Source organism: Gossypium hirsutum, chromosome A09 (assembly GCF_007990345.1).
Source record: "Gossypium hirsutum isolate 1008001.06 chromosome A09, Gossypium_hirsutum_v2.1, whole genome shotgun sequence".
In the NCBI taxonomy this organism is placed as follows: Eukaryota; Viridiplantae; Streptophyta; class Magnoliopsida; order Malvales; family Malvaceae; genus Gossypium; species Gossypium hirsutum.
In genome coordinates, this window is record NC_053432.1 from 53967606 (window position 1) to 54039694 (window position 72089).

Genomic DNA, 72089 nt, shown 5'->3' on the forward strand with positions numbered 1-72089 from the left:
AACTTTCTGAGATTAGCTGTCAAGAATCCATGATTGTTTTATTCTCTATTTTATATTGTAAACAATTTATTGTATTATTATCTTAATGGGATTATTATAAATATTTTATTTTAGCATTTATACTACTCAAGTTAAAAAACTTATCTTAGAGTACAAATTGTTAGTAAAAATGTTTGTGTTGTGGTTTTACTTGTTGAGTTCATAGGGGTGAATTTAGTGGTGAAAGTATTATTCTTCAAGGTTTGAAAGTGAGGAGAATTATCACGGGGTGTGTGATAGGTTAGGTTCACTTATTGTGACTTTTGAAGAGAGTGAATATTTCTCACTAAGCTAGGCTCCATGAATGTAGGAAAACCTAACTGTGTAAACAATTCCTATATGTTCTTTGCGTTTTTAGTTTTCAAATTTGGTGTTAGAGAAGTGCTCACTACCCTGTCACTCCTTCCAAGCACTTAGTTGAATCACTAGAAATGATTTAATAATTTAAATAAAAATATAAAATATCTAATAAATTTTCATAATATTATTGCAGTTTTTATGGAGGCTATATCTTAAGCAACATATAGTTAAGGAGATTCCACCACACTCATTTTTCCATGCTTATATTTCGTGCACTAACTCAACAATAATAGATTTTATATTGTTAAGTGGTATCATGGTAATAGGGTTATGCTACAATTTAGGTCAGTACAAGGCATTCCCGACACACTAGCCAACTTTGACGATATTCATCAAGATGACAAGCGTAGTAAACATAAGATAATTTGGGCTGATAAGTACAAAACTTGGGTTGAATTTTGGAACAATCAAACGAATGGGGTTCTTCTCATGATCAACTATGATAGGACTTATGTGGCATTGACAAAATATGTTCAATGTTATACAAAATGGTTTCCCATATTTTTTGTGCAACGCATATGGCGACCCTCAAAGCTCAACCTCGACAGGGACTTTTAAAAAGTCAGCCTGTTCACTCACATCGCCAATACAATCCAATAACTAAGCCATCGCCAGCAACTACACTGACACTATCACCACCTCTGATTTCTACTGCACCGTTTGATGTTAGTGAATATCAAGTGGACTTGATGTACTTCAATGTGCAATAACCTTCTTACTGACTTAGTATTCTCAGTTCGAACCACATGGTAGACTATTTTGAAATGTCATCTAACTTGAATCAATATTTTGGGTTTATGGAATTATTATTAAGGCACAATAACAACTTATCCCAAAGTAGTTTTATTGCGATGCCTTATGGTGTATCGTCTCAACTACTTCATGGCTCGCCCTTTTTTGACTCCTCCTTCACCACGCCTTCCAACACAAAAATGGAAAAGGGAAATAAATGTTGTAAAGAGGGTAATCATGATAACATTCCTATAAATCATTGCAACCAGTCGAGCTGTCAAGAAAGAGCATCGCAATAATACAAATCTTGCACAACTCCATCTAATCATAAATTTTGATTCTATCGGATGTTTATAACTATGTTGTAATTATAGTATTTAGTAATTGCTAATTTGGTTATCAATTATGAAATTCAAAGCTTAATGCACTACGAAACTTATGTTGTGGTTATGGTATCCAGTAATACTTGCAAAATCGAATAACATGAAATAAATTCATAAAACACAGTAATGCTTTGGAAAAGTGAATAATATGTAAAACTGAACAATATAAAATAAATTCATGAAACAAGGTAATACTTTGCAAAAGTAAAGAATATAAAATAAATTCATAAAATAAAGTAATACTTTGCATAAACATTCCAATAACTTATTCAATTTTGGGATACATGGCAATGAACAAAGAAGTTTAAATAACTTCAAATAACATGGCAACATTGTATCTATGATCTTGACCTTGAAGATCCAGGCTTTCCATGATGAAGCCACTGATGAGGACACCTATTCTTGCTATGTTCAGCAATTTGACAAATCCCATAATGCTTTGGTTCTCCTTTCTCTCTAATTTCTATTGCGTTGTGGATATGACTCGATTTTGGGTGACCTTTGGGATAACAATCCAATAAGATATTTGGTATTAAGTGAATAGAAAGCGTGAAAGCTTCACAAGATGCAATACTCATCACCGGGATTGAATTTGATAAATTTTGAAAATATGTTGAAGTTTGTAGACATCATTTACATATTGCTAGGGGAGAGCAGTTATTAGTTTTAACTGAAAATTGACCCATTCAATTTTTCGATTTCTATTTAGTCAATTGGTTAGTTTTGACCTTGGTTTAATCAGTTAATTTCATTGGTTATATGTTTTTGAATCCTAAAACTAAATCGACCAAAAAAATAACTTATTTTATATTAATTTTATATTATTCAAAATATATTTATATTTTATAATATAGAATAGATAAATAATCTTCTAAACCCAGTCTAATAACCCTAAAATTAACCCAATAACCTAAGGTCGATTAACCAAAAAAATCGATCAAATCAAAATTGGTTTGATTTGGTTGGTTTTCTCAACTAAAGTCAGTCAAGTCAGTTTTCTCATGTTAAATTCCATTAAGTGGTTTGAAAAAGAACTAACCGAATCAACTAATTAAACCAATTTCCCTCCCTTACATATTAAATTTCATCTACACCGACGCTAACACATACAACCACTACATGAGTACATAAATGCTTAAGTTACTAAAATCATCCACAGCCACACCATTCGAGCAACAGCAATGTACAAGTGTATTCAATCGTACCCGGTAATAAAGATCGAGTTATCGTACCCACAAGAACGATACTAGCAAGTATTTATGAAATGTAAAATTTAAACAATTTAATAGAGGAAAAATATATTGATTTGAAAGAGGTGATCTAATAACTAAGAATTAACTAAGTAATAAACTAAAATAAGTAAATAATATTCTAATGCACAATTTCTAAAAAAGGTTTTAATCAATATGACATAAGTAACTTAGAATTAGTAAAACTATGTTCATGTTGTTATGAATAATTTCATGGCAACTTGGTCTTTTGCTAACTAATGCACATACATACTTATTAAATTAATCAAATAAACATATTTTTATGTTGAATTAGTTAATCAATTCATAAGCAAGTATAAGACAAAGTGAATTAAATATATTTTTAAACTAAACAATTTAATCACACCAATCTTACAAGTTATGCAAGGCAAGAATATTGTTAAATATGATTGCTAATTTAACCCTCATTTACCTTAGAAGATTAAACATGCACCAATTAGATGTTGTTTCAATTAATTATAATTTCAACCCAATTAATAATTAATTCATTTGTCACCTTAAAATTAAAATTCAAGCTTAACATAGGCATGATTTTATCTAATTGAACAAATTATCAAGGCCTATAACAATAAAAACATGAGTTAAACAATTTAAGTGGACAGAATGCAATTAATCTAACACGAACAAGATTTAAGCCATTTTAATTAAAATAGAAGCATCAAAATAAGAAACATCCATGTTTAATATCACAGAATAAACTTAAAAGATAAAAAGAAGGGAACTAGAAAGCAAATCTTGGTGATTCTCCAAAGCCAAACTAACGTGCTCCTCTTCCTCTCGGCTTGTTCTATCGATCAATGGCCTTCAAGAAGCTTGATTGCTGCTACTCCAAAATGTGTGCTAGCTTTTTCTCGAAAGGGAAAATCAACAAAGGGTAGGGGAAATAAAATGAAAGGCAAATGTGAAAGAAGGAGAGAAGTGAAAGAAGAGATGAGAGAATGATAAATGGTGTGTGAAATAAGGAAGTGAAAAGGGCTATTTATACTTGAAATTGGTAGCTCAAGTTAGCTAAAACTAGTATGAAATCCCCTTTCTTATGGTCAGCCATGCTAGGTGGAAGGAGTAGTTATATGAGTTTGTTATTTTTAGCTTGTGGCTAGAAAGAAATTGCATTAAAAGGGGAAGGGATGGACTATGTCTTGAAGAGAAGTTTAAGAACCATTTTACAATTGTTATAATCAGCTTAGTTAGCTAATTTGGGATGTAATTGGGTCGATAATGGGCCGTTATTCCTTTAATGGATTAGTCTTCTTCAACTTTAGCAAATTTGGGCCCCTTTTTCTACATGAAGCTAAGACTAAATTTAACCCAATTTTTATTGGATTAAAAAAAATTCAATGGTTTCAAGGAGTCTAATTGGGGGATCCATGGCTGGAAAATACTAGGCCATCCTTATGGTTTTAATACTTTGAAAAGTGCTTCAACGGTCTAGTCTTCTTAAGGTGACTGCCGAGTTGATTTTTCATCCTTTGTGCAAAATTGTCAAAAATAGACCAAATTATGCAAAAGTATTATAAAATAAATAAAATTAAAAAGGTTTCACCAATTGAGTTCAAAATAATTATTTTATAATAATAGCATAAAGTTCAACATAAATTACTTAGAAACTGCATGAATTAGTGCTCAAATGGTGCTAAAAAAGTCTATATATTTTAGTATTTCAAACCACCTATTTCAAAAATTGACACAATATATAATGGCCTCCCTAGCTTTTTATTCTACAATAAACTCATTCACTTAGAAAGTTTCAATTTCATATGAAAATCATTCCATTCTCTTGAAATTAGATTTCCTACGATTTGCATCCATAACTATAGTTAGATTCTGTAACGTCCCAAATTTTGAATTTTTGTTTTTGCGATTGTGACACAACTGTGTATCTGCTTCAGCAGTTATGTGTTCTGGGTGTGTGTGTGAGGTCTTCAGTTCAAGCCAAGTCTTTGGCAAATTTTGGCTTTTTAATGAATAAAACTTTACTCTTATTCAGTAGGCTTAAGTTTGATTGTTAGTAAGTTTTCATCAGAATGGCTTGCTGGTCTAGTGGTTAAGTGGGGTGTTAATATGTTGAAGGTCTGGAGTTCGAATCCTTGCGCGAGCGAGGGATTTTTTTTTGCTTTGCTACTAGTGCCATGTAAGAGTTTGAGTTTTAGTAAAATGCTGAGTGGTGGAGTAGTGGTGAGAATCAGGGGTTGTCTGGTTAGTTCAGTTTTCCCAAAACTATCATTCTCTTCCACTGAAGTTTTTCTATTTTCCCTTTTTAAAATTTCCATTTCTATACTTTTTCTTTTTCTTGCTGTCGAAAACTGCAGTGAATATCCCTCTCCTTACATATTTCTTTTCTCTTCCAATAGTCGCTGTTGTTCATCGTTTGGTCGCGCGCTTGGTAAGTTTTTCTTTTGGGCAAGCCTTAATGTTTTCGGATTAAGTGATTAAGTTGGAATTTTGATTGGTCATTTTGGGAAACATCAGTGTAAGAAGAGTGCGATTCTCCTCTCGTGGGATCGTAATCAATTGATTGGTGTGTTGGGGTAAGTGTTAAACGCTCATTTTGGGTTATAATAAGTTTTGGCTTTCATTATAATCAAGCTTTAAGTCAGTTTCTGGTCGTAAATTTGTTCAACTTTAGGTTTTACAGTGCTCGGAGGACGTTTTAGCATTAAACGATACCAGGTGTGTACCTGAAACACCGAAAACGGGGATTGACGAAAAGTAAAAGAAGTATTATGTCGATGTCACATGAGCGTGTGGTCACCCGTGTGGTAGGCAGTGTGACGGAACACGAGCATGTGAGCGATGACCCAGGCCGTGCGCGTATGACATGGTCATGTGATGGCTAGGTGGGTCGTGTGTGACACAAGGGCTCAACCAATTTGGGTCGTATAGGCCACACGGGCGTGTGAGATTCTTGGCCAGGCCGTGTGATCCATACGGCCAAGGCCAATTTGGGCTGTGAACCTACTGTGGGGTCGATAAGAAATGCTTTGATTCCTTAATTGACTAAATGATATATGTATGACTATTTATTACGCATGATTAGAATATTGTACTGACTATATGCATGACACTATGCGATAGCATGCCATGACTGTATGTTGCATTGCATGGGGACGGGATGACATATGAGGAGGAAGTGTACTGAAAGGCTTTAAACCTAATATATTGGCAGCTCAGCTGCAAATTATTGTCTAGTTCCATTTTTGGTACTATTTTGGAGTGTAGGGATGGGTTGGTTGATTATATCCCCACATGGAGTGTAGGGTTGGACGGAGATAGTGTGTAAAGGCTGGGTGGGTAGGACTTCTTTACTGCATAATCTATTACTAAACTGATTATTGATATTGTAAAGGGGCCAAGGCCCAAATGCATGACTGCTTTTGTACTGAAATGGGCTAAAGCCCTAACTGATACTGTCACTCATACTGAAAAGAGCTTATGCCCAAACTAAGTTTATATTGTATATGTCTATTTGTTTACATGGGGAATTATACGCTGAGTTTATGTAAACTCACCCCTTCTGCTTAATCTGTGCAGGTAATCCCCAATCTTGACGAATCAGTGCAGTGGAGGACTTGGCGGTGGCCACACGAACCTCAACTTTTTCTTCAATTTTGGGTATTTAATTTTTAATTATATTCTGGGGTAGTTTTTTATGTAAATTGTGGACTTTCTGGGACTTTTACTTAATTTGGGTTATTATTTATTTTTATGAATTTATAATTTCTAAGACATTTAAAAACTCTGTTTTCAAAATGGTCTCTAAAAGCTTCCGCAATGAAATCTGTAAAAATGTACAACTAGATAAGTAACAGTTTTGGGGTTATCAAGTGTAAACAAATGAAAAATTATTTTATCGTAACAACTTGGTTTCAAACGCTATCACATGGCATCGCCAGATTTGACCATAACGTCTAGGCCGAGTTTGTGGTGTTACATTTAATGGTATCAGAGTCAGTTGCAAAACTCAACTGTGGATTTGGGTTTTAAAAAGAAAAACTTGTTTTTAACTAATTTTTGAATACTGGAATATTCCTACTGAACGTGTGGTACACTGAGTCTTCAGTGTCGATTTTGTAAGTTTTCTATAACGTTTATATGTTTTGGCTAAAACTGCTATAGGTAGTATATACTGAGACTGTAATTGAACTGATAGACAGTGCTTTGTACGAAAACGAACTTTAAATTACTGATACTGTTTTGCATAAAAATTTTGTTAAACAATTACTAAAACTGTAAACTAATGCATAAAATTGTTAAATTTAGATAAACACAATTCGATAACGAGTATTCGAGCTACTTGCAGATGAGGTACAAGAGGCTGTGGTAGAAGCCGTAGAGGGGCTCGAGCTGAGTTCTCTTCACTAGGCAATATGCCAAACTTAGACACTAGCGAGACGCCGGTGTTGCAGATTACGGAGATTGGGTCAGGGTCAGGGTCTCATGATCGAGTGGCTGGGGATGATGCACTATCCCAGACCATGTTGAGGATTTTGGAAAGGGTCATTGGGCCCAATACTAGAGCTGGAGGCTGACGGTCGAATACAAAATGACTCCGTTCTAATGGAGCTGAAATATTCAGGGGTGTCGTTGGGGTTGCCCCTAATGTGGCTGATACTGGATTGAGGCTACAGAGAAGATCATGGATGATCTGGATTGTACCCCCGAGCAGAACTAAAGGGTGCAGTGTCACTATTGAGAGGTGAGGCTTACTAGTGGTGGCTTACGGTTAAGGAGGGTAGTCAGCCGGTCGACTGTCCTGGGAGTTCTTCAAGACTGCTTTCCAAGGGAAGTATGTGGGTGCTAGTTATGTGGATGCCCATAGGAGAGAGTTCTTGAGTTTAACATTGGGTGATAGATCAGCGGCCGAGTATGAGGCTGAATTTCTGCGACTATGTCGCTATGCGCGAGGTATGGTGGAGACTAAGTATGAGTGATGTTCTCATTTCGAGGATGGCCTTAGAGATAATATGAGGGTTCTGATATCTCCATATAGGGAGTGAGATTTTGCTGCATTGGTTGATAAGGCAAAGATCGTCGAGGAAGTGAAGCGCGTGGAGTCCAGAATAGAGAAAGAGGTAAAAATAAGAGGGAGTCAGAACCCTCAAGTTCCGTTCAAAGGCCTAAGAAAAAGGCCAGAGTTGATGGGCCGATCAGAGTTGGGGTTCCTATAGCTGCTACTGGAAAGCCACCTTGTATTGACTGTGGTAGACGCCATCAGGGCGAGTGTTGGAAAAGAACTAGGGTTTGTTTGAGGTACGATTTATTAGAGCACCGTATTAGGGATTGTCCGCGGAGGTCCGACCAAATGCAAGCCCCAGGTACTGGTACTGTACCACCTCCGAGAGTAGTTCAGTAGCCATCGGGAGCCAGTGGTAAGGCTAGAAGTGGTAATGGGTTGGGCCATGGTCAAAGAGCACCGGGCAGAGGTGCAGGTCAGGCTGAGGCGAGGCGGCGGGCTCTAGTTTATACTACTCGTCGTAAGGAGGCAGATACTCCGGATATCATCACGGGTACGTTTCTTATTTATGATGTACCATATACTGCATTGATAGATATAGGATCCACTCACTCTTATATAGCCTGTATTGTGTCCGAGAATTTGGGAATCTTGGTTGAGAGCACTACGAGTGAGGTGACTGTACTGAGTTTGTTGGGGCAATCAATAAGGGTAAATAAACTTTTTAGGGATGTCCCTCCAGAGGTTCAAGGGACTATCTTTCTGGCTGATCTGATGGAACTTACTTTTAGAGAGTTCAATTTATTACTAGGAATGGACTGACTGGTTAAACACCGAGTGAGCTTGGATTGTGCCACTAAACAGGTTATATTGAGAACTGAGGAGGACAACGAGGTAGTTGTAATCGGGGAATGTTGGAATTACTTATCGAATGTGATTTCTGTATTAAGAGCTAAAAAGTTTGTTCGTATGGAATGTGAAGCATATTTGGCCTATATCAGTGTTTCAAATTCTAGGGGTGCTTCAGTTAATGATATCAGAACGGTTAAATATTTTCTGGATGTTTTTCTGGGAGAGTTACCAGGGTTACCTCCGAATCTTAAAGTAGAGTTTGGGATCGAGCTTTTTCCCGGTACAGCTCCAGTGTCCATCACTCCCTATAGAATGGCACCGAAAGAGCTTGTGGAGCTTAAGGCTCAAATTTAAAAGTTACTAAATAGCGGATTCATTTCTCCTAGTGTGTCTCCATGGGGAGCACCAGTGCTATTTGTGAAAAAGAAGGATGGATCCATGCGTATGTGTATCGACTACCGGTAACTAAATAAGCTAATCATCAAGAATAAGTACCCCCTACTGAGGATAGACGATTTGTTTGACCAGTTCCGAGGTGCTTCAATTTTCTTCAAGATTGATCTTCGATCGGGGTATCACCAGTTGAGAGTTAAGGAGGCTGATGTGCATAAGACGGTGTTTAGGACTCGTTATGGATATTATGAGTTCCTAGTAATGCCATTTGGACTGACTAATGCACCGACAGCATTTATGGATCTAATGAACCAAGTGTTTCAGCCCTATCTGAATCGGTTTGTAGTGGTATTTATTGATGACATACTAGTGTATTCGAAGACTAAGGATGAGCATGATGAACAACTCAGGGTGGTTCTACAGATTCTATGAGAGAAACAACTATACGCCAAGTTCAGTAAATGTGAGTTCTAGTTACGTGAAGTAATGTTTCTAGGGCATATGGTTTCAGCAGAAGGGGTTAGAGTTAACCCTTGAAAGATTGAGGCTATCCTACAGTGGAAGCAGCCTAAAAGTGTATTTGAGATTCGCAGTTTTCTAGGACTGGTTTGGTATTATTAACTATTTGTAGAGGGGTTCTCACTTATCGTTGCACCGTTAACTAAGCTACTATGTAAAGGGGTGTCATTTAACTGAACTGATACATAGTAAGAGAGCTTTGAGAAGCTCAAGACTGTACTGACAGAGGCCCCTGTTTTGATACAACCAAAGTCTGGAAAAGAGTTCACTATCTACAATGATGCATCACATGTTGGTTTAGGATATGTGTTGATGCAGGAGGGTAAGGTGGTAGCTTACGTGTCTCATCATCTTAAGACTCATGAGGCGAATTATTCGACACATGACCTAGAGTTGGCCGTAGTGGTTTTCGTACTAAAAATCTGGAGGCATTACCTTTATGGTGAAAAGTGTATCATCTATACGGATCACAAGAGCCTCAAGTATCTCCTCACACAAAAAGAGTTAAACGTTAGGCAGCGTAGATGGATTGAGCTATTTAAGGATTATGACTGTACGATCGAATACCATCTAGGTAAGGCCAATGTGATGGCCAATGTGATGGCCAATGCACTGAGTCGTAGAGCTATGACTAATCTGAGGGCAATGTTTGCTCGCCTTAGTTTATTTGATGATGATAGTTTGTTGGTCGAGCTTCAAGTTAAATCGATGTGGACGGATCAGATTAAAGGTAAACAGATGGAAGACAAGTCATTGGGTCTTCGCTTCCGACAGGTTGAGAGAGGGGATACTGTGGATTTTAGACTGAATAGCGAAAGGGTACTCTGTTTCCATGGGAGTATCTATGTTTCAAAAGATACTGAGTTGAGGTGGTCTATATTGCAAGAGGCGCATAGTAGCCTTTATGTTATGCATCCTGGTGGAAATAAGATGTACTAGGACCTTCGTGAGTTATATTGGTGGCCAGGTCTTAAGCGTGAGGTTACAGACTTTGTGGGTAAATGTCTGATATGTCAGTAGGTTAAGGCTAAGCATCAGTTACCTTCGGGGTTGCTTCAGCCAGTTAAGATTCCACTTTGGAAGTGGGAGCAAGTGACTATAGACTTTGTTAGTGGGTTGCCCCTAACGTCCACTAACAAGGATTCAGTATGGGTCATCGTGGATTGGTTGACCAAGTCTGCCCATTTCATATCGGTTCGTATTGATTACTCGCTGCAGAAGTTGGCTAAATTGTATGTGTGTGAGATAGTGAGACTACATAGGGTATCGGTTTAGATCATCTCTGATAGGGGTCCTCGCTTCACGTTTCGGTTCTAAAAGAAGTTACATGAAGCTCTGGGTACTAGATTGGACTTCAGTACTACTTTTCATCCTCAGACAGATGGTCAATCTGAGAGGGTGATTTAGATATTGGAGAATATGTTGAGGAGCTATGTAATTGATTTTTGTGGCATTTGGGAGGAGTACTTACCGCTAGTAGAGTTTGCTTACAATAATAGTTATCAGTCTAGTATACAGATGGCACTTTACGAGGCTCTGTATGGTCGTAAGTGCCATCCTCCTTCATGTTGGACTGAGTTGGGTGAGTGGCATGTTCTGAGCCTTGAGCTAGTTTTTGAAACTGAGGATAAGGTTCGGCTAATTAGGGACCATCTAAAGGCAGCTTTTGACAGACAGAAGTCTTATGCTGACCTGAAGAGGCTTGAGATTGAGTATTCTGTGGAGGACTTCGTGTTTTTGGAGGTCTCGCCTTGGAAGAAGGTTTTGAGGTTTGGTCGCAAGGGCAAGCTGAGCCCTAGATTTATTGGGCCTTATCACATTCTGAGACGAGTGGGACCAATTGCTTACTAGTTGAAGCTACCTCCAGAGTTGGACTGGATTCACGATGTGTTCCACATCTCTATGTTAAGGAGTTATCGTTCTGATCCCACACATGTTGTACCAGTTAAGGAGATCGAGGTTAGGCCAGATCTGACCTTTGAGGAGGAGCCGGTACAGATATTAGATAGGGATGTAAAGGTTCTGATGAGAAAGTCTATTAAACTGGTTAAGGTTCTTTGGCGTAACCATAGCTTTTAGGAGGCCACGTGGGAGCCTAAGGATGTGATGCGTCAGCAGTATCCTCATATGTTTTGATCAGGTAAAATTTCAAGGCCGAAATTTTCTTTTAGTGGGTAGAATTATAACGTCCCAAATTTTGAATTTTTGTTTTTGCGATTGTGACACAACTGTGTATCTGCTGCAATGGTTATGTGTTTTGGATGTGTGTGTGAGGTCTTAAGTTCAAGTCAAGTCTTTGACAAATTTTGGCTTTTTAATGAATAAAGCTTTACTCTTGTTCAGTAGGCTTAAGTTTGATTGTTAGTAAGTTTTAATTAGAATGGGCCTACTAGTCTGGTGGTTAAGTGGGGTGTTAATATGTTGAATGTCTGGAGTTCGAATCCCTGCGCGAGCGAAGGATTTATTTTTTTTTGCTTTGCTGCTAGTGCCGTGTAGGAGTTTGAGTTTTAGTAAAATGCTGAGTGGTGAAGTAGTGGAGAGAATTAGGGGTTATCTGGTTAGTTCAGTTTTGCCAAAACTATCATTCTCTTCCACTGACGTTTTCTGTTTTTCCTTTTCAAAATTTTCATTTTCTATAATTTTTCTTCTTATTGTTGTCGTAAACTACAATAAATATCCCTCTCTTTACGTTTTTCTTTTCTCTTCCAATAGTCGTTGTTGTTCATCATTTGGTCGCGCGCTTGGTAAGTTTTTCTTTTGGGCAAACCTTAATGTTTTCAGATTAAGTAATTAAGTTGGAATTTTGATTGGTCGTTTTGGGCGACATCAGTGCAAGAAGAGTGCGGTTCTCCTTTCGTGGGGTCTTAATCAATTGATTGGTGTGTTGGGGTAAGTGTTAAGCACTCATTCTTGGTTATGGTAATGTTTCGGGTTTTGTTATAATCGAGCTTTAAGTCAGTTTTTGATCGTAAATTTGTTCAACTTTAGGTTCTAGAGTGCTCAGGGGACGTTTTAGCATCAAACGATACCATGTATGCACCTAAAACACCAAAAATAGGGATAAAAAAGCCAAAAAAGTATTCTGTCGATGCCACACGGGCATGTGGTCACCTGTGTGGTAGGTCGTGTAATGGAACACGGGCGTGTGAGTGATGAACCAGGCCATGCGCACATGACACAGCCGTGTGATGGCCAGGTGGGCCGTGTATGACGCACGGGCTCGACCAATTTTGGTTGTATGGGCCACACAAGCATGTGGGCCCACACGGGTGCACCATACGGGCGTGTGAGATTCTAGGACAGGCCGTGTGATCTACAACGCCAAGGCCAATTTAGGCTATATGAGCCATACGAGCATGTGGCCCACATGGGCAGGTCACATAGGCATGTGAGCCCAATTGACTGATTTGTTTGCTATGGTTGCATGGGTCGCTTGAGATGACTGTGAACCTACTGTGGGGTAGATAAGCAATGCTTTGATTACCTAATTGACTGAATGATATATGTATGACTATTTACTGTACATGATTAGAATACTTTTTGACTATATGCATGACACTATGCGATAGCATGCCATGACTGTATGTTGCATTGCATGGGGACGGGATGACATATGAGGAGGAAGTATACTGGAAGGCTTTAGGCCTAATATACTAGCAGCTCAGCTGCAAATTATTGTATAGTGTCGTTTTCAGTACTATTTTGGAGTGTAAGGATGGGTGGGTTGATTATATCCCCACATGGAGTGTAGGGTTGGACGAAGATGGTGTGTAAAGGCTAGCTGGGTAGGACATGTTTACTGCATAATCTGTTACTGTACTAATTACTGATACTGTAAAAGGGCCAAGGCCCAAATACATATTGCTTTTATACTGAGATGGGCTAAAGCCCTAACTGGTACTGTCAGTGATACTGAAAAGGGCTTAGGCTTAGACTAAGTTTATTTTGTATGCTGTATGTTTGTTTGCATGGGGAATTATACACTGAGTTTACATAAACTCACCTTTTTTGCTTAATCTATATAGGTAATCCTCAGACTTGACAAATCGGTGCAGCAGAGGACTTGGCGGTGGCCATACGAACCTAAACTTTTTCTTCAACTTTGGGTATTTAATTTTTAATTATATTATGGGGTAATTTTTTATGTAAATTGCAGACTTTCTGGGACTTTTACTTAATTTGGGTTGTTATTTACTTTTATGGATGTATAACTGCTAAGACGTTTAAAAACTCGGTTTTCAAAACGGTCTTTAAAAGCTTCTGCAATGAAATGTGTAAAAATGTACGACTAGATAAGTAACAATTTTGGGGTTAACAAGTGTAAACAAATGAAAAATTATTTTATCGTAACAACCTAGTTTCAAACGCTATCACGTGGCATCGCCAAATTCGGCCATAACGTCTAGGCCAGGTTTGGGGTGTTACAGTTTCTCGCAATATATGTTATTTGCATCCATCATTGTATGTGTTTTTTCAACCATTTTTGCGAATAACATCCTCGACCTTGTGAATGTTGCAGTGAATAGAACATTTATTAGAAGATTTCATGTGTTATTCATGACATAATTGATACTTTTAGCTAGGTTAGTTGTTATCTGTCCATAATGTCACCTTTCATCGTACAATTGAGCCCAACACCACAATGGAATTATGTCCAACCATTCTACATCTTGTCATTTTGTACTTGAAATCTTTCCAATATTTGATGGAACTTGGATTTTTGAAGTTCATATCCTATTTAAGTTCAATAATTTTTAACATATTAAAAGAAATTTAAACATGTAAAAAACTAATGAATCGAATACATACACGTGTTAACAATTTCTTTTTGAAGCTCGGCATTATGGAACTTCGCCATAAAATTCAATGCAATATGACAGATGAATTAAATTGGATAAGCATTTGGAGGACTCCATTAAACTCCAGAAAGCCTTATTGTTGCACTGGTTGAGTTGGCTTAATCTGATATCAGGCATATACCATGCTCTTTAATAACATATTGTCATAAATTATAAAAAAAATGCCAGGACTGTGTGTTCTCTTTCTCCATTATAGCAATTACTATTGGAATGGTGCTTTGATTCTTGTCTAGAGCAACAACTAATAGAAGGATCTGCGTATACTTATCGTACATCCAAGTCCGATCTATTTGTACAATGAGCTTACAATTTAGCCATGTAATTACCCGTTTTAGTCAGTGTTGAAAAATACAACCTTGAAGCTGAATATTGTAAATAGAGTTAGTAAGTTTATGAATAGAGGATTTAATTATTAAGTATGGAAAATTTATTATTGGTCGGTCAAGTAATTGAATCGAGAAAATGGTAAATTATAGTATATGGACTAAATTGTAAAATTGTAATCGTTATTGAGTTTGAATTTAGAAAATGTCAGAAGGCAGAATTAGTAATTTAACCAAGGTTCAAATGGTTATATAACCATTTTTTTAACATGGGTAGTAGAGTATGATGATTCATCCACTCATTTCTAATTAAGAAAGTTAATTATATATATTATAGCCATTTAAATAAGTTATTTAAGTTTAATTAATTCATTAATCTAACTATAAAAAACAAGTTAGTGGGGAGAGAGATGGAAGCCATCATTTCTTTATTAGCTTTGCCATCCCTTGTGTCACACCTGATTTTCACTTATGTCCCTAATTTAAAGGAAAGTTAGGAGTTAATTGATTAGGATGGTAAGTTGGCGGGCTCTACTGGAAAACTTGAAAAATTTTGTGGCAGGTTGGTAATTAATTGAAATCTAATTATGGTTTCGTTAAGTTGGAACTGGTCGGCCCCTTAATGGAAGACAAAATGATTTTTGATGGATGGTTATTTGGGGCCTTGAACCGTACGAAAGAATGTTTGCGTAAATAGAGTACTTTTCAAAGGCAGAATCCTCCTCATTTCTATTTTACTTTCCTTCCTTCTCCATTGTCTTCTCCAGTTGCTCTTATGGAGAGAAATGGAGGAAAACACTGCATGAGGTAGTGGTTCGTGAGGATAGAAGTTAGGGAATAAATAATTCTAGGAACATGTAAGCCTTTATATCTTTTTGTATTGTGAATTAAAAAAGGGGAGTGAGGATTTCTAAAACCTCTGGGAAACTTTGAGTGATTCTGAATTCTGGGTTTTAAGGATTAAATGTTTGACACCCTAAACTCGACTGGGACGGACCAACCCGAATTTGAAGCATTACATTAGCCACCTAAGTGACTCTCCGGCTAATGACCACCCAAGACACACCCCGACCTTATAACACCTCAATCTTATCTAATTATTAGTTATTTATTAATGTGAAAATAAATTATGAGCCAATTTTAATCTTTTCCTAGGTAATTTAACCTAAAGGTATTTTTTTCATTTTACCACCTATGATAAAACTAACTCAATTTTAGATCAAGTGTTTATCGACTTTCTTTTAGTCAAATTATGCAAACTTAAAAATTTCAGCTTAATTTGAGTTCGTTTACTATGTCTAATTCAAGTTTCATTATTAGGGACTAAATTATAACATTTACAAACTATCAAGACCTATTCCAAATTATAAATTAAGTGTGTTTCTATCGAATTTTACCCATTAAAAGACTAATCCTAAAATTTTACCAAGTTTTCTTATCATCTAAGGCTCTAATTAGACTAATCAAATTTCAAGACTAAATTGGAACTTAAATAAATTAGAATACCAATTTAAAAAGACAAATTTAAACCCCCCAAACCCATATGGCTGTGTCCCCCAGACCATGTGTCATTAATCAGTCATGCTCACATCGTGAAAAACTTGTAGGCTGATCTCACACGCCTATATGGAAATCCTACACACCGTTGTGTGATAGCTTTGATCTCCAAATGCCCATGTCACTTACCCACACCCCCGTGTGCAACCCCTCACATGCCCGTGTGGATAGGCACACGCCCATGTGAAAACCAGGGCGCCTATTTTTGTGAAAAACTCGTTTTAAAACCCGATTTTTCATATTTTAATGGCCAATTAAACCTGATTTAACTACGATTAATTAACATACTTATACATACAACTTCAATTGAATTTATTGATATCAATTAAGCCTAAATTATATAGAATTATGCAATCAATTTCATGCATAACAAACACTAATTAAATCAAACAAGTGTCATACATTATTCACTAGTAAGCCACTCTATGGAAGCTTCATTCAAATAATCATTAGTATAAATTTCATGCCTCACACACTGTGTTATCAATCACCGTGTTATCAAGCAACAGTAAATCATTCAATAATTAAACTCAAACATGTCTCAAAATAAAATGTCCAATGTCCAAAGTCCAATTACAACCAAAATTAAACTAATTCCCAAGAGTTCCACAATGTCCGATTACAGTTTCTAAAACGTGTAATAAAATCTCTACCAAGTGTAAATCTCTTGGAACTCTCTTGCTTTGCTCCTCAGTTCCTCAAGCTTGAAAATTATATGCACGAATTGTGAGGGTGTGAGCTATAAAAAGCTTAATGAATGTTAATAAAAATGACTAGTAAATAAACATCCAAATAATGCTTAAATCATATCTAATCAATCACCAATTATCAGCAATGATAATGAAACAAGTCAATTTAATTTCCATATGCTTTATCAATATAAAAAAAAACAATTATTCATGGCATACAAACATCGAATGATATGGCAACAATCACACATAAATATATTGACATACACTTCTCATGGTTTAATCGGGTGATCATACAACAGAAAAACGGATCTCTGAACTCCCACAAATATTAAATACTGTCCACCGAGTTGAGTGGACTGAAGCACATGCTCCCTTATAGCACCTCAAATAACCCAATGAGTGAAGATTCATGCTCAACACTCCCTTATCTACTCCAAACTAATCAACCCACCTAAAGCCATATGCTCATAATGTCACAAATAAAGGTAAGTATTCACAAATCCTATGACATACTAACTATATCCAATGGATTTGCCATGCATGTTGCCAATATATTTAGTTAAGCATAGCATATAAATCAGTCATTATTGTGCTCAATTCAATGTGACAAAATGCTTATGTGTAACATGCAACATAGCCATTTAACATCCAATTAAACCAAGCATTTCATTTGCCATTTTCGAATGTTCAATTACCAATTGTAACACCAATATATCATGGTCAAAAACTCCAGTAACCATGCTCTAATCATTATTATAAATAGCCTAATTAAATTGCACAAGATCACTTAAATGCTTACTTTCCATTATTCAATCAAAATTCAACTCTTGTACATATAACATCAATCTTGCAAAAACCAGCCATTCAACCATAATTAATCAATTGAAATAATCAATTAAGCTACTAATAAAATATAAATAAGGGTCAATTTACCAAACTGCCCTTAGAAACACTCACCACACAATTTATTCTACCACAAACAAGTGATTAACCAAGCAAATTCAAGCATCAATTTCGGTTATCTCAGTCCTCTTCAAGATTCGAAACTTCAACAGAGATAAAGTAGACATTATCACTTTTCCAATGCTATAATAAAAACAAATTTTAATTAAAAATACTAATTGAAATCCTCTCACAAAGATACCTTACCGGATTTGTAACATCAAGTCGAAAACTCGATTCCTCACAAAATCAATCTCTCCAACACTCCTAAACACTGTCAATCATCAATACTAGACCAAATACACTTATACTAAGCATCAATTTCATCTTTAAATCAATTTCACAAAGTTCCAGAAAATCGGTTCATGAAGAAGATGAAATTAAGATTTCTTTAAATTACCTCACAAATCATGTTTAATCTTGATAAATAAGATCAAAAACCTTTTAATAGATCCATTTTGAGTTGGAACATCCATTGATTTGTGGATTTCCTCTCAGAATTCAAGATCCACCATTAAAGAACCATGTGTTCTTGGAAGAAAATGACATTGATAAAAATCTTTTAATTGACTCTCAAATCATATAAAAATGTTTCTAATCATCATAAAAACAATTTTAGGATTGAAGATTACCTTTGATTCGCTCTAAATTTGTTGATTGAAAATCTTGATTTAAGAAACTTGAGAAATTTCAGAATATTTTTGGCTACTTTTGAGAATAATTTCGGGTGAATTGAGAGAGTATTTTGAGAAGGAAATTGGTTGGATCTATTATTTGATTATAGATCTTTAAAATCATGCAAAGAAAACGAATTTTAAAGTTCTCTAATTTGATGTAAAATGTGTGAAAAGTGGGCTAGATAAATTAGTTTTAAAATTGAAACCACCCACCAGAAATTTAAAAATTGGGAAATTTGCCTAATGGCCACTCCCATATTTCTCTTACATTACCATTTAATCATTTCCCTCCAAAATTCCAATTTTTAAGGTTTATTTGCCATATAAATACTCAAAATTTTCCCTTATTTTACAATTAAATCTTATTTAATCAATATTTAAATTTTACTCAAATTACCCCCAATAAAAATTATTTTAAAATTTTTTTTCAACTCAAATTAATTATTTTTACCAATAATTATTTAAAATCTTTAAATTTAATTTTTCAAAAATATATAATTTTAAAATTTTTTGAATTATTGTTTAATTTATTTTAGATGAAATTAACCTACTAAATTAAAATAAAAATCACTAGAAACCCTATAAATTCCTAGTTTTACACTCGAAACCTAAAAAATACACTTGAAACTACTAGACTCAGATTAGGGATATTACAAAATGCCTTTGATTTAACTGATATATGGTTATCGTGCTTAACTGCCAAGATAATGGAGACTCTGGTGTCGGAAAAGCTAAGTTGACAAGAATGAAATAGATCAGGTGAGTTTATGGACTCCACCGTGTGTTCTAGTTGTTATTATGCTATTGAATTATTATGTTGAGTGTTGTTCTGAATCTAGTCTGAAATTTGTGGTTGTATATGATTACAATGTTCGGACGAACTATACATGCTTAAGATTATGGACATGAATGAATGTTTACTAGTATACTCTTTGAATGTACATGGTGTTGGTGTATTGACGTGACTAAATGAGGTGTACTCCTTAATGTATTAGTACTTGGAATGATATGTATGAAACGCGTGCTTATATTATATAAGGTGTACGGAGGGAATTTACCTTGACGGGTAGATAAATATAAGAATAATTAGTGAAATGGAGGAATGGGTGGATTGTTATTGGATTTGAGGGAGTTTGGTGGCATCATGGACTGATATCTACTAACTTGCTAGAGCAACACCGACGATGACTATTGGTTGGTTCTTTGAAGTGACACCTTAGAAAAGGTTTATCGATTCTTCGAAATCAAAGGTCCATGGGAAAGTATGGCATCATATTGTGTAAGACCATAGCTGGACTACGACAACATATGAAGTCTGTAAGGACAGTAAACATGACATCATATTGTGTATGACCATAGCTGGGCTATGGCAAAATATGAAGTTAGTCAGGATAGGAAACATGACAACTTATAGTGTAAGGCCATAGTTAGGCTATGGTAGCATATAAAGTCCACCAGGACAATGAACTAGGAAGCCAGTCAGGGCATAAAAGGAGAAGTCACTGTATGACTCACATGTCAAGTAGCATAATAGGATGATTGTGTACCATTTGAAAATGTGGGTAAGTAAGTTAATAAGGGGATCCGCCAAATTTCAATGAAAAAAAGAATTGGTATAAGCGGGTTTAATACAGCATATGTAATGGAAGGGATATTTCCTTCGAGGTAATTAAGTAATTGCTAGTATGAGTCGGCCAGTGTTTGATGAGTAACCAACATAAGGTGTGATAGTGAGACAATTAAGCAAATTCTAATCCTAAGGGTTTGCGAGTAAAAAGGCAGCCAGAAATAGATAAATCTGCCAAGGATTATCTTTGGTGGAGAATTTGTCGAGATTTAACTAAAGTAAAGGATTCCTAACAGGCCTATTTTAGCATAAGGAGTCTGCTTGGGACTATCTGTAGTGGAAAATCTGCCAAGAGAAACTTGAGAAAGAGATAGTCCTCTAGGGACTACCTGTTATTAGGAATGTCTTAGCAAAATGTTCTAAAAGGGAAAGATCTTGTGAAACTATTCCCCAGAGTCCAAGTCCACAAGGAAAGGGGTGTTTATTAATCAACAAATGTTTGGGAGGAATCAATACAGGATCAAATCCCAGAAGAAATTGCTATTTGTAAGAACACATTTATGTTTTAACCAAGGATTAAATCCGCCAAATGATTGGCTCAGAGGTTTCAAGGCTTTGATTACTCCAACAAATCAACGAAACTTCCTAATATATTCAGGGGGTTTTAAATGTTGTTTTTTTTTATTTCGTTCTCGTAAATGTAGTAAGTTTTATTCATTGTTGTACAAAATCTCACTAAGTTCATATGAACTTATGGTTGTACTGCCTTGAATGAAAGATCAAAATTATTGAAGTCAAACAACCAGCTTTGTATGAAGGGCACGGTGGTCGTATCATGTGTATAGAGGGGCACCTTTAGAGGTTACACCTTGGGGATTAAGTTGGATATATTTTTATTAAAGTCTTAACTTAAAATTTGTAAATGACAGCTAGGTTTAATAAGGTAGGAAATTTGTAAGAATTTATTACTCGTATGATATGAGTTATAGTAGAAGATTAAATTTTGAAATTTGATATTCTTTAAGCACGTAAATAAATCAGTTTAGAAATTTTGTTAAGATATTCGGGTTGATTGTGACATTTGGTACTCGAACCTGGTGATCAAGTTGAGTATAGGGTGTTACAACTTGTTTGAAGAAAAGAAAGAAAAATTGGTTTTGTTCATTTGTCTTTTTCATTCAAATTAATTAAGGCAATCATGTACTTTCATCAAATTTTTATTAATTATTGATCATTTAAGCTTAGTCTCTTATGCTCATGCTTTACATTTCCAAATGGTTAATTTCATTTCAAGTTGTCATTAATGGGTAATTGATGAGATAAAGATTGTTAGAGATAGATTAATGAAAGATAAGCTTTGATTATGTTAAAACTGAGTTAGAAAGTAAAAAAAAATGTGGGAATTTATTAGAAATTCAACTAAGCTCTGTAGTAATTTTATGACATTAGAGACTAAATTGAATAAAATGAAAAGTATTGAAAATTTATGTCATGGAATGAAAGCTAGAGATCTCTAATGAATAATTATAAAATTAGATTTTGATTCGATGATAAATATCGAAACATATGAGCATGTTGAATAAAATGACTAAAGTGAATAAAATACAAACTATGTTAAATTATTTTCTTTTCTTGTGTTTGTGTGAAACTAATATTATTTCTATTACTGAATTTATCGTACATGACTAAAGGCGATGTCGAGACGTCGAAAGTTAAAGGAAGATGAAGACTGTAGTAAGTAATCTCTAATTCGGTATGTGCTAATTAATATGTTCTTATCCTATGCTTAACTTGTTGTTTAGTTTTTGACTCAAAGTTATTATTACTGAAAGTATGTTTCATCTCATCATATGTTTGTTAGAGACTTTATAGTATCATGAAAGCTAATGATAATTCAAGGTATGATAAGTGATCAAGGTAAGTAACTTTTTTGTATGCTACGTTAGAATTGATATGGTTAGTCAAAACTATATTGATTAAATAAATTATGTAAAATTATGATAGGAACTACTATGATGCTAAGCTAGATGACTTGGAGAGTAATTGACATTATAGAACAATGGAAGTGAATTACGAATAACATTATGAAACATATCAAATTACTTAAAATTTGAGGTTCAGATGTAATGCCAAAAGACACAATGATAACTTAACATTCAAATTAGGAATTATGATATTTCAAATAAAATTTAATCAATAATTAACTTTTGATTCTATAGTTATGCTTTAATGTTCTATGTTTATATGTTCTAATTTAATTTATGATAGCATTACTGTGTATTCAATACTCAACGTATGATTATGTTTGTTTCCACGTGCAAGTCTCGGTCGTGAGTAGACATAGATTCAAATTGGTCAAGCATCCAACTCTGTAACACTCCTAACCTGTATCCATTGCCGGAATAGGGTCACGGAGCATTACCGAACATAACAATTAAACAACCATACATTTCTCATACATTATTCATATCTAATAAAATGCATTCACAATCAATCATATTGTCCCTAATACGAGCCTACGAGGCCTAAATCATGCATTAGAAGTGGTTCGGGACTAAACTGATAACTCAAGAAATTTTTGGAAAATATAGAAAATTTTTCAAAATGCAGGGGACACACGCCCGTGTGGCCGGGCCGTGTGTCCACATGGCCAAAGACACGCCTGTGTCATAGGTTGTGTGGACGTTCGAAATGGGATCACATGGCCGTGTCCCAGCTCGTGTCTAACCCTATGTAGCTCTCTGACTTGAGTCACACGGCCAACCACATGCCCGTGTAACTAGCTCATGTACCCTTCGAAATGGCCTCACATGTCTGTGTGTCAGGTCGTGCCAAAACTGTAGGGTATACTGACTTATGCCACACGGCCAAGTCACACGCTCGTGTGTTGGGCTGTATGGAGCATACTGACTTGGTTTCTAATTAAACACCAGGGGACACACGGCTGTGTCACCTGACCATGTGTCACACACGGCTGAGACACACGCTCGTGTCTTTGGACGTGTGGACAAAAATAGGCTATTTACCAAGCCATCTTTCTCACCCAAATTTGCATCAACTTAAACATGTCAAATGGCATATAACATAGCATCAATAGGCATTCAAACCAATCTCAACCAAGCCTAAATCATGCTATTCCAATACCAAAAACTATAATACTCATAACATCATAAATTTGCCAATCCAAAACATACCAATATCATCTTCAAGAATTCACCTAGTTGGTCACTTTCAAATATGCATTATTTTGCCTAAAACCACAAGCATACCATATCTCAAAATTTCAACAATTTGATACTCAAAATACAAATCCATAACAAGCATTCATATATCAATTTTAAACCACATCCCAAAAGGCCATTTGCACATTTAAATACATAACCAAATATACCAAAATAAGCCAAATCACATGGCTATACACATAATCAAAACATACTTTATTTACAAGCCAAATCACTTGGCTATATCCATTATAAACATATAAACCAAATTAACCACAACTCTTATACATGCCATATAACCAAATACATAAATTCAAAAGTACCAAAATGATAGCTGGATAGTGTGATGAGGTATCCGACAACTCCCAATCTGAGCAAGCTTCGAAAACACTATAAAACACGGAAAAATAAATAGAGTAAACTATAAATCTTAGTAAGCTCGTATGCTAAATAAGTAAAACTTACAATTCAAATACTTAAACATCACATAATGAAATTCAATTTAAATCCAAAACTTAACACATGTTCAATCCAAAGGTTAGACATGAATTCCATCTATTTTCTCGATTCAATGATTGTATAGGTCACGTACATACCTGTACTAACTCGTATCAACTTCATACTCTTCCAATTATCAATATACTTATTGAACCATTTGGAATAATATCAGATACTCAGGAATCTTGCACCCTAAGTGCCAATACATAGCCGAAGCTATCTCAATCTTATATCTCATATAATGATCAGTCTTGAGCTATCAATGGGTCTGCTCACACAAGCTAATGATCAAGACGTAACTACACGGTGTTGCTCACACAAGCTGATGAGGATCCACAAGACATGCTGGATAACTCAGCCACTGGTAGAACGTACGGACCAACACCCAAATCATATAACCTTTAATGACATGTCATTTGTATACTATCTATTCCTAAGGTTCAACCAGGATTTAACATTATCGAATCTTTGTAGAACATTTTTGTAAGATCATATTCACAATAATTCAATAATAAAGCATTTAAAATAGAATTATATTAATGCTTATTAACATACGAACTTACCTCGATCACAAAAACGACGAAATGGATTGACGAGTCCAATACTTTATTTTTCCCTCGATCTAGATCCGAACTTCGCTTTTCTTGATCTATATATAATCAAATTTAACTTATTTAATTATCATTCTATTCAATTTAACCCAAAGATCATATTATGGCAAAATTACATTTTTGCCCCTAACATTTCAACATCTCTACAATTTAGTCCCTAGCTCATAAAAGTACAAATTCATGCAATTAAGTCCACACCCATGCTATTCGAATTTCATTTATTATCATAGCATCCCATATTTTTCATTATTTCACACATTTATCACACAATTTATCACATTTCTCAATTTAATCCCTAATTGACAGTTATATCAAAAATCACTTAACAAATGTTGTTTATCTAACAACAACCATTCATTTTCTATCATCAAACATCAAGATACACACATATTCATAAATTTTAAAACCTTAAACCTTTAACAATTTTGCAATTTAGTCCCTTGGCTAGCTAGATTAAACTACGACGACTCCGAAAACATAAAAATCATTAAAAACTGTGTCAAAAATATACCATGCAAAGAACTTGAATAGTCGAATGCTTAAGCTCCTTTAATTGATTTTTCTAGTTCAATTTTTGGTGGAAGATGATAGAAAATTAAGGATGATATCATGCTTCTATTATTTTATTAAGTTATTTACTAATTTACTATTTTAACCTTAATTAATAATCTTTAAAACACTTAATAATATGTCCATATATGTCCAATCAAATAAAAAATGGTCTATTTTTCATTTAAGGACCTTTAATTTCTATAGCTATTAGACACCTTTAGCTGATAGAACTCAACTTTTATACTTTACGCGATTTATTCCTTTTTATCAAATTGAGCATTCAAACAATAAAATTTCTTAACGAAATTTTCATACAATCATGCTATCATGCTATAGACCTCAAAATAATAATAAAATAAGTATTTTGACCTCAGATTTGTGGTCCCAAAACCACTGTTCTGATTTGACTAAAAACGGGTTGTTTCAAACTCAACAACTCAGCTCAGAACACGCCTTATTATCTCATTTACATGTATAATTGAGTTCTGGGTTATATGAAATGTACTTAGGTATGTTTAGGGTATATTTTGGTGATGACTTACATTTTGGTATATTTGGTATTTGGCCTAAAGGAGTTATAGAAGTGAAATTTCATTCTTGAACTAGTAGATAATTATGCTAGATTTTATGCGTATGAATATGTGAATTAGTTTGTTAGACAATGATACATTGATGGTTAAGATTTGACGATGTTTTGTTGTGTTTGTATGTGTTAAATTGATGATCTCACATTGAGGTAAAGTTTAGGTATGTTTAGGGTATATTTTGGTAAGGTTTGAACACTTGAAAATGTGCATTTATGGTCATTTTGACATTGAGTCTTGAGACAACATGAATATATCTCGAGGCCATAAAAACAAAATTTACCTTATTGTCTAGCTATATGTTTAATGTATTGAGACATTGTTTAAACAGTCTCGAGATAATTTCTTTTAGGTCTTAAGACAAAGTGACATTTGTTTCAAAATAAGAAAACATCAAAGCTAAAATAAGAAAATAAGGGAGGTTGGTCTCGAGACATAAGATACCATGCCTCGAAACACGATTTCTAATGTCTCGAGACATGTTGACATCAAAACTAAAATACCTAAATTAAATTGAAGTTTGTCTTGAGATAAGAAATCCTTTATCTCGAGATACAACATTGAAATTTGATAGTTGAGTTTGGATTCGAGTCCTAACTTTAAATCTAACCTTACATAACCTTGTAACATAATGAATTGAATCTTAAAAATTATGAATGCATATGTGTGAGTATGATTGATGATTAAATTGGTGTGAATGATAATTATGATTCGAATTTTATGATTATGTAATGAGATAGCCTGTTTCTTAGGAACATAATGTGAAATCATGTAATTGGATCCGATGATCAAGTCGGGTTTGGGGTGTTACAAGCCATACCTTAATCAATGGATCAAATGTATAAAATAATCAATGGAATATTTTCATGCCTTCCATTAATTGATCGAATAGACCGTATGCATCAAGGGTTTGTAATTCTACCACAGTACCTGGTACAAACTATTGCATTGCTGCTAACCATGACTGCAATTCATTGTATATATTGTCCCAATCTCTATATAATCGGAAATGTCCTTCTGGTTCACATACCAAGCTTCCCGATATTTGATGGTGTATTTATACCAAGATTGCATGTCAGTGATCAGAACAACAATTGGAACAACTGAACTTGCCTTCACCAATGACAAAATGTAACTGCAAATTAAGTCTAAAATTAATTTTTGGTGATCTTGCGAAAGCTAAGCATAAGTCCTCTTTCTTAATACATCCTTAACTTTCCAATTACACCCATTCTTGTACTTCTAACATTAGCAAACATACAAAGTTGGTGAAGATTATGCAACTTTGTAATTAACACAAGATTTGATGTTGTAGTGCTTGATGGTTGCCACAATTGCATCCTTTGATTGAAATTGTGTCCCTACATATAGATCTTCGAAACTTGCAGTTGAATTCATCATATAGCTTAACATTATGTCAGGTTATTATAGAAATTCTAAGTTCTCAATTTCATTTTATGTTAATGTTGTGCATGTGGGATAAAGGTTTGTGAGATGAAGAATGATATGACCTCCACTCACTTCTAGAAAGTTTACAATAGTATTGCCACTTATGTAATCATCATCATCATCATCACCATCACCATCACCATCATCATTATCATCATTTTCTTCTTCTTTTTCTCCTTCTTCTTTGACATTGGCATTAGGAACACCTTCGAATCAAGGATTACTAAATTCATTAATATCTTAGTCTTTATATGGAAATTCGTATTGCTTTTCATCCACGTTCGAATTAATAAGAGTAAATGATTTTGATGATGCAACATACTAGTACAGATCGTCCAAAGCTTTTTTTGGGTCGAGATCAAACTCGCATATAAATGATCGTCTTCCTATTGGTGCAAATGGCAACTCTAGATACAGATTCCGAACCTCTTATAGTTCTCATATAGATGGAGAAATGTAAACGAAATGTGTGGAAAAACTTGGAAATCACCTATTCTGCAACATTACTTGACATTATACAACTTAAAATACAACTCTGTTGCATCATTTTCAGTTGAAAAAAGGGTTGATATTAGAGTCTTGACATCGTCATCACCATAAAGCTCAAGTGTGCTATAGATGAGTTGATTGGAGGACATTTTAAATCCATACACCAGTCTAGACAATATCCTCTTATATCGAGCTGCGATTTTTAAATTGATCTTTAACTTTAGTTCATTAAGTTTAACAGTTGTATTGAAATACATACTTATTTGATGCATTGATTGAAAAACAATGCCAACTTCAGTGTTACAAATTTCTCCATTATAATAGACAGCTACAAAAAAATTGTTGTGAGAACCTTAAACTTGCAAAAAGAATAGCAATAACTTAACACATAATATAATATTAAAATTTCTATTAAAAATTAACAATATTTATTTAATATTCTCAAAATTAAATAAATCTTAAAATATATTTAAAGATTGTTAAAATAAGGTGGAGTGAAAGTTGGACTCGAAAAAGTAACTATTTTTGATTTTTCTTTTACGTGGTTGAAACTCTTTATATGTTTTGAAGTGAGGTAGAAAGGGGGTTTCATACAACTTTGATGGTAGATTCCAAAGGGTGAGTGAGAATAAAGGTTTTAACATTTAATTTATAGTGTTGGGTGGTAGAGTATTAGGGCTAGTTTAGCAATGCTTTTGAAAAGTGCTTTTAAAAAAGTTTGGTTTAAAATTTGAGTGTTTAGCATTGCTATCAAAAAATGCTTTTAAGAAATAAAATGTTCATTCAGACATGTTAGTATCAAATAACAAATATGCATTTAAATAATATTTAAATTAGTTAATATTATTATATTTTAGTAAGGATATAAAAAATTTATTATAAATTGTTGTTAATATTTTTAAGCAATAAAAATAATTTTTTTAAATAATTTAAAAAAATTATTTTTAATTAATGATTTTAACACATTTGTAATTAAGCACCAAGAAAAAGAAAAGGGGAAAATACTATATTATTAGAGGGGTGAAAAAGTAATTAAGTACCAAAAGTGTTTTTGGGAGAGGAAAAGCTAAAAGTTTTAGCTTCTCCTTTTCAGAAAAACACTTTTAAAAAACCAAAAACAGCGTGTTTAGTACAATTTTTCTTTCAAAAGTGTTTTTGGAACCAAAAGTGCTTTTTTTTAAGCATTACTAAAGGCTAATTTGGCAATAGTTTTGAAAAGTGTTGTGAAAAAATACTTTTGAGAAATGCTTTTGAAAAATTTGGTTTAAAATTTGGATATTTAGTATTATTGTCAAAAAGTACTTTTGAGAAATAAAATGTCTATTTCAGACATGATATTATAAAGTAACAAATATGCATTTAAATAATGTTCAAATTAGTTAATATTATGATATTTTAACAAGAATATAAAAAATAATTTATTATAACTTATTTTTAATATTTTAATATATAATATTAATTTTAAATATTTTTAAGTAATTAATATTAATTATTTATTAAATTTAATTAGACATAGTATTTAATGTTTTTGGGAGAAGACAAAAATAAGGTTAAAAATGTAAATATCAACCAAAAGCATTTTTGGTTGAGAAAAAATTAAAAACTTCAACTTTTTCTTTATCTATCAAAGAGCATTTATTTTAAGTTGAAAATTTTTCTCAAATGATGTCTATTTGATAATAATTTTAAGGGAAAGGTACTTTTTAAGAAAAAAGTGCTTTTTATTGTGAAAGCTCGTTAAGAAGCTAAGTAGAACAGCCCTAAAGATGCCCTTTAGTGTGATTGACCCAACACTAACTTTGACTAACTCATCACTAGAACACTAGTACTAATTGACCCACCACTTCATCAAACACTATTAAATTAAACCTAAATTAAATATTAATTGACCGATTTTATGATTCCAAGCAGGGTGAGGTCAGATATTTTTGGGAGGTGAAAATTAAATAGTAATTTTTAATAGTTTATATATTTGTCATTTTTAAAAGATTAAATCAAATTTTTTATCATTTTTAGAAGGGGCTAAAATATAATTTTATCTTTATTAATTTAAAATTGTAAAATTTCTAAAGAGCCTAAATAAATAATTTTTTATTTTAAGGAGTTAGGCACTTGCCAACCCTTAACTACGCCCCTCATTCCAAGAATATGTCTAATCTGATTCATTATATTTAAATATATATATATTTGTAAATGATGGATTTTAATTAAAAATAAATTTAAAATACATGTCTAATTAAAAAAATTTACCAAAATTTTAATTTTTTATTACTAGAAATATTTAATAAATAAATTTAAAATAAAATATTACTATTACTTAAAGTAAAAAAAAATTGAAAACCCCTTCGAATAGCTAGTTTATAATTGAAAAAGAAATTACACAAAATTATTATATGTATCAATGATAATAAACATTTTATTTACTTTAATATCATATTTAATTAAATGGTACTTAAAATAATAAAAATCTATTTCAAAATTTTTAAATATTTTCAAACAAAAATATAGGGTTTTTTACCCCAATATTATAAAAAAATTATACACGAAAATAGGTTGTAAGCTAGATTAATTACGAAAATGATATACTTTTTGGGGTCGTGCTTACCTGACAGGCACAACTCATTATTTTATTATTATTTTTTTTTTGTTTTAAAAAATTATTATTATATTATCTTTAATATTTATATTAATATATGGATAAAAATACGGGTTTTACACTGATAAAAAATACCCGAAACGGGTCGAGCCTGTCAGGTAGGCACGACAAGTCGCGCCTGACAGGCAGGCACAACACCTTGCACATTTCCCTTTTCTTTCTTTGCATTTTACAAAAAATTAGTCTTATATCACTTTTGGTCCCTCTACTAGGCCTAAAATTAAAATTCAATTTTTATACTTGAATTTCTACAATAATATTTGGTCCTATTTTTTATAATTTTTTCAAATAATTAATATTGTTAATTATTCTGATAAAATTTTTGAAGTATAAAGATTGAATTTTAATTTTAGGCCTAGTAAAAGGACCAAAAGTGATATAAGACTAATTTTTTGTAAAATGCAAAGAAAGAAAAGGGAAATGTGCAGGGTGTTGTGCCTGCCTGTCAGGCGCGACTAGTCATGCCTACCTGACAAGCTCGACCCATTTCGGGTATTTTTTATCCGTATAAAATCCGTATTTTTATCTATATATTAATATAAATATTAAAAATAATATAATAATAATTTTTCAAAACAAAAAAATAATAATAAAATAATGAGTTGTGCCTGTCAGGTAGGCACAGCCTCAAAAAGTCTATCATTTTCGTAATTAATCTGTTTGACAACCTATTTTCGTGTATAAATTTTTTTTATAATATTTGGGTAAAAAACTCAAAAATATATTTAATGAAGTAAATTGTATTTATTAAAAATGAGACACATTTCGAAAAAATGTAAACCATTTATTTGTTTGCCAGAACTTTCTTTTGTTTTCTTTAGGGAGTTTGCCAGAACTTTCAGGTTTCATAATTTAATATAAAATAAAAATTAGACAAAGGACAGAAATGGAAATTAAAAGACTGCCTTAAGTTGACAAGTGTGTGTAAAAATTTCCCGATCTTTCGTATTGGCCACATCAACAGGGATATCAATCAATCAAAGAAAGATCAAACCAAATTACCATTTTTTGTTGTTTTGTTTCTCTGAAAGTATTGGAAAGAATATGTTAGCAGTTTTTGAGAAATCGATTGCCAAGAGCCCCGATGCTCTTAAAGTTTCTGGTGATTCTGAAGCAGCTTCAGCCCTCAACAATGGCTTCTTGGCTACCCATTTTGCCACTCTTCATCCTGGTTCAGTCACTGTCAATCTTGGTTCTTCTGGTTTCATGGCTTACTCTCTTGATAAACAAAACCCACTTCTGCCCAGGTTATGGTTTTCTCTTTTCCTTTTATCATTGATCAAGATTTCATTATTAGGTCTTTTTTTTTGGACTGATTTAATCCTGAATATTTCTGGGTTTCCCCCCTTGTTTATTGTTTCATTGGGTGCTGAAAATTTGTGGAAAGTTTGTCACTTTCCCCTTATTTTAACTGAGTTTTCCCCTTTTTTGTTTTTGTATGGCTCAAATTGGATACAAAGATTTTATGTTATTATTGGTTTCTTTGAAAATCTAAGTATTCTTGTTTGTTTGTCTTGATTCTTTGATCTTCTTCACGTTACTAGGTAGTCCCTTTTCAAAATTGCAATATAGTCCTTGGATTACAGAACTGATCAATTTAATCCGAGAATGTTTGATGTTGCTGAAAATAAATAAAATTGATCATAATATTAATGAAAATCCGTCTAAATTCTACGTGGATTCATGAAAGTTGACTAATAATACGTATTCTTTTTATAATAAAATTTAAGATGGATTTACAGTTGCCGATGGAGACTTTTAACTCAGTTGGCATTTCTTGTTATCCTACCTAATAGGAGGTTGATTTAAGGGTTGGTGGGGTTATAGGTCAACTGTGATCAATTTTTGTTCTCCGGGGTCATTGAAGGATCCTCTCCCCGTACTTAAATCCCACTATATTCAAATATTTGCCTAGTATGAGCAGTGAACATGAATATATTTCAAGAAAAATGAAGATTCTAACCAACAAAGATTTGTTTGAAAGCGATCCTTTTATCGGTGGATCTGCGATGCTATGGAGATTTGAAAACTGACATTTCAATGTTTTTGGTTTGATGTTTCCAGGCTCTTTGCAGTTGTGGATGACATTTTCTGCTTGTTTCAAGGCCACATTGAGAATGTTGCTGTTCTTAAGCAACAATATGGGTTGAACAAAACTGCAAATGAGGGTATCATTGTTATTGAAGCTTACAGGACGCTTCGAGACAGAGGTCCATACCCTCCTGACCAGGTTGTAAGAGATATCCAAGGGAAGTTTGCTTTCATTATCTACGATAGCTCTTCAAAAGCTACGTTTATAGCTGCGGTAAGTGAACCTAATGCAATGGATGTTATTGTTAGGTTTCGGTTTTTCACCTTTGTCTTCTGCAGGATGCTGATGGAAGTGTACCTTTCTTTTGGGGTACTGATGCTGAAGGCCATCTTGTCCTTGCAGATGACAGGGAGACTGTCAAGAAAGGCTGCGGGAAGTCTTTTGCTCCATTCCCGAAAGGTAAATCATGAAGAAACTAGCAAAAATTGAAACCGATTATGGGTTATGTTGTTAATATGATTATCATCGCATGAGAGCTTCACTGTTGATGTTTTGCAATTTGATTTCAGGGTGCTTCTTCACATCCTCGGGAGGGTTAAGGAGCTATGAGCATCCCCTTAACGAGTTGAAACCGGTGCCAAGAGTGGACAGTTCGGGACATGTTTGTGGTGCCACTTTCAATGTGGATGTAGAAACGAAGAAGGAATCTACTGGTATGAAAAAGGTCGGAAGTGCCGCAGATTGGTCCGCAAACTACTAAAGCGATATCAGTGAGCCTCTTGATTCTATTCATCTTAAATTCCGAATTTTACTTGACTGAACTTGTCTGTTATTTGGAACTAAAACAGCATTTTAAGCAGCAGTTTGCTTACCATAAAAACTCAGCTTGCTATGGTAACATAACATGGAATAATTTTTTCTTGTCCTAAATTCTTCTAAGCTTTTCTTATTTATATGCATGTATATCTAGATACGTAGAAATCACATATAAAACTCTTTCTCTTAGTAATGAAAAACAAGACCTTAACTAAAATTTCACATTGTAACAAATAACTTTAATGAAAAAGATGACTTAGCATGCGTGTGCAAATGAAGTCAACATCGATATTTCTGTCTGAGGCATGTAAGCACGCTGGGCCAATTAATGAAATTAGCACATTTGACTTAATTTATTAATATAATTTACATTAATATGAAAATATAAAAATAAAATCTAAAGCATAATACCAATATAAAATAAACATGTCATCTTTTCTATTTAATTCTTTTATATATATTTTTTTACGTTTGAATTGTTTTAACTATGATTATTATAATATTTTATAAAAGGTTAAAATTAATTAATTTGATGTAATAATGTCAAAAACATATAATTGACAATTTAATTTTTAGTTAAATTTGATATATTTTCAATTATAAAGATTATCTGAAAAAACTTTTGAATTAATGGGGATATTTTTTTATTTTTCATCATATTACTAAATTTGCATTCAAAATAATTATAATATTTAATTTAGGATTATTAGATAAAAAAGTTGAAATAAAATAGAATTTGTGCTAATTGTACATTTAGAAATAATTACAATTTAATAGAAGTTGTGATAATTACATATTTAAAAGTAATTAGAATTTAAATTACAATTATTAGTGGTCTTAGAACTCTACGCACAAAATATAGAAAAATAGTTGTGATATAATTAAAATTTACAATTATAAGTTTAAAAACTTTTGACATAAACAAAAGTTGTGTTAATTTTATTTATGTTAAAAAGACTTATTACTTTAATAGAACTGTAAGTATTTTAATTATCACTTAATTAATATTAGATTTAATTATCTTACTTAATTATTATTTTGCATAGTGTTACTTTAAACGAATTACATAAAGCAAAATCACATTGTATATTGAATAGGTTAAATGCTTTAATTATTATTTGAAAATTTTATATTATAATATTTAAATTGATAAGTTAATGTATTCTAATTATTATATTCAATAATTTAAATAAAAATATTATTTTACGTTAATTATTGTAACTAAAAATAAATATTTAAAATTTTATTTAAATATTAAATGCATAAAACCACGTTTAACGCATATAACATTATAAACTAGTTATATAAAAGTAAAAATTAAATAAATTCAAATAAAAATATTTATTTTTACCGGAATGAACTTGGACAATAGTATGTCCATGCTCATTTCAAACTTAAACTTTTTTTTAAAATTATAAAAATATTTAAAATAAGGTTAAATTTTTTAAAATAATTATAAATTTGTAAAAAAAGTTATTAAAATTTATGGAAATATTAAATAAAATTCAAGATTTATTCAGGTTTTTATAAATTATATAAAATTTAAAAATATTAAAAGTTATGTTTCATTAAAATATGAGATGTGTATCAATGTTTTAATTCTATTGGTACCTTTTAATATACATAAAAAAAGTATTTTAGAAATTAAATAAATATAAAATTTAATTTTATTTATTGTGTGTAAATTTTTTTCAAATTGTGAATTTATCCGATTAAAGAATGTGTATAAAGTATTTTTTTACATGTGTAGTCTAAAAAGTGTATCAATTATTTTCTTACATGTGTAGCCTAAAAAGTTAAAATAACAGGGCATATTCATACTTTAAAAAAACTTTACATGTAACATCCCATGTTCAACCCGATCGTTGGATTTGGGTATGGAGCGTCACGCGTCAAATCAGTGAAAGCACTAAACGTTTCATTTTAAGACCAACTTCCTGATTTGGCGAGGTACCCATTTACCAAAGCGGTGTTCTGTTATTTTAAAAACGTATGAGGTTGAAAACAAAGTAAAAGTAGTACCGTGCCAGTTTTAAGGATTTAAGACATGAGCAAATAGCTTTTGGCAAAAACTTAGAGAATAACCAAAAACTCGGATAGAACTTTCCTATCGAGATACTCTTTGAACTATAATTTAAAACTCAACTCAATTAGATCTGACAACACCATCAACCATAGTTAATAATAAGCTAGCAAGGTTACTAATGAACATTCAAAGGTACAAGATATCGTTTTCAAAATACAGTTGGATGACTTTTAAAGGGCGACATCTAATAAGCTTCCCAGTACCCCCAACAATTACATGTCAATAAAAAAAATCAAGAAGGCTCATACATGGGCCACTAGTCTGGCTGCTCCTTTGCTACGACCATGTCCAACTAACGACCTAAAAGTAAGAAGAAACTAGGTAAGTTCGAGAGAACTTAGTGAGTTGCCGGGAAATGAATAAACACCATCAAACATTAAGAAGGTAGACTCAAATTAACAGACTAGCACGAGATACTTGGCGGATACAACTTTCTCTCGGATCCGAAGTATCCGCTTGCAGATACTACCACAATTAGATTTAGCCTATTGACAGACACTAACTATTTTTGGAGTCTCGCACGTGACGGATGGAAACACAAAAATTTACACACTTTTTCATACCTTTTTAAACTTAAATTCATGCGAATTCGGTTAAATTCTTGTCGAAAAATAATTAATTTTTATAAAATAATTAAAGTGAACTTAAAACATAAACATGTTGAAATTTAGTTAATTTTATAATTATTTTTGATGAATTTTGGGTTATTTTCGACAGATTTGCACAAAGGGTAAACAATGGCTTGGCAGACACTACTAGAAGCACAAAATCGAGAAGCAATTTGAAATATCGAGGCGAATTAATTTTCAGCCTAAGACGGTCCAAAATTATATGTATTAAATCATAATATAATTAATTTTAATTTATATCCAAGTTAATTTTGGTTAATAAATTATTATTAATTAATTATGAAAAATGGTCCGATTGAACCGAATCGAGTGAACCGAACCGACCAAGGAGAGGACAGTCTAAAACCGTCCAAGTGCTGACTCAATTCAGCTCATTAGCTGATTATTTAAGCTGCAAAGAAGCCCTTGAAGACTTGTTCTAATTACAAATTAGCCTCTCCACGATTGATGGCTTTGAAGATTTGCCTTAAGCCAAGTTTCGCAAAGTTGAAGCCATCAACTTTGCCACATAGATGGCCGGCCAAGGGGTGGCTCTTTGGCTGCTATTTTTAGCAAATTTTAGCTGTCACATTCAGTTATAAAAACCCCCCTTGGCTGATTATTCAAAGCATCCCTCATTCATTCACATCTCTTCTCTTCTTTCTCACTTTCTCCTCTCTTTTTCCCATTCCAAGTCCCTTGCTCTTATGCCGATTTCTCCCCTTGAGAAAAGGTTCTTCTTCAACCATTTTGGAGCAACATTGAAGTGTTCATAGCAGCCTTGGTCGATGAGGACAACAGAGAACGAAGACAGACCAAACTAGTTCAGCCACGGAGAAACACCGGATTTGATTCTTGTTCCCTATCTCTTTAATTTTTTTTTGTTGTTATCATGAACATATCTATGAATATTTATGTTGTTAGAATGGTTAATTTAATCAGCTTAGCTTGAATTTAATTCGTGTTGGTTTGATTGCATTTTATCCGCTTAAATTATTAAAATTGTATTTATGTTGTTGTAGGCCTCGGTAAAATGCTTGATTAAGTAAAATCATGCCTAAGTTATTCTTGCATTTCGATTGTTAGGTAACTAAGGAATTAATTATTTAAACGGATTAAAATTGTAATTAATTGACACAATACTTAGTCAGTGCATGTTTATTCTTCTAAGGGAGCTAAAGGTTAAATTAGCAATGTATATGGTGATACACTTGCATTGCATAACTTGCAAGATTATTGTGATTAAACTGTTTCAAGGTAAGGATATTGTTTCCTCACGTAGTCTTTTATGTGCTTATTAGATTTAACTAATCGTTTGAATTAACATAGGGATATGCAAGAGATTAGTTCAATTTAATGAGTATGTATGTGCAATAACATGTTTGCTTATTAAAATCTATTTAATCGTTTGAATTAATATAGGGATATGTTAAGAGATGAATGGATTTGTGTAGGTGAGTGTGTTCATAAGTTAGCAAATTATCGAGTTGCCGTGAATTTATTCGTAACAACATAAACATGAGTTTAATAATTATAAGTTAAAGAAATGTAATTAAATCAATACAATTATGTCATCTTGATTAAATCATATTTTGAAATCGTGCATTAGAACTTTTATTCTTATTTAGTTTAAAATTTTATTTTTCTTAATCACCCTTTTCAAAACAAAATATTTTTTCTTCACCAAAGTGTTTTAAATTGCATTCATAAATAATTCTTTTCACAGTCCCTGTGGGTACGATAACTCGACATTTACTTGTCACTTTATTATTGGTGGCAATTGTGTACACTTGCACATTTCTGTCATTCTAAGTTTTTGGAGCCGTTGCCGGGGGCTGCTTTTAAAAGTCATTATTTGTGAATTTGTTAATTTACATTTTGGTTAATTTTTTCTGTTTAATTTTTAACTTAATTAATTTTTCTGTGACTATTTCAAGTGTTTATGAGTATTGACCGGATTATTGACATACTCCCTATTGACCCTGAGATAGATCAAACTTTTCGAGAGCGAAGAAGACAAGCAAATCAGAGAAGGACCGAAGAGATGAACTTCGAAAATCCAAATCAAGGAAATGGAGCAAACCCTGCTTAAAATCCTATCCTTATTGCTGATGATAGGGATAGAGCTTTAAGACGATATGCCGTGCCAGTATTTAATGATCTTAATTCGGGTATTAGAGACTCGAAATCGAGGCACAACAGTTTGAGCTGAAGCCGGTCATGTTCTAGATGCTTCAGACGGTGGGCTAATTTAGTGGAATGCCTACCGAAGATCCTTACATACACTTAAGACTATTTATTAAGGTGAGTGATTCTTTCAATTTAGCCGGAGTACCCGAAGATGCATCACGATTGAAGTTGTTCCCATATTCACTAAGGGACAGAGCTCGAGCCTAGTTAAACTCATTGCCACCAAACTCAATTTTCACATGACAAGAGTTAGCAGAAAGATTCCTTATGAAGTATTTCCCACCTAGCAAGAATGCTAAGTTGAGGAATGAGATCACTGATTTCCAACAAATGGGTGATGAGTCCTTGTATAAGGCATGGGAAAGGTACAAAGAGTTATTACAGAAGTGCCCTCATCATGGAATCCCACATTGCATCCAACTTGAGACATTTTATAATGGTCTCAATGTTCACACGAGGATAGTAGTGGACGCTTCTGCTAACGGTGCTCTCCTTTCTAAGTCTTATAATAAGGCTTATAAAATCATTGAGAGGATTGCCAGCAACAATTACCAATGGCCAACCAATCGAGCAGCGTCAGGAAGACGAGTTACCGGAATACATGAAGTAGACGCTCTTACTTCACTCGTATATCAGGTATCATCAATATCCTCAATGTTAAAAAAATCTTACTACTAATGGGTGTAATAGTTTTGCAGCACAGCCACCAACCCAATTTGAAAATATAGCCTGTCTCTATTGTGGGGAAGGACATTTTTCGAAGAATGTCCATCAAACCCAGAATCCATGTACTACATAGGTAACCAGAACCAAAATCGAGGAAGGCAAGGACTGCAATCCAATTTTTATAACCTATCATGGCGAAACCACCCAAATTATTCATGGAGTAACCAAGGGGTTGGAACCAGTAATACTTACGCCTAACCTAGATCGACCCAGCCACCTAGTTTTCCCCAACAAGTTCAGAAACCAACCCAAGCTGAACCATCTAATGGCTTAGAAAATCTGTTGAAGGCATACATGGCCAAGAATGATGCCTTAATCCAAAGCCAAGTAGCTACGTTGAAAAACCTGGAAAACCAAATGGGCCAGCTTGCAACTGAACTCAGGAACCAACAACAAGGTGCTTTACCTAGTGATATAGAGAATACGAGAAATCCAGGGAAGGAACACTGTAAAGCATTGACATTGAGGAGCGGAAAGAAATTAGAGCCTAACACCATCGAAGTTGAAAAGGAGCAAGCTGACGCTCAAGATTTAGAGAAAGTTCAACCGAGTGTTGAAATTCCAGTTTCACAAGAACCAGAATCTGTAAAACCCAACAAGGTAATTTTAGAACCAGTTAATTCTAATCAACTAATAACTCCGTTAGATGTAGAATTGCACAGAAGGCGAATCAACCAGTTCCAGTAAAGAAACCACCACCACCCTACCCTCAAAGACTTCAAAAACAGAAGCCGGGGAATCAATTCAAGAAATTCCTAGACATACTCAAGCAACTTCATATCAACATCCTGTTGGTTGAAGCACTTGAACAAATGTCGAACTACGTCAAATTCATGAAGGATATCCTGTCCAAAAAACAAAGATTTGGAGAATTTGAGACGGTAGCTCTAACGAAGGAATGTAGTGCATATCTTCAAGAAAAACTACCCCCAAAGTTGAAGGATCTTGGATGTTTTACCATACCTTGCAACATTGGAGCAACATATTGTGGTAAGGCATTATGTGACTTAGGTGTAAGTATTAACTTGATGTCTATGTCAATATTTAGGAAGTTGGGGATAGGTAAAGTTAGACCTACTACGGTTACACTTCAATTAGAAGATCGATCTTTAGCACATCCAGAAGGAAAAATCGAGAATGTATTGGTACGTGTAGATAAATTTATCTTTCCTGCTGATTTTGTTATTCTAGACTTTGAAGCAGACAAAGAAATGCCAATTATCCTAAGAAGACCATTCTTAGCAATTGGAAGGACCCTTATTGATGTGTAGAAGGGCGAGCTTACTATACTTGTTCAGGATGATCAGGTAACATTTAACGTTTTTAAGTCTATGCAATTTCCTGACACAATTGATGATTGTTCTGAAGTATCCGATTTAAAGGATTTAATAATAGAGAAGGAGCTCAACTATGTTGAGGATCCATTCGAACAAATTTTGACATCAGATCCTTTGAATGATGATGAGGAGGATAAATACTTAGCGTTGTTAGAAGCTAATCAAAAGGGATTTAATCCACAATCCCGTTTTGAATCTTTGGAATTAGAGAAAAGGGATTATGCACAACCAAAAGCGTCAATCGAAGAGCCACCTAAATTAGAACTCAAGGTACTACCTTCACATTTGAAATATGTTTATTTAGGTAACACTTCTACTCTGCTTGTGATTGTTTTAGCAGAATTAACTACTGAGGAAGAAGAGAAACTCATCCTAGTGTTGAAACAATTTAAGAAGGCTATCGGATGAACCATAGTCGATATTTGCGGTATTAATCCATCTGTATGCATGCACAAGATTATCTTGGAAGATGGCAGAAAAGAGATGATTGAAGGACAATGAAGACTGAACCCCATCATGAAGAACATAGTAAAGAAAGAAATCATCAAGTGGTTAGATGCAGGTATAATCTACCCTATTTCAGATAGTTCATAGGTAAGTCCGGTCCAGTACGTGCCAAAGAAAGGAGGTATCATGGTTATTGAAAACGAGAATAACGAGTTGATACCAACTAGAGCAGTTATGGGATGGAGAATTTGCATCGGTTATCGGAAGCTGAACAAGGCAACTAGGAAAGATCACTTTCCACTGCCGTTCTTGGACCAGATGCTGGATAGACTCGCGGGGCGAGACTATTACTGTTTTCTCGATGGATACTTGGGGTATAATCAGATTATAGTAGCAGCGAAAGATCAACACAAGACAACATTCACCTGTCCGTACGGTACATTTTCCTTTAGACGCATGCCATTTGGTTTATGTAATGCACCTGCTACATTTCAAAGATGTATGATGTCTATTTTTACTGACATGGTTGAGAAGTATTTGGAAGTTTTTATGGATGATTTTTCAGTATTTGAAGATACTTATGATGATTGCTTAGCCAATCTAATGAAGGTATTAAGGAGATGCGAAGAAACAAACCTAGTACTCAATTGGGAAAAGTTCCATTTCATGGTACGAGAAGGTATTGTTCTAAGGCATCGGATAACAAGACATGGAATAGAGGTTGATGAAGCAAAGGTAGATGTTATTGAGAAACTCCCACTTCCAACATCTGTAAAGGGTGTTAGGAGCTTTTTAGGTCACGTCGGTTTCTATCGAAGATTTATCAATGACTTCTCCAAAATTGCTAAACCTTTATGCAAATTATTGGAGAAGGACACGACATTCATATTTGATGAAGAGTGCTTAAGAGCTTTCAAATATTTGAAGAGCCGGTTAGTTACGACACCTATAATTGTCACAACAAACTAGGATTTGCATTCAAATTGATGTGTGACGCAAGTGACTTCGTGATAGGAGTTGTCATGGGTCAGCGAAGGAACAAAGTTTTTTATTCCATCTACTACGCAAGTTGAACTCTAATAGGAGCTCAACTGAATTATATGGTAATAGAGAAAGAGTTATTTTCTATTGTGTTTACTTTTGACAAGTTTCGATCTTATCTTGTAGGTACCAAGGTGACTGTCTAGACGGACTACTCTACAATTAAGTATTTACTTGCTAAGAAAGATGCTAAGCCGAGACTGATCCGGTGGATACTTCTACTTCAAGAGTTCGATCTAGAAATTCAAGATCGAAAGGGAGTGGAAAACCAAGTAGCAGACCATTTGTCTAGACTGGAGCCGCAAGAAGGGAACTCTCATCTTATACCAATTCGAGAGACGTTTCCAGATGAACACATACTGAAGGTAAATCATGTCCATAATACCCCTTGGTTTATTGATATTGCTAACTTTTTAGCTTGTGGTTTAATTTCGATTGATAAGGTGTATCATCAAAGGAAAAATTTTCTTCACGGTGTGAAGTACTATTTCTGGGAAGAGCCATTTTTGTTTAAAAAGTACGCAGATCAAATGATCAGGAGATGCATGGAAAAAGAAGAAGCATAAAAGATTCTATACCATTGTCACTCAGCTCTAAGTGGGGGACACTTCGGAGGTACTCGTATTGCGACCAAAGTATTGCAAGCCGAATTCTTTTGGCAAACACTATTCAAGGACGCATATGCTTATGTAAAGAGTTGTGATTGATGTCAAAGGGTTGGAAATGTCACCAATAGGAATGAGATGTCTCGAACAAACATCATTGAGGTAGAATTGTTCGATCTTTGGGGTATTGATTTCTTGGTCCTTTTCCTCCATCCTTTGGTCACAAGTATATATTGGTAGTAGTAGACTATGTGTCTAAGTGGGTCAAGGCTGAAGCTTATCCGACAAATGATGCTAGGGTTGTGATGAAGTTTGTGCAGAAACATGTGTTCACAAGGTTTGGAACCCCAAGAGCTATTATTAGCGATGAAGGGTCCCATTTTGTGAACAAGTGGTTGAAATGGTTATTAGATAAACATGGAGTGAAACACAAGGGCGCTACAGCTTACCATCCGCAGACGAATGGGCAAGTTGAACTGGCGAACAAAGAGATCAAAGGCATACTTGAGAGGAAGTTTGCCCAAACCGACGAGATTGGTCCAAAAGACTGGATGATGCTTTATGGGCTTACAGAATAGCAAACAAGACACCTTTAGGGATGTCACCCTACAGGTTGGTCTTTGGGAAAGCCTGTCCTCTGCCTTTGGAGTTAGAGCACAAAGCTTACTAAGCCCTTCGACAATTCAACTTGGATCTTAAGCTTGCTAAAGAGAAACAGATGCTCCAACTCAATGAGCTAGAGGAATTCCGAATGTTCTCATACGAAATGCCAAATTACTCAAGGAGAGACTTAAGAAATGGCATGACAAGCACATTCGAGCTCGAGAATTTGAAGCAGGTCAGGAAGTCTTGTTATTGAATTCTAGAATAAGGGTCTTCCCAGGTAAACTAAATTTCATCGCGTCTATCCATACAGAATTGTTGAACTCCAAGGTAAGGGAGGTAATTTCAAGTTAATGCTCAGCGTTTGAAACATTACTGGGGAGATAAGACTGAACGGAATCAAATTTCGTTCATTTTATCGGATGTTTAAATTTTCTTATTTTCCTTTTCAATAAATGATTTAGGGTATATTTTCGGGATTAGTATGTTTAAATAAATTCTATCTAGGAGATTAAAACTTAAGCAGGATCGCTTGTGACCCCTCCAATCTTTCCTAGGAATTGATTTTTACATAATTTTCTGAGAAATTATTCCCTAAATGACAAAATAAATTTTTGGTTTTTCAAATAAAAGGGTCAATTTTGATCCAAATTTTAAATTGCAATTCAATTTCAAATTTTCATTAAGTCTAGTGACTTAATTTAATTATTTTCAAATTTTGGTTGCTCTTTTTAAAAAAAATAAAAATTAGATGCCTCTTTTTGTAAATATTTTCAAAAGGCTTCTACAATGAATGTTTTTAGTTTAATAAAAAAAATGATAATTATTAATATAAAATTATATCTATTATAATACATATTAATTATTATCAACTTTATATATAGTTAGGATTAGTGTTAATTTAATTATATTTTATTTGATAAGTTTTTTTCAAATAATAATAATAAGATAATCTGTAATATATAATTATATCTATTATAATTTGTATATTAATTTTTATCAATTTAGCATAGAATTAGGATTAGTTTTAATCATATTTCATTTTTGTTTAAATAAATTAATAGCATTAATAATTTAATATGCATATACTTGATTACTAATTGTTGTTAACTTTGAGTAGAATTAGAATTAGATTTTTTTATTTGTTAAATTATTAAGAATTCTACTTTAATTCCTACTACTCTCACTATAAACACCACCAACCTTCTCCTTCATTCACCACTCAAACTCCATTCCCACCAAATACGCAATCACCTAGTGCCCCAAACCCCCTCAGCCACTACACCGCCCGACAGCCATTCGGCCAACAGCTCACATCGTGAGCACCCAGTAGCTGCTCCTTGTCGTTGCACCTGCGCGCGTCCAGCTCCAGCACTCGCCAGGCCTGCACCTTGGCGCCGCACCTGCTCCTCATTCCAGTTTACGCACGCCCACGTTGCGGCCTGTTGCCCGTGCAACTCATCACGCCATGTTGTGCCGCTCCTTGCTCCTACTCGACGAGTCTACTTGCTGCCCAGCATCCATGCGGCACATCAGCCCCATTACTTGGACCAGCCCCGCACCAATATCCTTAGCCAATAACCCTTCAACCTACCCTAAATTGACCTATTTTGTTCATTAATTATTTTTAAGAGTTCTTAATTTTTATAGAGAGGGTGGTAAGACAAATTTTTTATCCTAAATTTTAATTTTATTTAATTATTTTTTTCAATTTATTGAATCATTAATAATTTTTATTTAATTAAATTTTTGAGAAAATAATTTTTCCCATCTTTTTCAGGTTACTCATGCCTCGCAAGAGAACTCGTGCCTGCACCCAAATTGATGAAACACAAAACAAGTTCCATTGTGAAGAAGCCAAAACAAGATACGAGAGTATATTCAAAAATCAACAGATGCATCCAGAGAAAGGCTTTACATTGAAAGAGAGCAACTACAAAGACTTTATGGCACGCATTCGTCAAGTTGCTGAAACCCTCAATTGGGAATTGTTTGTGAGAAGAGACCTAGTGTGGATGAGGAACTAGCTTGTAAATTCTATGTGAATTTAACCTCAAGCGAGTTGACAGAAGTTCCAATTCGCGGAATCAAGGTACCAATAACTTCAAACGCTATTAATGAGTTCTTTGAATTGCCTGATTTTGAAAACGACAAATATTCTTCCTTGATGAGCAATATAGAGCCTGAAAATTTGCAAGAAATTCTCGAGGAACTTACAATTCCAGGTTCGAAGTGGACTGTGTCAAAGAAAGGAATCCACACTTGTCGAAGAGAGTACTTAACACCACTCGGAAATTTATGGTTGTATTTCATCCGTTTCAGCCTTATGCCTAGTTCACATGGAACTATGATTTCATTAGAGAGAATGGTCTTATTATACTTGATTTTAACTAGAAAGACCATTGATGTAGGAAAAATCATCCTGAGAGAAGTGTGAAATTGTGCCGTTAGACGTTCTGGCCCAGCCTACTTTCCCTTTACGATAAGAATTCTGTGCTTGAAAGCTAAAATTCTTGCAAACGTAAAGAAGACAGGGTATAGCCAAGGCACAATCATAGATTGGGACCTCTACCGAATAGTTGGAGATTCTGTTCTATTGCAGCGAACTGAAAAAAGTGAGGATCCTGAAGAAGAAGATCCCATAGAGACCGAGCCAATGCAATCGACTGAAGTCTCGGATAAGGTGGAACCAATGGAACCTGAAGTTGAACCTGATGACAAAACATCAATGTTCAGAACTCAACCGCCTAGCCAAGATCTTTGAGATGATCTTTCAAAGTTGGACATAATGCAACATATGCAATGACAGCAACAAGCTTACTAGAGATACTCAAAAATAAGGGATGACTCGATGAGAAGTGCTCTTAAGAAATTTTACAATGACTCATTTATTTTTGTGCCTGAATTTCCAGATTTTATATTTGAACCATAGAGTCCATTATCAAAGAAGGAGTGGAGCGATTCATGCAAAGGAAATAATGATGGAACAAAAGATTATTCAAATTCTGAAGGGTTTGCAAATAAATAAAATGGGGGATCTTAACCTTATTTTATTTCTATTCTTAGGTCATCTTAAGATTAAGTTTAAGTAGAAATTTTTATTTTTCACATAATGAAGCAAGAGATGGAAATCATGAATAATGAACAAGTCCTAAAGTATAAAGTGTGGCAATAGGTATATACATGTCTAGGATTGGACCTAGAGAGAGCTTAGTACTTAAGCAGTCAATTTGACTCACCTCCTCTTTTCTAAAATCCTACCTGGTGTATAGTATCTATTCACTTTAAGCAATGAGAACATTGTCATCTTAAGTAGGGGGACTGAAAAATTGAATTTGAATTATTTCCTCTCAAAATAAATTTTTCTTTTAATTATGATTAGGATATATTTTGTTCAATAATTTGAAAATTTGTGAAGTATCTAAACTTCAGTATAAATAAAGTTCTATTATTTTAATAAATTATTTTTTAGCTTAATAATGATATGAATGTATTTCTAATAAAGCATGCAAATCATACCATAAATTTTTAGTTCCTTACGAAAGTTAGGCATGCATGAAAGTTTAAGTCTTTAGAATTGACTTAGTAGTTTCTTGAGGCGAAATCCTAGGAAGCATGGAACATTGGAAATGATTTAGGCACCTTTTGTTTGGACTGTTTGAGCCTTTCAATCCATCCATGATGAAATTTTTGTCCTTTGAAACCCAACTTTGAGACTATATGGCCGAATTTTATTTGCACCCTTGCAAATTTAGCCATCACTTCTCTCTTAACTATCTTAAAATTGTCCTAAACACTAGACTCAGTACTATTCAAAGTATTCTTTAAAAATAAGTTTGGGGGAGTTGAAAAGAAGTATCGAATGCTCTAAAATTGAGGTACATTCAGCAAAATGCTCGAATTAAAAAAAAAAGAGCATGAGTTCTTAAAATAAGATGAAGAGCATGTGAAAGCAAAGAAAGTTGATGTATTGAAGGTAATTATTTTGAAGGTCTGATTGAAGCTAAATCTAGGGTTTAAGAGCCTAAATTTATCTATCTTTTACCTACCCCTAAGCCCATCCACGTTACAACCTTGTTAAAGTCCTATTGATTCAAAGTTCCAATGCTACTTACATTAGTGGAGAGAAATTGCTACGTTCAACATATGAAGGCATAAGTTAAACTTAATGATTGCAGCTTAGTCTTGAATAAAGGAATAAAATTAAATTGGTAAGGGTTAGCATGACTTTATTAGGAAGCATTTAGTCTAATTTTTTCTATCATAATAGTTGTTGAGATTAATTTGAACGATATGTATACTTAAGTAGCATAACTATCAAATTTCTTGTCTTTGAGCATAAGTATATTAAATTCATAATTTTGAGAAAAATATTGTTATGAAGGACTTTTTCAAAGGTGTTTCCAATAAATTCTTTTCAAAATTTGTGCATTACTCAGGACGAGCAATGAATTAAGTTTGAGGGTGTGGAAACACAAAAATTTACACACTTTTTCATACCTTTTTTAACTTAAATTCATGCGAATTCAGTTAAATTCTTGTCAAAAAATAATTAATTTTTATAAAAGAATTAAAGTGCACTTAAAATATGAACATGTTGAAATTTAGTTAATTTTATAATTATTTTTGATGAATTTTGGTTATTTTAGATAGATTTGCACAAAGGGTGAAAAATGGCTCGGCAGACACTGCCAGAAGCACAAAACCGAGAACCAATTTGAAGTATCGAGGCGAATTAATTTCCAGCCTAAGACGGTCCAAAATTATATGTATTAAATCATAATATAATTAATTTTAATTTACATCCAAGTTTATTTGGGTTAATAAATTATTATTAATTAATTATAAAAAAATGGTCCAATTGAACCAAACTGAGTGAACCGAACAGGCCAAGGAGAGGACAACCCAAAACCGTCCAAGTGCTGACCCAATTCAGCTCATTAGATGACTATTTATGCTACAAAGAACCCTTGAAGACTTGTTCAAATTGCAAATCAGCCCCTCCACAATTGATGGCTTTGAAGATTTGCCCCAAGCCAAATTTAGCAAAGTTGAAGCCATCAACTTTGCCACATAGATGGCCGGCCAAGGGGTGGCTCTTTGGCTGCTATTTTTAGTAAATTTTAGCTTCCACATTCAGCTATAAAAACCCCCTTGGCTGATCATTCAAAGCATCCCTCATTCATTCATATCTCTTCTCTCCTCTCTCACTTTCTCCTCTCATTTTCCCATTCCAAGTCCCTTGCTCTTGTGCCGATTTCTCCCCTTGAGAAAGGGTTCTTCTTCAGCCATTTTGGAGCAACATTGAAGTGTTCATAGCAGCCTTGATCGGCGAGGGCAATAGAGAATGAAGATAGAGCAAACTAGTCAAACCACGGAGAAACACCGGATTTGATTCTTGTACCCTATCTCTTTAATTTTTGGTGTTGTTATCATGAACATATCTATGAATATTTATGTTGTTGGAATGGTTAATTTAATTAGCTTAGCTTGAATTTAATTCCTATTGGTTTGATTGCATTTCATCCGCTTAAATTATTAAAATTGTGTTTATGCTGTTATAGCCATTGGTAAAATGCTTGCTTAAGTAAAAGCATGCCTAAGTTATTCTTGCATTATGATTGTGAGGTAACTAATGAATTAATTATTTAAACAGATTGAAATACTTAGTCAGTGCTTGTTTAATCTTCTAAGGTAGCTAAAGGTTAAATTAGCAATGTATCTGGCGATACACTTGCCTTGTATAACTTGCAAGATTATTGTGATTAAACTATTTCAAGGTAAGGATACCTTGTTACCTCACATAGTCTTTTATGTGCTTATTAGATTTAACTAATCGTTTGAATTGACATGGGGATATGCAAGAGATTAGTTCAATTTAATGAGTATGTATGTGCAATAACATGTTTGCTTATTAAAATATGTTTAATCGTTTGAATTAACATAGGGATATGTTAAAAGATGAATGGATTTGTGTAGGTGAGTGTGTTCGTAAGTTAACAAATTACCGAGTTTTTGTGAATTTATTCGTAACAACATAAACATGAGTTTAATAATTCTAAGTTAAAGAAATGTAATTAAATCAATACAATTATGTCATCTTGATTAAATCATATTTTGAAATCGTGCATTAGAACTTTTATTCTTATTTAGTTTAAAATTTTATTTTTCTTAATCACCCTTTTCAAAACAAAATATTTTTTCTTCACCAAAGTCTTTTAAATTGCATTCATAAATAATTCTTTTCATAGTCCCTGTGGCTACGATAACTCGACATTTACTTGTCAATTTATTACTTGTTGTGATTGTGTACACTTGCACATTTCCGTCGTTCCAACGGGCACAAGCACAACTATTCCGCATGTATGCCACTTACACAGACTACCCATTTATAGCTGTCAGGCTTACTGTTTACATTTCATGCAACATGCATTGCTTATTTTACACACATTCACCCTTTTTCCCACTTGCTCCCTTCCTTGTGCTAGCTTCTAATCCTAGCTCCGAATAATCATATTTTATGTATCTGCATACCGCACATCAGAGCTATTTATCAGTCATCACCTCCGTACCCTCCTAACATTCCCTTTATTTTCGAACACACACGTGTTCCCCCACAAGGTCGGATTTTCACCAGTCACTGTTTGCACCAGAGTGCCATACCGGAGGCCAAACATATCCTATGTCTTTTTCCATTATCATACACAACATCCATTAGTTTCCTCCTTACACTAGCCTGGATACAGAGCTTGTGCACCAAGGAATGAGTATTTACGCAATGTATATACTAGAATTTTAGGTTTGTTTAAAAATTTATACCCTTGCATGCACTGACTCTTTGAACACATTTCCTTAGACAAGAACACCAGAGCCAAAGGACAAAGCCACTTTCCTGGCTATACAGTGATAAAGGTCAAAAAAAATAACATAGATACTAGACTTAAGGTACGAAGGAACTCACCAGAATCTTTTACTCAGAGCTTTATCTACTTTACGGGTTCCTTCCCTTTGGTACTGAGACCTTCTCCTATTTCTTTAGCTAAAACAATAAAATGACTTCTTTAAATATAAAAAAACCCCCAAAAATTTATGAAATAAAAGGAACCTGTAGACATACAAGCAATTTCTGGAGAGAAGTTTTCTTCCTATCTAGTATCCAAATGAAAATCCTACAAAGCCACTCAAGCAACAAGTTCTTTATATATGGTAAATCTTAAAGGAAGGTTTAAGAGTTTACTAGCAAACAACTAGGACAGAAGATCTTTTAAGCTTAATAGACAACACATTTGTTAACGACAGTGAACTCTCTTGGTTTTCTTCGATGATAACAAAGACTAGCAGAGAAGATGAAATGTAACAACCTATTTTTAGTTAAATCAAAACAGTGATTTCAGAACCACAAATCTGAAGTCAAAATAATTATTTTATTATTATTTTAATGTTTACAGTATGATAAGATGATTGTGTGAAAATTTCGCTAAGAAATTTTATCGTTTGAGTGATTAATTTGATAAAATGGACTAAATCGCGTAAAGTGTAAAACTTGTGTTCTATTAGCTAAAGGTATTAAATGGCTATGAAATTAAATAATGGAGATCCTTATGTGGTAATTATTCCATTTTTAATATGAGTAGACAAAGATGGACATTATTTAAGTGATTTTAAAGGTTTATCATTAAGGTTAAATTTGTAATTTGGTTATTAAATGTAAATTAAATAAAACCAAATGAAATTATTCATTCATTCATCTTCTTCGAACCGATTCTTCTTGAAAAAATAGGGATAGGGATTCAGCTATATTCATTTCCTTCAATTAGGTATGATTTTTGTCCCTTTTTAATAATTTCTCTATTTTTTGATATCGTTGCAGCTTAATCTAGCTAGCTTAAGGACTAATTTGCAAAACTGTTAAAGATTTATGTATTTTCCATTGATGAATCTATGTGTATTTTGATGTTTTATGATAGAAAATGCATGCTTGTTATTAGAAAAACAACATTTTTAAGTAAATTTTGTCAAAATTGTTATTTAGGGATTTAATTGAGAAATGTTGAAATTTTGTGGTTAAATTGTGAAATAAATGAAAATTATAGGCTACTAGGGACTTAATTGAAATTTGGCTAGCATGGGTAGAAGTTGAATTTCATGAATTTTTATTTTTATGAGATAATAACTAAATTGTATAAATGTTGAAATATTAGGGGCAAAAGTGTAAAGTTGCTATAATGTGTGTCTTGGACTAAATTGAATTGATTGATTATTAAATAAGCTAAATTTGATATTATTTAGATCAAGAAAAGTGAATTTCAGATTTAGATCAGGGGAAAAATAAGGTGTTGGATTAATCGATCTATTTTGTCATTTTTACCTTCGAGGTAAGTTCGTATGTAATAAGCATTGTTATAATTGTGTTTTAAATGTTTTAATATTGCATAAATTGTGAATACGACCTTGCGTATATATTCGACGACGATTCAGCAAGTGTGAAATTTCGGTTAGCAAGTGTGAAATTTAGGTTGAACCTTAGGAATAAATTAGGTTACAAATGACATGTCATTAGGGATTATGTGATTTGGGTGTTGGTTCGTACGTTCTACTGGTGGCTGAGTTATCCAGCATGTGTTGCGGATTCTCATCAGCTTGTGTGAGCAACACCGTGTAGCTTCATCATGACCATCAGCTTGTGTGAGCAGACCCGTTGATAGCTCGAGAGTGAGCATTATATGTGATATGAGATTGAGATAGCTTTGGCTATATATGTAGAACTTAGGGTGTGAGTTTCCTGAGTATCCAATAGTATTCCAAATGGTCCAACAGGTATATCAGAGATGTGGTTAATTATAATTTTGATACAAGATAGTACAAGTATGTACATGAACCATACAAGCACTGAAATGAGGAAATTTATGAAAGTTATATCTAACTATGTGAATGAAAATGTGGTAGGTTGGTGAATCAATATGAGATATGTTATGATATGTTTTATTTGCTTAAATTGTGCATATATGGTAAGTTGAGTTTAATGCCATACGAACTTAATAAGCTTTATAGCTTACATTGTTTATTTTTCTTTGTTTTATAGTGAATTCAAAGCTAGCTTGGATTTGGGAATCGTCGGAGACCTCATCACACATCAAGCTATCACTTTGGTATTTCTGAATCTATGTATTTGGTTATATGGCATGTATAGGAGTTAAGGTCATTTTTATATATTTTGGTAATGGATTTAACCATTGAAGTTGGCTTGTAATTGTTGATGGGTGTGTTGTGATTTTAGCCATGTGATTTGGCTTATATTTGGCATGTTTTGCTCATGTATGTAACATCCCTAACCCGTATCCGCCGGAATAGGGTTACGAGGCATTACCGACCAACCACAACATAAATCATACATTTGTGTAATCATCATTAAAAACCCCATTCATCTCAATCACTTTGTCCCTTATAAGGTCTTATGAAACCTTAAAACATGCTTAGAAGTGGTTCAAGACTAAACCGATAACATTCAAAAAATTTGAGAAACTTATAAAATTTTCAAAATTTTAAAGGTCACAGGCTCGTGTGAATAGGCCGTGTGCCTCACACGGTTACCAGACACGCCTGTGTCACAAGCCATGTGAAAATAAGGCATTCATACTGACTTGTACCACACGACCAAGGACACGCTCGTGTGTCATGGCCGTGGAAAATCTAGGGAGGTTACTTGGGTCACACGGCCGACCACATGCCCATGTGCCAGCCCGTGTGCCACACACGGCCAGTAGACATGCCCGTGTGTCTAAGCCATGCCAAACCTATAGTGTATACTGACTTTAATTCGAAGGGTACCCTAGGGGACAAACGTCCGTGCTGTATTATCGTGTGTCATACACGGTTAAGACACACACCCGTGTCTCTACCCGTGTGGACAAAAATAGGCCATTTGAAAAGCCAATTTGCCATCCTTTTATCATGCACACCTAAACCACAACAACTTGCATCATTTATATACATTCAAAGGCAAACAAGACATGCCATTTAATACACAAAACATGCCATCTTATTCACAACCATTTCAATACTCAAAACCATGACCAAAATCTTATTGAAACATTATGTCAAAACCAACTATTGCATTTATCTCCTCTATGCATTTTCTCAACATTTTATCACTTATTTTTGTAACGCCCTAAATTTTATGTTTCGGCTTTTGTGATTAATTGACACAACTGTGTGTCTGCTTTAGTGGTTAAGTGTTCTGGGTGTGTGTGAGAGGTCCTGAGTTCAAACCTTAGCTTGGAAAAAAATTTGGTTTTTATATGTATGAACTCTTGTCTTGGGTTATAGGGCTCATAAGTAATTGGTTGGAAAAACTTTCATGAATGGGCCTGCTGGTCTGGTAGATAAGGGGAGTGTGGATGTGAAGAAGGTCTTGGGTTCGAGTCTGAATGAAAGCATTATTTTTGCTACTAATACCGTGGGAATGTTTGAGTTAGCTTGGGATACTGAGTGTTTGCAACAGCTGAGGTTTAGTGGGAGCAAAACAAGCGATTTGGGAGTAACCCAAATCGTTTCACTCTCTCCTTACCGAATTTTCCCTGCAAATTTCCCCTCTCCATATTTTTTTTATTTTCTTTTTCTTTCCAGCCAAAAATCCCCTATTGCTACCGATTTTTGCTTTATTTTAATATTATTTTTTGGTCCTTTTTCGTCATCGTTACTTATCTTTGCATTTGTTGCGAATTCGGTAAGTGTTAGGGTGTTTTTTGTCTCGTTTTTGTGTTTGTTGAGTGGTTAAGAGACCCTTTTCTGTTTAGGAGATAATCTAGGCACTGTGGATTGCTAAAATGGCACTTTAGATAGCAAGGAACTACCATTAATCGTTAGAGGTATGGACATCGTTAACTTTCAGGATTTGTCGTTCTTAGAAACTTGGTTTAAGTGACTAACTAAGGGACGTGTTGTTCGATATTAGGTTCTGGAGTGTTTATGGTTGTGTTAACTTTGAATTGATGCCAGGTGTGTACTCCGATTACAAAAAAAAGTAAGATTGAGTGAAAGCCGAAAAGTAAACTGTCGACACTACACGGGTGTATGGATTGCCCGTGTGGTAGGCGTGTGGTGATACACGGCCGTGTGGTCAATGAATCAGGCCGTGCGCATGCGACACAAGCGCACGACACGACCGTGTGATTATCGGCGAGGCCGTGTGTGGGACACGAGCTCGACCAATTAGGCCGTATGGGCCACACAAGTGTATGGGAATTTGGGCCAAGCCGTGTGATCTATATGGCCAAGGCTGATTTGGGCCGTATGGGCCACACAGGCGTGTAGGCCCACACAGGCATGTCACATGGGCTTGTGAGCCTACACGGGCATGTCACATGGGCGTGTGAGCCCATTTTTCTAAAATTTTCTATAAGGTTGCACGAGTCGCCCAAGTTAACTGTGACCGGTTATAGGGTCGGTAAGCATTACTTAGACCTTTAATTTCTGTAGATCTAATCTGATTTTGTGATGTATGATTAACACATGTGCTAGTTAGCATGTATATCTGTTCTGTTCTGTATATAGGTATATGTCTGTTAATCTGTTTATTTGCATGCCATGTTTGTATGCTACATTGCATTAGGTTGGGTTTGATGAAGTGAAGGAAGTATCTGAAAGGCTTCATAAGCCTATTGTCTGGCAGCTAAGCTACATATTTATGATGTGTGCTGCATTGCGATACCTTATGGTGTATAGAGTTGGATGGGTCGATATTATCTCCATATTTGGTGTGCAAGGATAGGTGGGTCGATTTTATCCCTACATGGTGTGTTGGGTTGGACGGAGTTGGTGTGCAGGGTTTGTGGGCATATTTTTTTGTATATCTGATCTGTTGCATGCTATATCTGACTTCGTGGGCTAAGGCCCAACTTTATATATGTATCTGATTTTGTTTCTGAGTGGGCTAAAGCTTACACCGATTCTGTAAAGGGCTCAGGCCCGAAGTATGACTATTTTCTGAGATCTGTCTGTATGCATGTTGAACTGTAGGGATGTACACACTGAGTTACGAAACTCACCCTTTTTTCTGTTTTATCTATCTAGGTAATCCCCAACAGTAGTTGGATTAGTGCAGCGAAAGACTCGATGGTGACTCCAGCTTTCCACTTATGGGTTTTATAGTTTAAACATTTTATTTCGTTCTTTCTTAATTATTTTGGGAATTTTGGAGGTAATGTTGGACTTGGATTTTTGATTTTGATTTGGATTTGAACTGTGAATTCGAATTTTAGAACTGCAACGCTATAGAATGGTTTTCTTGAAATAACTAAGGTTTTTCGTAAATTAAATTGGTTTTGAAAGCTTCCGCGATTTGAAATATGACTCTAGACTAAATTGAAGATAATAACTGGAACGATTTTCACGCAGCGAAAAGGGTATTCCACAAATACTCTCATGTGACATCGCTAGATTCGGCCATAACGTCTAGGTCGGGTTTGGGGTGTTATATTAAGTGGTATCAAATCTAGGTTTGCAAAAAATCGGCTATGGATTTGGGAGGTAAAAAGAATGATTTTTGAAAAAATGATTTGTAAAATGTTTTGAAATGTTTTTGATAAATAAGTGGTACATCGAGTCTCCAGTGCCAATCTTGTAAGTTTTTGAAACTCTATTTAAAATTATATGAAAGCATGCTTAGAATATACTGAAATTCTGTTTGGATCTGTCTGAAATTACTGTTAACATGCTATGAAATTACTATAGGTAGTAAACTTTACTGAAACACTCTAGGTAGTGTAAACTAAAAACTGTAGCAAACCACGACTTTGCAACAACAAACCATGAATACTCTAATAACTTTACTGCATAAAATATTTGTTAATAATTATCGGAATTGTAAAGTGATTTGCATAAAAATGTTAATACAGATTAATCTGAAAATACGATGAGCGCACGTGGTACTCGTGGACGGGGTACTAGAGGCCGTGGTAAGGGCTGTAAAGGGGCTGGAGCTGAGTCCTTCGCATCTGATACGATTCTGAATTTGGATACTAGCAAGACGCTGGTATCCCCTGTTACTGAGACTAGGTCTGGGACTAGGTCTCATGATCGTGCGCCTGGGGACGATGCACTGTCCCAAGCCATGTTACGGATTTTAGAGAAGGTCGCTGGGCCCAACACTAGTTCTGGGGGCCGTGGGTCAGTTATGGAACGACTCTGGTCCAATGGGGCTAAGGTATTTAAGGGCATTGCTGGAGTTGCTCCTAATGTGGCCGAGTACTGGACGAAGGCTACGAAACACATTATGGATGATTTGGATTTCACTACTAAGAAAAAGATTAAAGGGGCTGTATCTCTGCTTCGCGATGAAGCGTATCAGTGGTGGTTGACGGTTAAGGAGGGCACTCAGCCCGATAGACTGACATGGGATCTATTTAAGATGACTTTCTAGAGTAAGTATGTGGGAGCCAGTTATACTGATGCGAGACGACGTGAGTTCCTGAATCTCACTCAGGGAGATCGTTCAGTGGCTGAGTATGAGGCTGAGTTTTTGAGGTTAAGCAGCTATGTGCGAGGCATGGTGGCAACCGAGTATGAGCACTGTGTTCAGTTTGAGGATGGTCTTCGAGATAGTCTTTGGGTTCTGATAGCTCCTCAGAGGGAGCGGGATTTCTCTGTAGTGGTGGAGAAAGCTAAGATTACTGATGAGGTTAAGCGCGCTGAGCCCCAAAATCAAGACAGAGGGAAGGCTAAGAGAGATTCTGAGCCTTCGAATACTGGGATGAGGCCTAGGAAAAAGGTCAGATCTGATGGGCCCGTGAGGGTTGGGCCTATTGTTGCACCGATGAGGGTGGAGATCTACCAGCTCTATAATAGGCGTCATCCGGGCGAGTATTGGAGGACTACTGGGGCTTGTCTTAGATGTGGGTCTACTGAGCATCGAGTTAAGGACTGTCCGTTGAGAGCTAATCAAATGCAAGCTCCAGTTAATAAGACTGCACAGTCGTCGAGGGAGGTTCAGCAGCCACCTAGGGGCCGGGGACAGGCCAGGGGTGGTAACGGTTTAGGCCGAGGGCAGAGAACACCGAACAGAGGTGCTGGGTCGACTGAGGCGAGGCAGCCTGCTTTGGTTTACGCTACTCATCGTCGTGAGGATGGAGATACTCTAGACGTCATCACGGGTACGTTTTTAATTTTTTAATGTACTGTACTTTGCATTGATAGACATAGGTTTTACACACTGTTATGTAGCTAGTACCGTGTTTGAGACCTTGGGGTTACCGTCTGAGAGCACTTTGAGTGAGATACTGAGTCCGTTGGGGCAGTCTATTGGAGTTAGTAAATTATTTAAGGATGTTTATTTGGAAGTCCAATGGACGGTATTTCTGGCTGATATGATGGAGCTTCCGTTTGGGGAGTTGACATAATTTTGGGCATGGACTGGTTTAAGCCGAGTGAGTCTGGACTGTGCGACGAAAAGGGTGGTTCTGAGGACCGAGGAGGATAACGAAGTAGTTGTAATTGGAGAACAACGAGATTATCTAACTAATGTGATTTCTGCGTTGGCAGCAGAAAAGTTAGTGAGGAAAGGATGTAAGGCATATCTGGCCTACATCAGGGTTTCTGATTCTGTGGACTCTTCGGTTAAGGATATCAGAACTGTGAGGGACTTTCCATATGTATTTCCAGAGGAACTACTGAGATTGCCTCCAAGCCGAGAGGTAGAATTTAGTATCGAGTTGATTCTTGGTGCAGCTTCGGTGTCTATCGTCCCTTATCTTATGGCACAGAAGGAGCTGAATGAACTTAAGGCTCAAGTACAAGAGTTGTTGGATCGTGGATTTATTCGGCCCAGTGTGTCTCCATGGGGAGCACTTGTTCTGTTCGTAAAGAAAAAGGGCGATACAATGAGGATGTGTATCGATTACTGTCAGTTGAATAAATTAATGATCAAGAATAAGTATCCACTTCTGAGGATAGACGACTTATTCGATCAGTTCAGAGGGGCTTCAGTGTTCTCTAAGATTGATCTATAGTCAGGTTACCATCAGTTGAGAGTAAAGGAGGCCGATGTGAATAAGACGGCATTTAATACTCGATATGGACATTACGAGTTCCTAGTTATGCCCTTTGGGTTGATTAATGCACCAGCGACATTCATGGACTTGGTAAATCGAGTGTTCCAGCACTACTTAGATCAGTTTGTGGTAGTGTCCATCGATGACATCTTGGTATATTTTAAGACCGAGGATGAGCATGATATGCATCTGCGAGTGGTACTGTAGATTCTTCGTGAGAAGCAGCTGTATATGAAGTTCAGTAAGTGTGAATTCTGGCTTCGAGAAGTGACATTTCTGGGACATGTAGTTTCTGCAGAAGGGATTAGAGTGGACCCTCGTAAGGTTGAGGCTGTGTTGGATTGGAAACAGCCGAAGTATGTGTCTGAGGTTTGCAATTTTCTGGGGCTGGCAGGATATTATAGATGGTTCGTAGAGGGGTTCTCCTTGATCACAGCTCCATTGACTAAGCTTTTGCATAAAAGAGTTCCTTTCGTTTGGACTGATGCAGAGCAAGAGAGCTTTGATAAGCTCAAGACGGTGTTAACTCAGGCTCCTATTATGATTTAGCCTGAATCTGGTAAGGCCTAACTTTATATATGCATCTGATTCTGTTTCTGAGTGGGTTAAAGCTCACACTGATTTTGTAAAAGGCTCAGGCCCGAAGTATGACTATTTTCTGATTTCTATCTGTATGCATGTTGAACTGTAGGGATGTACACACTGAGTTGCAAAACTCACCCTTTTCTGTTTTATCTGTCCAGGTAATCCCCAGAAGTAGTTGGATTGGTGCAGCGGAGGACTCGATGGTGACCCCAGCTTTCCACTTATGGGTTTTATAGTTTAAACATTTTATTTTGTTCCTTTTTAATTATTTTGAGAATTTTGGAGGTAATCTTGGACTTGGACTTTCGGTTTTGATTTAGGATTTGAACTGTGAATTCAGATTTTAGAACTGCAAAGCTATAGAATGGTTTTCTCGAAATAACTAAGGTTTTTTGTAAATTAAATTGGTTTTGAAAGCTTCCACGATTTGAAATATGACTCTAGAATAAATTAAAAATAATAACTGGAACGGTTTTCACGTAGTGGAAAGGGTTTTCCAAAAACACTCTCATGTGACATTACTAGATTCGGCCATGACGTCTAGGCTGGGTTTGGGGTGTTACAATTTTAATATCACAAAACATTCCATCACAACATCTTATAATCAAGCCACAACATATCATCTTTCAAGCATTAACAACTAACCAAATGAACAACTATTTATCTATTTCCACAACTATGGCAAACATACCAAAATAAGCCAACATATAAGGCATTATATACATCACATATATCTTTTATCAAACATATAATTCAAGCCAACTTAAATGGCCATAATCTAACATTTACAAGCCAAATCTCATGGCTATAATCACAACTCAAAACATACCAAGATAACAATAGCGTATACATGCCATATACCATATATACAAAGCTTCAAAAGTACCAATGAGATGATCGATAGTGTGATGATGTTTATCGACGTTTCCCGAGTCCGAGCTAGCTTCGATAATCTATAAAATAGGGAAAGACCATACAAAGTAAGCTTCAAAAGCTTAGTAAGCCATATACAAACAAAGTCAACACATGGATATTTGCATATCAATTCAAATTGCTAAACATTGCTAATCACATTCAAATTCACAACCCTTTCTCATTGAACATATATTCAATGTCTTAATCGAGTTCATCAAATATTTCCCCTTTTCAATACTCATATGAATTTCGTGCATATCTAAGTCACTTAGCTCATTCACATACTCTTTCCCAACTTGACTTTGCCCGTTGAACCATTCGGAATCATTAAGGATACTCGAAAATCACATAAGCTCATACAATGCCATATCTCATATATGGTCTTACACATTATTACATATCGATGCCACTGTCCCAGACAAGGTCTTAGGCGTAATTGATTAATGATGCCAATGTCCCAGACATGGTACATGTAATCACAATACAATTCCAATGTCCCAAACATGGTCTTACATGTAATCACATCTCGGAAACCTAATGTCATGATATTCGTATCCTATACTATTCCAGAGGTTTGTACCAGACTTTCAGATATCGTAATTTCGTCGATTCTTGCTCGTAAATGCTCGTTCAACATTTATAACATCTCCATGAGAAGTAAACACATGTAATTCAATTTAAAGACATTTATTTGCATATGAACTTACCTCGTAGTCAGAATAGAGGAACCGGATCGACTATTCGATAACTTTTGATTTCCCTCGATCTAAATCCAATTTCTTTCGTTCTTGAGCTATATAAATTCAAAATTAAATCTTTTATTCCTTAATTCATTCAATTTCATCTAAAACACACAATTTGGGATATTTTACAAATTAGCCCTATAATTTCACATTTTTTCAATTTAGTCCATATTTCATAAAAAACACAATTTGCAACAATTTCAACTAAACCCAAGCTAGTCGAATATCTATAGGCTTCATAACAGCCCATATTTATCAATATTTCACACATTTCCATAGATTTTATACTTTTTACAAATTAGTCCCTTTTATGCAATTTCACTAAAAATCATGTTACAAAACATGATAATCTATCAAAAAATACTCATTTTCCATCATCAAACATTCAAGAACACATGAATTCATCAATGACAACTTTCAAAATCATCAACACTTTCAAACACTGAGGCATGGGCTAGTTAGTACTCAAAATCATCAAAGACCGAACAAAAATCATACATTAATCAAGATGAACAATGGCTGAACCTTCAAAGCTCTGAAAACCCTTATTTTCTTTTTTTTTCGGTTGAAAATGGAAAAGATGAACACATTTTAACTTTGGTTTTGTTTAATTATGATTTATTTAACCAATTACTAAAATGACCTTATTTAATAACATTTAAAAACACATAATGGATGGCTATTCATGTCAAATTCCACTATCCATGGTCTATTTACAACATAAGTACTTCACATTTAATAAGCCATGGCAATTAGACACCTTTATAAAATAGAATGTAACTTTTGCATTTTACGCGATTTAGTCCTTTTTCTCAAATTGAGCTGTTAAACAATAAAATTAACTCACGAAATTTTCACACATATATAGTCATATACTGTAAACACAAAAAATAATGTTAAAATAATTTTTTAACCTTGGATTTGTGGTCCTGGAACTACTGTTCCGATTTAGCTAAAACCGGGCTGTTACAATGTATATATATGTGTAATTGGTCTTTTAATGTGTAGTTGAATATTGATAGAAGATGCTTGTTATGACTAGGTATTATAGATATCAAATGGTTGAGTTTTGAATGTTGATATGCTAGTGAATCTAGGCAAATAATGCATATTTGAAAGTGGTTATATTGATAATTTGTAAAAGTGAGGTTTAGTAAGAATTTGAATGGTATATTGTGGAATTGGTGTGTTTTGTATTTGTTGGTATTGAAATGGTATGATTTAAGATTGGTTGGAGTTTATTTGAATGTTTAATTATGTCATGTTTTGGTGCCATTTTGTTTGGTATAGGTGTATCCCAAATTGAGTGGCATAATGGCTTGGTAAATGTCTATTTTTGTCCACACAAGCAGAGATGCGGGCATGTGTCTCAGCCGTGTGTGACACACGGTCAGGTTACAAAGCCGTGTGTCCCTTAGTGTGTAATTAGAAATCAAGCCAGTATGCTTCACATGACCCAGCACATAGGCGTGTAACTTGACCGTGTTGCATAAGTCAGTATGCCCTACAAGTTTGGCACTGCCTAGCACACGGCCTAGCATGCGGGCGTGTGAGGCCATTTTGAAAGGACACACGGGTTGGTCACATGGACGTGTGGTTGGCCATGTGACCCAAGTCAGGGAGTTACAAGGGGTCAGACGTGGGCTGGGTGTAACAACATGATTTTCGGGTTTTTCGCGATTCTTAATATTTTAAGTAAGTTTCTAAAATTTGGTATGTGATTATGGAATTCATAATTTGGGTATGTAAATAGGCTTATGGAAGGCCCATGAGTTGGCCAAAACCCGGTAGAATTTTTAAATTTTGGACTTAGGAGTTAGGGGTTCTGGCTAGGTGCCCTTATATAAAGTTGTGAGTAACATGCATCACAAAAAGAGCTGTAGTAAAGTGTCAAGGGTGACGCCACTAAGTTCCTAAAAAGGTGGCGTGTGGAGCATAAGGGAATACCTGGGATCGATTCCCTGTGTTGGCAAATAAGAGTATTTATTTTTATGTGCAGGAAGGGTAAGTGTTGGAACCTAAGTGGATTCTGTAAGAGGAGAGTTGGATCAAGTCAAATGCATAGATTAAGGAGGGATAAGGGGAGAGATTTTAGGGATTTGATATGGAGATAGAGTTGGCCGAATAAGGGAGATTGGAGAGGGGATTTTCGGCAGAGGGATTTTAGGTGGGGATTTTCGGCTTTCGGGGCTAAGTGGTGCTGATTTCTCCTTTGGTGTGTAGCCTTTTTCTCTCTTTTCTTTTCCAGCCGAATCTACCTCCCTCCCATTCATTTTTTCTTCCTTTTCCTTCTTTCAAATCAGCCCACTATTTCCCTCCATTCACCATTGTTTCTTTCCCTTATCTCTACTTCTGCCGAAATACCGCAAAAGCCGAAATCAGTGAAAATAGGGGGTGCCGATTCTTTGTGACCAACAACCTTTTCTTTCCTTTTCAATTGTTGGTGTTCAATTCCTTTACCTTTTAGGTGTACGGGTTCAAAAGAAGAAAGACTGTGGTAAGTGCTCGAACTCTAAATGATTCCTAGAGTAACTATTGGCCAAAAGCTGAAACCCTATAATTTAGGGAGATGGCCGAATATGGGTATAGGCTTTATGGGGTCTTCTTTTAATTTTTTTTATGGTTTATTTAGTGGAGGAGCAGTAAGGTGTAGTGTCGACTTGCGGTAGCTTGGATCTCCGGAGTGGCTAGACCTAGTCATCAATCGCGACAAAGGTAAGTTTCCTAAGGCCATTATGGATGGTGGCCGAATGTGTAAGTATTAGTATTAGATATTTTTGGTGTGGTTCAATTATGGGAAGCTGATTATTAACGATGGATTATAGGAGAAATCGTGTAGGAGATCTCGTCGAGGAATATCGCCAAACAGGTGTGTAACGAACCCTTTTTCATAAGCTTAAAGCGATAAATGCCGAAAAGCCGAAATGTCGAAATTCTGGCATTTCGAGGACTCATGAGCAAGCGAATGTTCATTACTTAGTTAGATTCATTGAGATGATGATCAGGAACATTGGAAACGATAAGAACATGATTTTTGGCATTCACGGTAAGTTGGGCCTCGAGGGGCTGCAATAAGGCCCAATAGGCTTTCGGGCCCATTTGGGAAAAATTGGTAGAAAATGGAAATCTGTTAAATTTCATGTTAAGACTGTTAATACTATTATGGATATAGGCTAAATGGGCCTAGATGACAAAATCGGCTAAGTAGGGCCCATTAGGGGTTTTAGGCCCAATAACTCGATTTCGCTAAAAAAATGGGCCAGAATCACTGTTTGCACCCATGAATTGTTAGTAACCGTTAATGAACATGGAAACCCTAATTTTTGGTAAAATTACAAGATTACCCTTATAACATGAAAATGACCATTTTGCCCCTAGGTAAAAATGACCATTATACCCCTAAGGTTTATGTATGAATTTAATACATGGGATTTTGATAAACATGGTATGTATGATATGCACATGACATGTATGATATGCACATGATGTAATCATAAATGCATTGGGTTGGGTTTTTATATGAATGGAGGAAGTGTAAAAGGGCTTATGCCCCAGTTATTAAAGGGCTTATGCCTCAGTTATTAAAGGGCTTATGCCCCAGTTATTAAAGGGCTTATGCCCCAGTTATTAAAGGGCTTTTTCCCCAGTTATTAAAAGAGGTTAGGCCTCCAGTTATATGATAAAGCAGCTATGCTGCCAGTGCAGAGTTATGGCGGGGTGGGTTGAGTTAATCCCCACATGGTGTGTTGGTTGGTACGGGTGGAGAGTAGTGGATGGTGGGTTGAGTAGTCTCCCTAAATGGGCTTGCATTCTTTCATTGACATTATATGTGATATTGAAATGGTCCTATGGGCCATACCGTTTACAGTAAAGGCTTCTGCCCAGTAATATGAAATATGAAAAGGCTTCGGCCCAGTGTTATGAAATATGAAATATGAAAAGGGTTATGGCCCAGTACATGTTGAGATTGGATTTGGGCTTAGGCCCAATAGGCTGCTATTGTTTTGGGCTCTGAAAGGAGCTTGTTGCACACTGAGTTTCCAATCTCACCCCCCTTTCCTTAACCTTGCAGGTGAGCCTTGATGTGGGGACTTGGGCCGGAGGGGATTCAGAGTAGCCACGGTGATCGCCTTTGGACTTTTAAATAAGCGTTGGTTTTCATTAAATTTCCTTTAATTATTATTTATTTTTGGGTTGTAATAAGGTCATTTTAACTTTCCTTTTATTTCTTTTCGAGATTATTTCAATTTTAATAACTTTAAACCTGGTTGATAATTACTCAAATGGGCTAGACTTAGGACGTGTTTTCAAAACGATACTTGTTTTCAAAATAGCTCAATGTCATGATTGATCGATTTATCAAAGACGTCCACTTAAACAAATTTAAACTCGATATAACAAAGTGTGGCTATGGTTGTGGGCATGTCTAGGATTGGATCCAATCAAAGAGCTTGGTACTTAAGCAGCCTTCATGGCTTACCTCCTCTGTCTCGGATACCTACCTGGTGCCCAGCTTCCATACACTTTGTTAACGGAACGTGGGTTTTCAACTCCAATGTGGCACGTCAGATTCGGCCATAACGTCTGGGCCGGGTTTGGGGTGTTACATTTAGTGGTATCAGAGCCTAGGTTGCAACAACTCGACTGTGGATCGGGTTCAAAAAGTTTTTCAAAAAAACTTAGGCCTAAGAAGGGTATTTTTGGAAATGGTTTTGAAAATTCTTTTCAAAGATGTTTTACAGAGTATACAAGTTAAAATGGTCCAAGTTTTTCTGTTTTAAATTAAGAGTTCAAAATAAAGGGTGTTTTCAAATCAAAGTTTTCAAATTTCTATTTTCGGTGATCAAAAACATGGTTTTCAAGTTTTGGATTGGAGAAAGAGGTGGCGCACTAAATCCCTGGCACCAAGTCTGTAAGTATATTTTCTTTACGCTATATGATACTGATATGATATTATGAATAGTGCTGAGACTCTACTATGATACTGTAGATAGGGAAAAACTGTGAAACGGTAGAAATGAGACTGTAGCTAGACTACGACGATACGAAAACAATTCTTGAACTGCTACATTTCCATAAGACATTTTCTTAATAAACAGTGGAACATTATACTAATTTCATAAAATTCGTAAATCAGATAATTCAATATGAGTATAAGAGGAGTTCATGGACGAGGCCGCGGACGTGGTTGCGGAAGGGTGCAAGCTGAATCTTCATCCTCAGGGCATAGGCCAGCTGAGGAGCCATCTATGCCACAAGCAACGGAAACTGGGTCTTATGATTGGGCTGCGGGGGATGACGCTTTGTCCCAAGCCATGTTAAGGGTTTTAGAGAGAGTTGCTGGAGCTAGTACTGGGACAATGAATAGGGGGTCTATATCGGAGCAACTCCGAGCCAACGGGGCAGAAGTATTTAGGGGTGTATCTGGAGTAGCCCCAAATGTGGCAGAATATTGGCTAGAGGCAACAGAACGGATCATGGACGATCTAGACTGCTCAGTGGAGCAAAAGCTGAAAGGAGCTGTGTCGCTGCTACGTGACGAGGCATACCGATGGTGGATCACCGTAAGGGAGAGTACCCCAATTGAGCAGGTAACATGGGAATTGTTCAAAACTGCTTTTAAAGGGAGGTATGTTGGAGCAAGCTATGTGGATTCTCGTCGGAAGGAATTCTTGAATCTGACCCAGGGTGATAAGACTGTAGCAGAGTATGAGGCAGAATTTTTGAGGCTGAGTCGATATGCTAGTGGGATAGTGGCAACTGAATATAAGCGCAGTGTCCGATTTAAGGATGGTCTCCGCGATGAGCTTAGGATATTGATAGCTCCACAGAAGGAGCGTGGTTTTGCTGCATTGGTAGAGATGGCTAAGATAGCCGAGGAGGTAAAGCTAACTGAGCAACAGAATCATGAGAAGGATCGACCCAGATTTAAGAGGGATTTTAGACCCTCAAGTGCCACGAATCGAAATGTTAAAAGAGCAAGGATGGAGGAACCGGTTCGAGCAGTTCCAGTAAATACTTATAGACCCCGGGCTTGCAGGGACTGTGGTAAGGTGCATATGGGGGAGTGCTAGAAACGAACTGGAGCATGTTTTCGATGTGGGTCTAAGGAGCATAAGTTCGGAGAGTGTCCTCAGAGGACAGCTCAGGAGCTAGCTGTAGAGCAAAGAGATGTCCAACCACGGCGAGGAGGACCACCACCACAGAGGGGTCGTGGGCAAGGTAGAGGTGGCAATGGTAATGGACGAGGACGTGGGGCACCTGGCAGAGGTGTTGGACATGCTGAAGCCCGACAGCCGGCGTTGATTTATACTGCACGACATCGTGAGGAGGGTGACGCTCCTGATGTTATAACTGGTACGTTCTTCATTCATAGCATGCCTTACACTATTTTGATTGATGTGGGTTCCACTCACTCGTATGTAGCTTGTGATGTATCTGAGGCTTTGGATGTGCTTCCTGAGGAGACTGTGAGTGGGGTATCGGTGATAAGTCCATTGGGACATTCGGTTAAGGTAGATAAACTTTTTAGGGCAGTACCGTTAGTGACACAAGATAAAAAATTTGAAGGAGATTTGATGGAGCTGCCATTTGGGGATTTTGATCTTATCTTGGGAATTGACTGGTTAGCTAAGCACAAGGCGACATTGGATTGTGCTGCAAAGAGGATGGTACTACGAACTGCTGAAGATGAGGAGATAATGGTCATAGGGGAACGAAGGGATTATTTGTCTAATGTTGTTTCAGCTTTAAGAGCCGAGAAGTTGATTCGGAAAGGTTGTGAGGCGTACTTGGCCCTTGTAAGTCAAACTGGACTTGAGAAGATAACGGTAGAGTCGATTAGAACTATTAAGGAATTTCAGGATGTATTCCCAGATGAACTTCCTGGATTACCCCCAAGCAGAGAAGTCGAGTTTGGAATCGACTTATTACCTGGAACAGCTCCTGTGTCCATTGCACCTTATAGGATGGCACCAAAGGAATTGGTGGAATTGAAAGCTCAGATACAGGAACTGTTGGATAGAGGGTTTATAAGACCAAGTGTTTCCCCGTGGGGTGCACCGGTACTGTTCGTAAAGAAGAAAGATGGGACTACGCGAATGTGTATTGACTATCGGCAGTTGAATAAACTGACGATCAAGAATAAGTATCTGTTACCAAGAATCAACGATCTGTTCGACCAATTAAAAGGAGCCTCGGTATTTTCTAAGATCGACCTTCGGTCAGGATATCATCAATTAAGAGTTAATGAGGTGGATATTTATAAGACGGCGTTCAGGACTCGATACGGTCATTTCGAGTTTCTGGTAATGCCTTTTGGACTGACTAATGCACCGGCGGCATTCATGGATTTGATGAATCGGGTGTTCCAACCATACTTGGATCGGTTCGTAGTTGTTTTTATTGACGATATCTTAGTGTATTCAGAAACGGAAGAGAAGCATGATGAGCATCTTCGTGTAGTGCTGCAAGTGTTGAGGGAGAAGCAACTGTATGCAAAGTTTAGTAACTGCGAGTTTTGGCTGAAAGAAGTTACCTTCTTGGGGCATGTTGTGTCTGCCGAGGGGATCAATGTGGACCCTCGAAAGATTGAAGCAATTTTGGAATGGAAGCCACCAAGGTCGGTAACAGAGATCCAAAGTTTTCTGGGGTTGGCAGGTTATTATCGGAGATTCGTGAAAGGATTTTCTGTATTGGCAGCACCGTTAATGAAACTTATAAGGAAGGGAGCACCTTTTGTTTGGACAAATAAGCAGCAAGAGCCTTTTGAGAAGTTGAAGAAGGTTTTGACAGAAGCGCTAGTGTTGATTCAGCCAGAGTCTGGTAAGCATTTCACTGTGTACAGTGATGCGTCACATGTAGGTTTGGGCTGCGTGTTGATGCAAGAGGGTAAAGTGGTCGCTTATGCTTCACGATAGCTTAAGCCGCACGAGGTGAACTACCCTACGCATGACTTGGAGTTGGCAGCGGTAATCTTTGCACTTAAGATATGGAGGCATTACCTGTATGGGGAGAAATGCATCATCTATACGGATCACGAGAGTCTTAAGTACTTGCTGACTCAAAAGGCGCTGAATCTTAGGCAGCGAAGGTGGATAGAGTTGTTAAAGGACTATGACTGTTAGATTGAGTACCATCCAAGTAAGGCGAATGTCGTGGCTGATGCGCTAAGTCGAAGGGCTGTGGCGGAATTAAAGGTGATGTTTGCTCGTCTAAGTTTGTATGACGACGGAAGCTTATTGGCGGAGTTGCAAGTAAGACCGACTTGGGTAGAACAGATTAAGAAGCAACAGTTGGAGGACGAGTCGTTGGTTTCTCGGTTTCAGCAAGTTGAGAAGGGGGAGAATCTGGACTTTGGGTTAAATAATGAGGGAGTTCTCTGTTTTCGAGGAAGCATTTGTATGCCGAAAGACTCCGACTTGAGATTGATGATTTTGAAAGAGGCACATAATGGACCTTGTGCTATGCATCCAGGAGGGAGTAAGTTGTATTGAGACTTGCAAGAGCAATATTGGTGGCATGGGCTTAAGCAAGAAGTGACCGAATTTGTAGGGAGATGTTTGACATGTCAACAAGTGAAGGCCGAGCATCAACTACCTTCGGGATTGTTATAGCCGGTAAAGATACCACTTTGGAAGTGGGAAAGGGTAACTATGGACTTTGTAAGTGGGTTGCCGTTGACACCTTCTAAGAAGGATCCGGTTTGGGTGATTGTGGATAGACTCACGAAATCTGCTCATTTCATACCTGTCTGAACCGATTACTCACTTCAGAAGTTGGCCAAATTGTATGTGGCGGAAATAGTACGGTTGCATGGTGTGCCAGCATCGATAATTTCAGACCGAGACCCAAGGTTTACATCTCGATTTTGGCAGAAGTTGCATGAGGCATTGGGAACGTGATTGGATTTCAGTACGGCTTTTCACCCTCAGTCGGATGGGCAGTCAGAGAGGGTTATTCAGATTTTAGAGGATATGTTGAGGGGTTGTGCTATTGAGTTTAGAGGTAGCTGGGAGGACCATTTGCCATTAGCGGAGTTCGCGTATAACAACAGTTACCAAGCAAGTATTCATATGGCTCCATATGAGGCACTATATGGGCGAAGGTGTCGTTCGCCTACTTGTTGGGCAGAATTGGGGGAAAGGCAAATACTTGGACCAGAGTTGGTAGCAGATACTGAAGACAAGATTAAGGTGATCAGGAATCGGTTAAAAGAGGCAGCGGATCAACAAAAGTCTTATGCCGATCTGAAGCGTAAGGATATTGAATATGCGGTAGGGGACATGGTCTTTTTGAAAGTTTCGCCTTGGAAGAAGATTTGAGATTTGGTAAGAAGGGTAAGTTGAGCCCACGGTTTATTGGGCCTTACCGAATCATTAAGCGGATAGGGCCGGTGGCATATTAGCTAGAGTTACCTCCAGAACTCATATCGTGCCAATTGCAGAAATCGAGGTACGGTCGGATTTGACCTTTGAAGAGGAACCTGTGCAAATACTTGATCGTGATGTCAAGGTGTTGAGAAGGAGGTCAGTCCCATTAGTGAAGGTACTTTGGAGGAAACATGGCAAGGAAGAAGCTACTTGGGAGACCAAAGAGGCAATGCGTCAGCAGTACCCTCAACTATTTGGATCAGGTAAATTTCGAGGCCGAAATTTCTTTAAGGAGGGTAGAGTTGTAACATCCTGATTTTCGGGTTTTTCGCGATTCTTGATATTTTAAGTAAGTTTCTAAAATTTGGTATGTGATTATGGAATTCATAATTTGGGTATGTAAATAGGCTTATGGAAGGCCCATGAGTTGGCCAAAACCCGGTAGAATTTTTAAATTTTGGACTTAGGAGTTAGGGGTACTGGCTAGGTGCCCTTATATAAAGTTGTGGGTAACATGCATCACAAAAAGAGCTGTAGTAAAGTGGCAAGGGTGACGCCACTAAGTTCCTAAAAAGGTGGCGTGTGGAGCATAAGGGAAGACCTGGGATCGATTCCCTGTGTTGGCAAATAAGAGTATTTATTTTTATGTGCAGGAAGGGTAAGTGTTGGAACCTAAGTGGATTCTGTAAGAGGAGAGTTGGATCAAGTCAAATGCATAGATTAAGGAGGGATAAGGGGAGAGATTTTAGGGATTTGATATGGAGATAGAGTTGGCCGAATAAGGGAGATTGGAGAGGGGATTTTCGGCAGAGGGGTTTTAGGTGGGGATTTTCGGCTTTAGGGGCTAGGTGATGCCGATTTCTCCTTTGGTGTGTAGCCTTTTTCTCTCTTTTCTTTTCCAGCCGAATCTACCTCCCTCCCATTCATTTTTTCTTCCTTTTCCTTCTTTCAAATCAGCCCACTATTTCCCTCCATTCACCATTGTTTCTTTCCCTTATCTCTACTTCTGCCAAAATACCGCAAAAGCTGAAATCAGTGAAAATAGGGGGTGCCGATTCTTTGTGACCAGCAACCTTTTCTTTCCTTTTCAATTGTTGGCGTTCAATTCCTTTACCTTTTAGCCGTACGGGTTCAAGAGAAGAAAGACTGTGGTAAGTGCTCGAACTCTAAACGATTCCTAGAGTAACTGTTGGCCAAAAATCGAAACCCTATAATTTAGGGAGATGGTCGAATATGGGTATAGGCTTTATGGGGTCTTCTTTTAATATTTTTTATGGTTTATTTAGTGGAGGAGCAGCAAGGTGTAGTGTCGACTTGGGGTAGCTTGGATCTCCGGAGTGGCTAGATCTAGTCATCAATCGCGACAAAGGTAAGTTTCCTAATTCCATTATGGATGGTGGCCGAATGTGTAAGTATTAGTATTAGATGATTTTTGGTGTGGTTCAATTATGGGGAGCTGATTATTAACGATGGATTATAGGAGAAATCGTGTAGGAGATCTCGTCGAGGAATATCGCCAAACAGGTGTGTAACGAACCCTTTTTCATAAGCTTAAAGCGATAAATGCCGAAAAGACGAAATGTCGAAATTTTGGCATTTCGAGGACTCGTGAGCAAGCGAACGCTCATTAGTTAGTTAGATTCATTGAGATGATGATCAGGAACATTGGAAATGATAAGAACATGATTTTTGGCATTCACGGTAAGTTGGGCCTCGAGGGGCTGCAATAGGGCCCAATAGGCTTTCGGGCCCATTTGGGAAAAATTGGTAGAAAATAGAAATCTGTTAAATTGCATGTTAACACTGTTAATACTGTTATGGATATAGGCTAAATGGGCCTAGATGACAAAATCGGCTAAGTAGGGCCCATTAGGGGTTTTAGGCCCAATAACTCGATTTCGCTAAAAAAATGGGCCAGAATCACTGTTTGCACCCATGAATTGTTAGTAACCGTTAATGAACATGGAAACCCTAATTTTTAGTAAAATTACAAGATTACCCTTATAACATGAAAATGACTATTTTGCCCCTAGGTAAAAATGACCATTATACCCCTAAGGTTTATGTATGAATTTAATACATGGGATTTTGATAAACATGGTATATATGATATGCACATGACATGTATGATATGCACATGATATGTATGATATGCACATGATATGTATGATATGCACATGATGTAATCATAAATGCATTGGGTTGGGTTTTTATATGAATGGAGGAAGTGTAAAAGGGCTTATGCCCCAGTTATTAAAGGGCTTATGCCCCAGTTATTAAAAGGACTTTTGCCCCAGTTATTAAAAGAGGGTAGGCCTCCAGTTATATGATAAAGCAGCTATGCTGCCAGTGGAGAGTTATGGAGGGGTGGGTTGAGTTAATCCCCACATGGTGTGTTGGTTGGTACGAGTGGAGAGTAGTGGATGGTGGGTTGAGTAGTCTCCCTAAATGGGCTTGCATTCTTTCATTGACATTATATGTGATATTGAAATGGGCCTATGGGCCATACCGTTTACAGTAAAGGCTTCGGCCCAGTAATATGAAATATGAAAAGGCTTCGGCCCAGTGTTATGAAATATGAAATATGAAAAGGGCTATGGCCCAGTACATGCTGAGATTGGATTTGGGCTTAGGCCCAACTGGCTGCTATTGTTTTGGGCTCTGAAAGGGGCTTGTTGCACACTGAGTTTCCAAACTCACCCCCCTTTCCTTAACCTTGCAGGTGAGCCTTGATGTGGGGACTTGGGCCGGAGGGGA

At 35.8% G+C, this 72089-nt stretch overlaps 1 protein-coding gene and 1 non-coding gene across 2 annotated transcripts; one reads left to right on the forward strand and one right to left on the reverse strand.

The window, feature by feature from the left end:
• Positions 1 to 30935: 30935 nt before the first annotated feature.
• LOC107897761 (stem-specific protein TSJT1) lies at positions 30936 to 33142 on the forward strand. The gene is made up of 4 exons (XM_016823333.2): positions 30936 to 31427; positions 32245 to 32485; positions 32551 to 32671; positions 32782 to 33142. Exons 1-4 carry the CDS (start codon positions 31225 to 31227, stop codon positions 32970 to 32972), a joined length of 756 nt encoding a protein of 251 aa, XP_016678822.1. The 5' UTR covers positions 30936 to 31224; the 3' UTR covers positions 32973 to 33142.
• A 5067-nt stretch (positions 33143 to 38209) lies between these two features.
• LOC121207273 (small nucleolar RNA R71) lies at positions 38210 to 38316 on the reverse strand. Its single transcript, XR_005902365.1, has one exon. It is a non-coding gene; the product is annotated as a small nucleolar RNA R71 (small nucleolar RNA).
• Positions 38317 to 72089: the final 33773 nt, after the last annotated feature.

Coding starts and splice junctions, on each gene's coding strand:
- LOC107897761 (XM_016823333.2), top strand. CDS start 31,225: ATGTTAGCAGTTTTTGAGAAATCGATTGCCAAGAGCCCCGATGCTCTT. Junction 31,428..32,244: donor CAAAACCCACTTCTGCCCAG/GTTATGGTTTTC, acceptor TGATGTTTCCAG/GCTCTTTGCAGTTGTGGATG. Junction 32,672..32,781: donor TTTTGCTCCATTCCCGAAAG/GTAAATCATGAA, acceptor ATTTGATTTCAG/GGTGCTTCTTCACATCCTCG.